Below are 63,680 nucleotides of genomic sequence, written 5' to 3' on the forward strand. Positions count from 1 at the left end.
GCTTAACTAGCATCAAGCTTAACTAGCATCAAGCTTAACTAGCATCAAGCTTAACTAGCATCAAGCTTAACTAGCATCAAGCTTAACTAGCATCAAGCTTAACTAGCATCAAGCTTAACTAGCATCAAGCTTAACTAGCATCAAGCTTAACTAGCATCAAGCTTAACTAGCATCAAGCTTAACTAAACTAATGTTTAATAATGTAATAACTTATAGCTGCATGTCTCTTACCTGCAGAACTGAATCCTGCTGCTGTAAATGTTGTGCATACAAGCAGCAGTCCTCCTGACTCCACACTAAGATATTGTCGTCCACTACAGCTGCCAAACAGCACTGGTTGGGGCCAACACACAAACTTTCTTTCACATTTTCAGAAAGTTTTTTACAAATAGACAAGTTCCTCAAATCACTTGAAACTGACATGATAACAATTCTGGAGAAATGACATGTTACAAGATAATTTATATTAGCACTAATAAAATTTTTACATGCCTTGAAACATGGTATTTTTAAAGCAATCAACAGTGTAACAAAATTGTCAAAAAATTATTTCACATGCATTTTGAATAAATTGTACAAAATATTTACTCTAGAACATTGCACTTTCTATACATTATATGATACTTTTTTGATTAAAAAGAACATGATAATTTGAAAAATTCAAACTTAAAATCTTTCTGAACCATAAGGCGCACAAGGCTTGGACGTCACTCCTCCACTGGGTCCGGTTTGCAGTTGCCGGCTGTGCTATGTTCCATGAGATCCAGCCTGCTCTGTTTCTCTCCCCTTCCACCATTTGACTCCAAGTTGTTTTTTGGGCAGCCTCTCCTCCTTCTTCCTTCAGGTGCCCACCTGAGGGCCACAGCACTGTTGCTTGCTCTGTCCTTCCACAACACATGTTCCACCCAGTTCCACCTCCGTCCGTACAACAACAACAACCTCCATCTCCTCACCAGTCACCACCTCCTTACTGATTTTCTCTACCTCTGTTCTGTTGTATCCTACTATGTGCAACAATCCAATTAAATTAAATTAAAATGAAACATATTTACAATTATCTTCTAACCCAAGTGATTTTATTCTAATAATAATTTCAACAATTTGTTCATCATACTATATATTAAGCTTCACAGCTTTGAACATGCGTATAATCTAATCTTTTCTCTCTTTGTAAAATGCAGTGATAGTGACTAGTGAGTTACAGGAAATCAGGAATACCACATCATTGAACCACTTTCTAGTCCAGGACTGGTCTAGCACTCTAGCTTCAGCAGAGTCAACTAAAATTGAAGCCATTTTGCTAACTGATTGGCCAGTTTTAATGTGTGATTATATGTTTACTCGCCTTTTATATTGTTGATATTAGGTCTTATTTATTAATGTCTGACTCAGAATTTTAGAATAATGAGTGATTGTAGGCCTTATTCACTTTCCATGGTCTTGAAACTGATAATGGAGGTGGACTCCCAAAAGTTTTCTTTTATAAAGATATCATGAATTTATGTGTCATGATGTCATCTTCACTGTATGCCCAGAGCCCAGTTCCTGGGGGAGGGCAGTAAGTTAGTAAGGCCTTTCTGCAAATTCTGCCCCCTGATAGGCTGGTCACTGGTGACAGGTCCACACTTCACAGACTGACAGACACAGGGACAGGGCTCAGCCCTCAGGGCTGTCACCTGTCAGGGCATACTGGTAGTTGGCTAGTTGCCACTTGACCAGTTGAGTGTTGACCTGACAATTCATTCTCTAAAATTCTACCTGATCCACATCCACAATCCACCATGCTTGCCAAATGCCAATTGCCATCTCACCTTCCAATGTAATGTCCAACATTTCTGTCGTCTGATAACTCTGAAGTTCTGAAGTCAAATAAACTATTTTATTTAAAGGTATTGAGTTCAATGAGTTAAATCAATTGACCATAGGGCATACCCATTAGCCATTGACATGCAAAACCTTCAAAATTACTTTTCCTGGAGCTACAAGATTTTTTGCTGGAGCCTGGATGTTGACTGTTCTAGTTCTACCAAGTTAGTAGTACTTACTAGGTACTTAGTAATAGTACCTGCCCAGTGCCCACTCACCCCACTGCCCACCTCACTGACCTCAGCCACCTGAGACCTCCACCTGGTGGCTGGTGCTACTGGACAGCTCAATAATGATGGGGAATGGGGATTAAGGAGTTTCATGAAGGAATGCAGCTGTTGCCACGCAGCCACTCAGTCTGGCTGTCACAGAGTGTCACTCGACTTTGCGGCGTTGACTGTTGACTGTTGAGTGACAGCCGATGATGGTCTCAAGGCACAAAAGCAGGCAAAAGAGAAGGGGCCAAGGGCCGGCGTCCCCGAGACGGCGTGACCCGTCTGAATTAAACATTCACATTGTCATTGACGCACCCTCAGCCTCTCCCTCCGGCAGCCGTTGGCGGCTGAGCCGCATTGCTAGGAGGTTGAGATTAAATGCTTCATCAGTTAATATTCAACTTCTGCTCCTCAGTCACACACGAACAGGTGACTTGCCTATTTATCTTACAGATAAATAAGTATTGTATGAGATTATTCAGCCTAATTGGGATATGTATTTAGCTGCTATCATGGCGGGCACAATTAAGCAAGGATAGCAAGGTAGGTATAACTCAAAGACTTATTCACGTCCGTCTTCAACACTGGCTGTTAACCGATGCACCCTACGATTCTGCGAACTCTCGATATAAACTCGCATTTTTTTAAACTTCGTGGGAACTACTTAAACATTGGATTTCATAAATAACAGGAATCCGGTCGATTCACAATCACATCTTGTAATTATAACGTTAACCATCATGGTTGAACTAGTAGACGGATATACGTAGAAATTACCGGCATTTATGAGGCTGATTTTTAAATTTGCATTGACCAAGAGCTGTTCGTATACTATAGCCGTATAACTCGCAAACGAAAGTAAAATCGAAAAAGTTTTCACGAGTTAAGCATCACCGTTGGTGAGGTTAGGATTGTATATTCGAAGTTTCGAACAGATTTGAACAGTATTTTGAAAGAAATTTTATGCTCACTGTGAATTTCAGCACGTATCGCCATATAACTCACGAATGAAGGCGAAATTCCAAAAATTTTCACGAACTAAACATCTCCGTTAGGTCCTAATGAATACGTGTACCGATTTTCGTCGAGTTACGTTCATTAATTCGGGAGATTTTCCATGCGCACTGAATTTGGAGATTTGCAGCGAGACCGGCCGTAAATTTGTCCGAGACTGATTGAGATATGTATGTTGAGATTGACTGATTGAGATATGTCTTGAGACGTGCTAGGTAGATTCTCGCTGACAGTATTATGAAAGAGACGAACCATCGAACAGTGATGGTTCGAAAATTTCGCAAAAAATGTCTTGAGAACACGCTACAGCAGAGTTCATCTGACACTCAGTCGAAACAAAGTTTTACAAAAGATACCGGGTGCTGAAGTGCACCTAGTACTACCGGTAGGCCTTTTCAGTGATCAAGAAAACAAATGTAGTTGGCATCCCAATTCTGCTACGGTGTTTTGACAATCTTGTATTTAATTAAGTATGGCATTTGCCAGTCTGCCTCAGGACATGAAATTATTTCAATTCTATTCGATGAATTTCATGTCAAAGAACTACGCACGGATCAAGATAGGTCAGACTTGAAAACTTGGATTCTTAATAAAAGAAAGTATGTTGCATGAGAGTTTTACTTCAAATGCCTCTCAGCGACAATTCCACAGGACATTTCTTAACCGCCCATACACAAAACCATTACCTAGGGCCCAATAAGTATGGTTTTACTGCCAATTGACGGTTCCAATGACTTTTAGCGCCAAATTGATTGAAAATATGAATAGCCTGCTTTGTTCTCAGGCATGTTGACCCACGGAAGTAATTATGAAGTAATTATGAAGTTGGACGGCACTGGCCTTAATTAAACACGCACCCCAACCTAGAACAATAGGTGGACCAGGTTCACTTATATCTTGTTAATGCGAATAAAAATTCCAAGGACGAGTTCGGAAGTATGCAGATTCGTTAGAGTAATATTGATAGCCCGTCGCCTAGTTAAGACGTAGCACAATATTCTACCAACTTGCTGAGGTTCTGAACCCGCAACTCAAGGCTCCGGTCTTGCTGTTTGAAGAACCTAGTCATCTCGCAGATCTAAAAAAGTCTTTAGCTAAGATCCCAAACCCAAAGGATTCACAAACTGTCTTAATTTTGCTTGTATTAACTAAAATCACAAATCCACCTTTCTTATGTCTGGCCCACTCAAACAGCGCAATATATAAAAATTAAATTATGCTTTTCAAAAATACATTAGTTTTCTTTCTTTTACATTCTATTTCACTAATGTTTTCCTCGTCCAATCCATCTGTGCAGTATGTGCTGGACCAAGGTAGCTGATATGAAACCATAAGTCCTGAAAATTTATAAGCGTATTTAAAGCAAATTAAAACAGATTTGTTTAATTAATTTTTAAACGATGATATACTTTTAAAGTAGTTTTTTCAGATTGTATTGACAAATACGACATGCAACATGCTGCTACTTCGTTTCTTCAGTGAAATTGTGATTAAATAATTGGTATTTACTTTATGCCATTAATTAGCACTTACAGTGAAGAATTATTGATATTCATGTGGTTTTCATCAAAGCTTCTCCGAAATAAGCCACAATCTCATTTTTGTTGAACACCTCCTACATTTAATGAACGAACTGGTTGTAATAAAATGTGACTGCGTAAAACTACCCCCTAAAAATTATATGAGTAAGGCATATGCAATCGAATTATAATCGAAACTGTTTCCAAAATTTTGAGGAAAAACTTGTATAAACAATGTTTGGAAATTGAGGCAGTGAATTCTTTTACGAGTCAACTCCTCTATAGCGTTTCACTCTGCACTTTCGCTTCATGACGTTTATTTTCGCAGTCATTGCCATTTGCCCAAGTTTCTTTTAGTATTTAGCGTGCCGGGTTGGGGTGTGGATATGTGATTTGACGCGTGTAGTTTCTTGCCAATTTGACGTCGTCGTATGTGAAATTTCTGTTTAAGTAAGTGCAATTGTGTTCCTTTCGGTGCGTACATTTATTCATCAATTACTTGAAGCTAGTTTGTATGTTGACAAAATTGATTTTCAATCGCTTGTGCTTGTAGCAATCGTTACTTGGCGATCGCAAAACTTGATGAAATCAATTAGCCTAACTACGGCAATTCAACTCGGCTCCGAATATTGAACGGTTACATATAAACTAGACAAAAGCTTGTGAGAAATTTGTTTGCCTTTTATCTATGTACTTTATTTTAAAGTTTATCTCATTGTGACTTATTGATGAATGACGATGTATCGAATTCGATTTTCCGATATAACTCTAGTCTAACTAAACTAAGTAGGCTAGCTAGTTAAGTTAACTTCAGTTGTCTCCGGCCAAGCCGGCCTGAGAGGTGAGGCCGTTGAGCACAGCCTGCACACTGAACGGGAAAGTCGGGAATGAACCTTACTTTGGTTGTTCTTGGCATTATTAACCTTTTATTGTTATGATTACTGTTTATTTTGATGTTAATTAGCAATTTAATTTTATTTTATTTATCCAGGAAGGCAGGAACGGGGAACCTGATCTTGTATCAATCATTGATATTTGATGCAATTATTAATACTTATGGTAGATAATACTAGATAGCTATTTAGAATTTTTAATGCATAAATATACTGTAGATGTAGAAGATTGGAAATTTTCTAGTCCTACTTCAGTTCATACCCATTCTTGAATATCAGGGCCATTGGCTAAATTTCCCAAAAAATTTGGATTAAAACTCATTTCACAGGCAAATATGGAAAATTGGAAGTGAAAGTAGATATACAGTTTTTCTTTATTTTCATGAAATAAATTGGCAAGAGGCTAGAAGTTGTGAAAATATGCAAAATTTACCACAAGCATGATTTCTCTCTAATTTGCAAGAATTTACTTGGTACTGGAATGCAAAATTTACCACAAGCATGATTTCTCTCTAATTTGCAAGAATTTACTTGGTACTGGAATCATTTAGCTCCAAAGTAGCCAATTATGAATTTAAGGCAGAATTTTCCTTAAATTGACAGTAGGAACCCCATAATTTTGGAGGTGATTTTATAAAATTACTTTTGAAAAGGGCACTTTTCCTTTTTTTATACAAGAAATAAATAAAAGGCAATAGGAGTAGGTGGAATTGGTCAGATTCACTAGAGTTTTTGTACCAGGCCTATTTACTGTATTTTCTGCCCAATGTTTCTGTTAGGTGAATTAGCATTTTTGTATACCTTTCATCTAGCAGGAGCCAGGAAGCTCAAGGGCTCCAATAATTACAGGAAAGCTAAACATTTCTGCAGTTTCGCAGACATAAAAGAAAATACATTTGGCTGCCTGTCTCTTGACATGAAAGATCTTCATAAACTAGCTTTTTAAGGATCTGTGGTTACATCAAAATAGCTTAGCTATTTTTCTAGAAATAAAAAATAATTGAAAATAATAATAGTCCCTTTTTAGCGCATTTTCTCATATATGGAAAAAATGCTCTTTTGCTTGCCATGTCCGTCTGTCTGTCTGTCCATGATCTCAAGTTTTCGTTGATGAGAAAATGCGCTCTCTGTCACTCACTGCAGTGAGTACTGAGTTATATTTTTTTCTGGATTTGTTTTCTATCAGGTGTCATAAATATTCTGACACTAAGTCTGGAAAAAAATTGGACTTGAATATCAATTAAAAATAAAAAAAATTGGACATAACCCAAGATGGAGAAATCAGTTAAATTTCTAACTTGCTGATCTATTTCAAGATTTTGTTCTATATTTTATTGTTGTTAAAGCTTGATGCTGGTATCTTAGAATTCTTGCTTGTCTTCTTGTGGACCTTAACTGGGATTCCTTAAAATGCAGACCTCAATCACGCAATACCTATGTGTTCACTTCTTAACCATTATGTTTCAAACATAGACATATCTATGTCATGAGCCCAACATTTATCCCAGTCCCAATTTGTATCTCAGAACTTATCATTTTTCTCTCTTCAAAAGTACCTACTCTGTCTATTATGAGTGTCTAAGTCCCCTCTCAGGGCTTTCCCCACACTTCACCTGGGGGCTTCTACTGTCAATCTTGAAGCTCTATTCTGGATCACTTTTAGTCTCAATCACCAATCACCATCACTATAGGTACTCTAATACACCCAGTCTATACATAATAATTGGAGCTGCAACACTCTTCCACACTTCTCGTCATACTTTGTACTTACTTGCACACGCTTTTGCTGCACTTTGAAGTATACCCAACCACTGATCAACCCTACTTAAATTTGCTGCCTTGAATATAAACAAAAATTTTATTCCTGCTTAAACATCACAGAGTTCATCAAGTACCTGTTTTCTCTTTGGTTAGATTAATTTTTCTTTTAATGAATGTCTTAACGAGTGTTAGCATTGTTTAAGTTGGATGCTTGCTTCATAGACCATTGTGTTGATCCTTGTCTTTCAGTGTTCATATCTTATCTACTGAAACTGATGAATGCTGCTTGAAGTGCTCTGGTATTATTGCAGATTAACTACATCCAAAAAAAAGGGTGTTTTTTTTTTTTAATTATATGTTTTTTGGGGTGTAGATTACGAATCTGAAATCCATTTTTGGCGGTCGGCATCGGAAAACCGATTTTTTTCGCGACTTACTAACATGGGGGTTACATTTTGGGTCGGAAAAAAATCGGTTTTCCGATGCCGACCGCCAAAAATGGATTTCAGATTCGTAATCTACACCCCAAAAAACATATAATTAAAAAAAAACACCCTTTTTTTTGGATGTAGTTAATCTGCAATAATACCAGTGCTCTTTGAGACTTCTGGAAAGCTCATCACTATTTAATAAACATGCATCATTCACCAGAACTAAAGTATTAAGTTACTTTAGATATGGTTAGTAATCTATTCATTATTTTTTTTCATCAAAACACATTCATGTCATCCTCCTCTAGGCATCTCTTAAAATTCACATGCTATAGTTATACAAATAACTTCTTACACTTTGTCAGTGACACAGTTACTACAGCTGCTCTCTTTAAAGAAAACACAATCAGTGCGTTCCACTCCTCACCTGTTCTCTTGTAGATGTCCTGTGCTCACCTTCTGTGCTCACCTGTTCTCTCAGGCATCCTGTGCTCATCATCACACCATCACCTTCACCTTTTCGTTCATAATCCCCATCATAATGACCCATTTTTCTCTTTTAAATACCTTTTGTTTTCCACCATCATGCACACCACAGTTTCTTTCACACCCACATCTTGTTAACAGCACTCATCTTCCCTCCCCTCATTCCCCCCTGTATCCATGTCCATCCTCACCCACCTGTCTCCACCTCTGCTTCCATCACACACACATCCACACCCAGCACTCCACCCTCAAACACATCCCCCCCTCACACCCAACACCCCCACCTCTGCCAGCATCCTTCATATCAATACTCTGGCATTGCTGTCACTACCAGGAGAAAAGCTCTGGCAGTGATACTGATTCATTGGGTAGACATTGGAGCTAGTTTAATATGATATAATACTGCAGTAATTCTGCATCAATATGAAATATGGATATATCCTGAGAATTTTTTCATACTGTTGCCAACTGTGAAGTAATCGCAGATGAAATGCATGTGACTAGAATGCAGTACAGTCTCCTTCAAATTTAAAATGCTTAATAATTCTGATTATTCCTTAATTTCCACTAATAAAAACTTCACTAGAACCTTGGTTAGCAGAGTCCTTGGTCAAAAAAAAAAACCTGTTGGACAAAGTATTTGATGCAAATTTATCTCTGTTAACGAACAATTTTAGTTAGCAATGAACAAATTCTTCATGATCGAGCACATGAAGCCAGGTTAACACCATACTGATGGGCATGTGCCAGGCATTTGCCAGTCCCTCCTTAGTCCAATATTCTTTAATGCATTAAAATAGAAGCATTCACACCACGGGCATGGCAGGTGCCTTGCAAGGCTGGTTTGAATGCTTTTATGGAATGTATTAAATAATATTGAACTGTACTGTGACTGGCATATTCCAGGCACATACCTGGCAGTGTGGTGTGAACCCGGTTTAATCCAGTATGGCAGTATCCAAAACAAAATGACGTTCAATCCTGCAAAAGACTCAGCTTTAATCAGATGTTGTAATCTTTATCTATTCACATCCATCTTATATACATGTAGTGATTTTGTGCTTTATTTGATTAACTAGGTATATACCGTAACTCTGTCATGCCTCCGAAGAAGATTAAGAGTGACACATAGTAGTGTGATAGGCCTTTGGAGCGTAATTTTTTATGTCATATTATCAAAAAGTTTGACCAATAGGCAGATACAACAGACACTGGATAAGTTTTTTGTTTAACCACAAAGCGACAGAGAAGATGAATCCCCAAGGTTACAGTTCCTGGTGTTTTCTTGGAGGGTGATTCTTCCTCCAAGGATCAATAATTCCTCCTTTACCTCCCAACCACTCCATCCAGTTATGCTATCACATCATGGTCAAAATGGTGTTTTCTTTAAAATCATGGTTAAAATAAAAAATCATCATGGTTAAAATGGTGTCTATTTATGTTTACTTGATGTTTTCTCATGTTTACATACTTTCTTTGTTGTTTTATGTTCATTTAGCCCCATTCATAACTGTTCTCATTTAAAATTATACCTACCTACGTAGTCAGTATCTTCCAGATATACCTATGCAAGTCAGGAAGGGCTGGGAACCAATTATTTCTATTTCCAGTTTCTTATTGGGGAAATTATTTTGGTTAGCAAACATTTCAGTCAGCCTTTCTGGAATGGATAATTGTTGTTAAGCAAAGTTCTACTGTATATTTTTTTTTTCATGCATAACATACCATACCAATAATAGGTATCTTCTAAAAGTTTGCCCCCAATAAGAATGTGCACCTAAACTGGTATAATCCAACAAATAACACAATATTATGAATGGTGATTTAGGAAATTGTAATGTTCAAGCAGTTCTAATGTTACTAGAAAGCCTTACTAAATTACTTTGATAAGGTGTCATGTTTCTATTGGAGGCATTGACTTTAATTAAGGCGTCAACTTGTGTGTTAACGACAGTGTTTAATTTGGGAGGGGGTATGTAAATGATGTATGGGTAGGTAGGTAGACAATTACTGCAAAAAAACTGGAAATGGGATGATGTCTCTTGAACTCAGCTGAAATATTGTGAATTAACCTAGTGACTAAGCTTTATTGGTATTGAACATTTAACAATATACTTGAGAATTCCATACTGCAGTGATAAAATGAATTGGATCAACTGCCTCATATTATATATAAAGGTGGTGCTTTAAAAATGCACTGAAATGATAAAATTGTTTTGGAACATTTCATTGCTTTCTGACATTATTGACTAAGGAGAATTGAATGTAAAATATTGAAATAGTACTAATTAAGCAGCCATAGCTGAAAATATCTTCTTTTAAAGCTATGAATTGAGCTGCCAACAAATATCCAGTGCTGCAAAATTTCCATTAGTCAAGTTATATTATTGTCAATGAATGTAGGTGAACAAAAATATGTGATTGTGTAGCTAAAATATTTCAGTGATAAGCAAAATTTTTTCCACATCTGCTTACCTGTTGATTGGATTTCATTATTCATGTTGGTCCCATTCAGTCCCCTTTATGCTTCATTAAGCATAAGAGCATTTAAAGCTGCATGCTTTAAATGCTGCAGAAAAATTAATTAATGTCGCTGAAATTTTTGTTAAAGTTCATCATAATAGGTACGAAGTTGTCATAAATTAAACTTGTCACTAAATTTGTGACGTTTATACATTTAAATAACAATTTTAATATTGCATGGGTATTTTTAACAGGTACCTTATTTGCTACTGTAATCAATATTGCTCCAAGGAGTAAATTACATCAACTTTGATTGCCTTTACTAAATAATATTTTAAAGCGTCAATAATATATTTCCAACCTAAATTTCTTGAAGCTGGTAAGTTTATATTGTATTTATATTAGTTGGAAATCATAGATTGATTTGCTGACGAAATGTTTTCTCTGTTGCAGGATGAAGCCCCACATTTGAGTGAGGGCCTCGCCAATCCCGTAGGCCGAGAGTGTTCAGAAGTGATGGCCGTGTACAGATATACTTATAGCTCACAGTTTCAAAACTTGAAGTTCAATATTTTATCTCTCAAGGCTGAGGTATTAGTGTACTTAATCTCTTTTTAATTCAATCTCGAGGTGTCTAATTTCTAGTTTTGTACATCCCCGTGCCTAAGATTTTTATACGAGTTCTATTCTAGTTTGTTAGTTATTGCAACTTGGTGCAAAGTGCCTGTGTAGGCTAGCTTATTTCCACTGCAGTGATACAAGTGTTAAGTGAATATCAGTGTGTTAATTTAATACTTACGACCACAACATCATCGTTACGACCACAACATCATTTAATCACCACAACAACACACACGATATCATCGTCCAATATCAACGTGTGTGTTGCGGGGCGGGAGGTTGCACGCAACAGCGGCGCCATGGCAGGCATGTGCTCTCTGGTATGCGAGGGACCGATATAGCATTGGTGCCGTTGCTTGCTAACTCCACTACCCTCCTCTCCCTTCATTCCTCTTCCCCTCTGGCACTTCAAGCCTGTCACCGCAGCCATTCTTGTTATTTTCTACCACCGTACCCACTCACGGCAGCAGCGCCGGGTTGAACGTCACCCCAGTCCTATTTGAAGTGCCCTTGTTAGCGAGATTGTCATGGACGAGCCTGGTACCAACGCGACGCATCAGGCGCAAGTCGATGTGGCCGATGACAACAAGACTGGCCAGCGCGAGCTGAGCGTAAAGATGAACGGCACATCGTGTGGTGAAGTGGCTATGCTGGACGATGCCGGCGACGCCCTTTCAGCAGAGATGAGGCTCAAGCGCCTTGAAGAGCTTTTTCTCGGTGGCCCGCTGCTGAACCCTGGTCAGTGCTATAGCTTGGAGACGCTGCTTGATGTCCTTATTGTGCTACACGACGAGTGCCTCAACTCGTCCATGAGGAGGGAGAAGACTGTGTCTGACTTCATCGAGTATGGTGAGTAGCAAACTATTCTGTTCGTCCATTGAAAACGACATGAATTTTGCAACTATTACTAAATTTATACTGCAACTATTATTTATTATTACCGGCCTGGAACAAGTCGTTCCGTTATTTCAGTTCAATTGATATTTTTGTTGTTAATATTTCGTGCCAAGTGATCAGCACTCTCGCAGTTACTAAAGTAAGATGAAATCTCAATTTTATTTGATCGATGCTGTGTAGATAACTCGTCTCGTGATTGCCTCCATTTGGCAGTAACCATGCCATCTTCGTGACGCTACGTGCGTATTTGGGTCACTGAACTCTGAGTAATGTGGTCCGTTCGAATCCAAAGTCATTTATTGTTTTGCGAGTCATCTCATCCTATGTGAAGGACTTTTGAGTGTTTTTTGTAGTTCTATTTGCCAGTTTAGCCGATTGCGTTACAGGTGTACTGATAATAATCATGAACGTTTACGTCTTGGCTGCTCACGCCGGCTCCACGGAGTGAAGCTCAGGCGTCCTGTGCTCAGGCGTCCTGTGCTCAGTCGTCCTGTGTTCAGGCGTCCTGTGTTCAGGCGTCCTGTGTTCAGGCGTCCTGTGTTCAGGCGTCCTGTGTTCAGGCGTCCTGTGTTCAGGCGTCCTGTGTTCAGGCGTCCTGTGCTCAGGCTTCCTGTGCTCAGGCGCCCTGTGTGTTCAGGCGTCCTGTGTTCAGGCGCCCTGTGTGTTCAGGCGTCCTGTGCTCAGACGCCCTGTGCTCAGTGACTGCGGTGCCAGTGTATTTTTATCGCAACATTCGAGTGCCATTCTGCCTATTGAGCTGCATTGCACTCGATCATCATTCTGTGAAGGATGGGTATTTGTTAAATAAAAATTTGATTCACATTTTCTATTCGAACTTCTGGTATGTAAAGTTGTATGTGATATATGCAGCTTGTGACACCAACATTTTCATTTGTGAAATTTTTTATTTTCTTTCTCATTACTCTGACTTCTTTTGTTTTTAGGACTAAACTATGGAATTCGGTTCAGATAGTTTTGAGGGCTACAGCCTCGCTTAGTTGTTGGCATTTTTGCTGGCTATCAAGCGCGCCATTTGTTTATTAGATGTTCAATCTATTTTGGCAATTGAATGAGATTTCGATTTTAGTTGACACAAAACTGATACAGGATCAAAAGAACGGAGGTGATGCCAATTGACTCATTGTTGGTGATACAAATTGATTCATTGTTGGTTATGCCAATTGATTCATTGTTGGTGATGCCAATTGATTCATTGTTGGTGATACCAATTGATTCATTGTTGGTGATACCAATTGATTCATTGATGGTGATACCAATTGATTCATTGTTGTGATGGCCGCGCTTCCGTGGCCTGATGTTCGAGTCAGAACAAAGCTAGTCCAGACTGACTGGCTGCTTGCGATCTGTCGCTGAGAACAAGATGCGTAGTGTGTGCGTGGACACGCAAGGGCTCGAGCGATACCCTTTGTTGGGAAGAAAGTGAAACCAAGACGAGGGGTTCGTGCGATGGGGGCTAGAAAGTTCCTCAAATAAGGGAGGGGAGGCGGATGTGAAGCTCTGGGTGCAGCAGCGCCGCATGCTTGCTGGGACTTCTCGTTCTTGCTGAGTCATCGTGGGTAGTTCTCTATGGTAGTCCCTTGTGGTGTGTAGAGAACTAATTTTCACACATAAAATGAGCACAATGGAATATTATTCCCAAAGGTTGATTTGCCCTCTAGCTTATGCCACCTTTTTAAACATTAATGTATTTTAGGCCGTTTGTGAGGATGTGTGAATATATGTGATTGGTTAAATACGAGTGTCGAGGTTCATTCTCCACCAAACCCAAATTCTAAATGTTGCAGTGTACTTCACTGCTGCTAGGAAAATACTCACATGCTGAATTAATCTGCACGGATTACAGTTCAAGTTTTGATAAAAGAAAGTCAGTATTTAGAAAGCAGAACTAACTGAACTAATTCACGTATTCTTCTTTATACCGCGGATGCTTGTGAGACCAGATCGTTCTCTGATCAAAGGGTTGGCTTGCATTGCCGACATTACGTCTTAGGCGAAGGCAAGACTTCCTACGGCCCGAGCGTTGGCCTCTTACGTTTCACACAGCCTCTTAGGTACCGTGTCACACAGCCTCTTAGGTATCACACAGCCTCGTAGGTATCACACAGCCTCTTGGGTGTCACACAGCCTCGTAGGTATCACACAGCCTCTTAGGTATCACACAGCCTCTTAGGTATCACACAGCCTCTTGGGTGTCACACAGCCTCTTGGGTATCACACAGCCTCTTAGGTATCACACAGCCTCTTAGGTATCACACAGCCTCTTAGGTATCACACAGCCTCTTAGGTATTACACACCCTCTTAGGTATCACACAGCCTCTTAGGTATCACACAGCCTCTTGGGTATTACACAGCCTCGTAGGTATCACACCGCCTCTTAGGTATCACACAGCCTCGTAGGTATCACACAGCCTCGTAGGTATCACACAGCCTCTTGGGTATCACACAGCCTCGTAGGTATCACACAGCCTCTTAGGTATCACACAGCCTCTTAGGTTTCACACAGCCTCTTAGGTATCACACAGCCTCTTAGGTATCACACAGCCTCTTAGGTATCACACAGCCTCTTAGGTATCACACAGCCTCGTAGGTATCACACAGCCTCTTAGGTATCACACAGCCTCGTAGGTATCACACAGCCTCGTAGGTATCACACAGCCTCTTGGGTATCACACCGAGTTGGCGCTGTATCGACCTTCACTCTGTGACCTGTTCATGTCGCCGTCTGGGTTCTTGTAGCGACAACCCCCCGTTTCTCTTTTTTACGGCCAGAAAATCTTATAATCATTAATTTTTCATTAACTTTGCAAGCAACTTGTGTGCGGATTTTCGGATGATTGAGCTCGTTAACCTGTCCATGTTACATTGTATGTTTTTCGCCTTAGTGCAATATTTGCGTCTAATAGAGTCTTGACTCGTATATCATGTTAGTCAGAATACTAGAGCCCTCGTCTGTCATTTCCCTTTGCATCTAAAGAACTTTAGGTGGGCCCAATGTCAGGGTATCGGCCACATCATCGCAGCCGTAAGATTACCTGCTTAATTAAGGCTTCAATATATTTATACGCATTGCGGTTCCATGCGCTCGAGTTTCACGAGAAATGGGATTAGAACGAGCGTCCTATGAATTTGCTATGGGGTGTCTCTATCACTCTATGAAACGATGGGATATTGTCGAACTGAAATACTGCCCTGTCGAAAAAAATAATGTTCTTGCCTTATCAATCTGCTAGTGAACTGCCAGTGGCTTATTAGTGACTGCTGGTGTCAGTGGACTGCTGGTGTCAGTGGAATGCTGCTGGCTTGCACTTTTTTCCGGAGCGATGGCAGTGAACGGCTCCAGCTGCGCTTTACCGCTCTGCTCTGTGCAGTGGTGCTTTGCATAAAACTCTGCCATTTGCTGTAGAGCACCGCTGCTCTGCTCTGTGCTGCAGAGCACCACTGCTCTGCTCTGTGCTGCAGAGCACTACTGCTCTGCTCTGTGCTGCAGAGCACCACTGCTCTGCTCTGTGCTGCAGAGCACCACTGCTCTGCAGAGCACCCACCCGCATCATGCAGAGCACATCATGAAGACAAACATGGCCTCAGCAAAATCTGATGTAGATGTCAAGATTGAACTTGCGACTTGCCCTGGGCTGAGTGCCGTCAACTGGCGCTTCAAGCTTTATAAGAATGCGCGGTCATGATGAACGTTCTCGGTCTGGTTATAATGGCGCTCGGTGGCAAACATCAACTTGCTCTGGTGTTTGTGGTGAGAACTTGAACGGGTTTATGAGGTGAGAAGTTGAGCGGGGTGTGGAGTTAACACGTAAGGTGCTTCTCAGTTGTTATGGTGCGTCGTTAGCGGGGAATTCTCCGCTACATTATCGTGTTCAGCCGTGCCGAACATACCTTGCAACAACCATGTATGCATCATCTATTGAGTTACAAGAAATTGTTGTGTATGTCGCGTTAGTAGTGTGTTTCCTTATTAATTTTAATCTGAGCATTGGCCATCTATAATATTTTTATAAGAATGCACACAAGTTCCTTGAGTTCCTACAGTTTTCCATCAACTTATAACTATTATTTTGTACTTTTTTGCTGTTCATTTACGTTGCTGCATGAGGCATTTCCATTGAGTTTCCCTGTATAGAGCATAAGGAGCTTATTGAGAACTGTTTGTTGTATTACCTCCAAGAAAATGCATGCGTGCGCAATAAAATAGGTGTTATTGCGCATGATATTTCTAATCCTTATTGATAGATAATATTGTCTAGTTATTAATTAATTTAATTGTACGTAATGAGATACAATTAATTCCTTTCGACGATCATATTGTCTAGTTATTAATAATTGCCATCATGTACTTACGAGTGTCTCGGTGCTTGAGTTCAAACACAGAGTTGAGATACAGACTTGATATTTAGCCAACCATGAGGTCGATGAAGAGACACCTTCATAGCCTTAGTAACTCACGAAAAAGAAGCACATTTCGTTGCTTTACTTCGTTCGATCGGCTGAAAAATTTGGTTAAGTTACAATAAGGTGATTTCCTCTTTTTTTCCTTCTGGAAAAAACAATACATATCTCACTGAAAAAGGCTACCAAAAACATATATTCTGCTTGTAATTATTTTATTGTGAAAAGCGATTGGATCCATTCACTAATGCGTTATCTGTAATTGATATTACCATTAAATGTGACGCTTTTTGATTGAAGTTTGATTTGCAGAATTTATGGTTATATTTGTTATTATGGCGGTGCTTCCAAGTTCTTAACATATTTTACACAATATTTAGCTTCTTGTCATGTTTCGAGAGTTTGACCTTGCGGGTGGTCACCGTGAGTCGGGGGGCAAATGTACCTCTGTGCCGAGATTCCTGGAATTAAATGTTGATAGGAAGGCGCGCGCTGCATAATAGGAACAAGTTGCCCTATAGTTGATGCTACATTATTTTCTTTGAAATCGTACGCAATTGTTGTCAAATAAGAGTTGCCCAAAGACCTGGGGCCATACTTTCAAAACTCGCTAAGTGAACGTAGTTACTTACGCTCTATTTTCTTGTCTATGATTGGTGGATTTTGCTTCAAAGGCCGTCAATGATTGGCTGATGAACTTACGATCTCTTAAACTTAAACTTACTGATGAACTTAATCTCTTAAACTTAAACTTGATGAACTTACGATCTTTTTTATGAAAGTATGGCCCCACTGGTCGGCTGCAAACAACGCGGAAAGGAGAACACGATCATGTGAACCGAACGATGTGTACTCATGTACACATTGTTATGTACGCTCCTTATTGAGTTGTGGATGTGACGATCCGATATGACTGATATTTCTCACATAATCTAACGTTAGTTTGAAGTTACTGAAACACGCTTCATAATGTAAAACATTAGTCACAGTTTCAGCTTTTACAATTTTCGTGTTTAACTCCGGCCATCAGAAGAATTAAATTTATCTTCTCGCAAAATGCTTACTCACTTTCATATAGACTTCTGTACTAAGAGTTAGCTAAGCAACTAATTTTAAAGACGTTCATATCATTCATGTTGATGAGTTTCATCAGAATAACACATTAGTTCTGGAAACAATTTATCTCCCCTTATTACTCGCTGTTATCATTTATGTTGATGAGTTTCATCAGATTAACACATTAGTTATGGAAACAATTAATCTCCCCTTAATTATTACTCGCTGTTATCATTCATGTTGATGAGTTTCATCACATTAACACATTAGTTCTGGAAACAATTTATCTCCCCTTATTACTCGCTGTTATCATTTATGTTGATGAGTTTCATCACATTAACACATTAGTTCTGGAAACAATTTATCTCCCCTTATTACTCGCTGTTATCCGATGTATGTGGATGAGGATGGGATGTTGATGAGGATGTTGACGAGTTTCATCAGATTAACACATTAGTTCTGGAAACAATTCATCTCCCCTAAGTCCCCTTATTACTCGCTGTCAACAATAGGTCTTCCAGTAGTTCGTCTACGGCCGCTGAGTGCGCGCGTCAAGGGCGTGGCCGCGACCGTCTGTCTTCACCCCTCGCTCACTGGCATCAATAAAACAATGAATATAACAGCGCCTGCTTTTTAGCGCATTTTCTCATTTATGAAAAAAATGCACTATTGTGCTCGCCATGTCCATCTGTCCGTCCGTCTGTCTGTCCGTCCGGGACTTCATGTTTTCGTCGACGAGAAAATGCGCTCTCAGTCACTCACTGCAGTGAGTAGGTACTGAGTTATATTTTTAGCGCATTTTCTAATTTATGAAAAAAATGCACTATTGTGCTCGCCATGTCCATCTGTCCGTCCGTCTGTCTGTCCGTCTGTCTGTGCGTCCGTGACTTCAAGTTTTCGTCGACGAGAAAATGCGCTCTCTGTCACTCACTGCAGTGAGTAGATACCGGTACTGAGTTATATTTTTTAGTTAGTTTAATGTCTGGGCGTCTTAGCTGACATGACAAGACAGAACAAATATTGCATGCAGTTCTTACTTAGCCTTGAACGGGATCCGTGACATGGGTCCAAGATTACAAATACTTTTTATTGCTTATCGAGGCAAGAGAGGTAAAGTCTAAAGTTAGTCAGCGTTCTTAAGTATATTCATGTCGTAACCTTAGTCGTAAATCAGCGCTGAATTATGTTTAGTGAATTGCTGAACGAAACTTGAATTTCGTTTTTTGCCTGCCAATCATCTGCTGCATGGAGAAAGTCCTCTCCTCCTCCTTAGTATCCTTAGGAATGATGTCCTCTCCTCCTCCTCCTTAGTATATTATGCTCCTACGACATGTCAATTCGAGGAAAACTATTCGTTATTTGAAACTGCATGCTATACATACGTATACATAGCATGCATTCTATGCATACGTATACATACTATACATACGTATACATGCTATGCATACGTATACATGCTATGCATACGTATCATAACACCGCTACATATTACGACTTGCATTACATAATACTACGGCGTGGTCTAAAAAATTTCGTGCGATTTGACACGTCCGACAAGCGAGCCAACACGAGCCTATCGTCTCAACACTCGCCCACCAGCCGTCATGGCCTGCGTGACGCCAAACCCCGCGTGATAAGGGGACGAAGGCAGGGGACGTCTTGCTGGGACATGCAGGGGACGAAGGCCCCGGGGACGTCTTGCTGGGACAGGCAGGAGACGAGGGCCCCGGGGACCTCTTGCTGGGACAGGCAGGGGACGAACGTCTTGCTGGGACAGGCAGGGGACGAGGGCCCCGGGGACCTCTTGCTGGGACAGGCAGGGGACAAAGGCCCCGGGGACGTCTTGATGGGACAGGCAGGGGACGAGGGCCCCGGGGACGTCTTGCTGGGACGGGCAGGGGACGATGGTCCCGGGGACCTCTTGCTGGGACAGGCAGGGGACGAAGGCCCCGGGGACGTCTTGCTGGGACAGGCAGGGGACGAAGGTAGGGGACGTCTTGCTGGGACATGCAGGGGACGAAGGCCCCGGGGACGTCTTGCTGGGACATGCAGGGGACGAAGGCCCCGGGGACGTCTTGCTGGGACATGCAGGGGACGAGGGCCCCGGGGACGTCTTGCTGGGACAGGCAGGGGACGAAGGCCCACCCGGGGACGTCTTGCTGGGACAGGCAGGGGACGAGGGCCCCGGGGACGTCGTGCTGGGACAGACAGGGGACGAAGGACCCGGGGACGTCTTGCTGGGACAGGCAGGGGACGAGGGCCCCGGCGACGTCTTGCTGGGACAGGCAGGGGACGAGGGCCCAGGGGACGTCTTGCTGGGACGGGCAGGGGACGAGGGCCCCGGGGACGTCCTGCTGGGACGGGCCATTAACCGCCGCTGTTATTGCCTTATGCCGCACTGCTCCCCTTCTAAAGGTGACATGATTGTGCTGCATTTCCAGGCGAACTATTGCCTTTATGAAGCTTGTTGGCGCTTGTGGTGTTGGCTATTGCGGAGCAACCCCGAATAATTGGTCACCTTTGAGCTTTTGGTGATTGACATTTTCGTATCTGTGGCTCATCATTCTTTATTGGAAGCGAGACGAACCTGAATGTTAAGTCTTTATTAGCGATAAAAATTAAAACAATTTTATTATCTCTTTAGAAATCCGCAACTGACTCTAGACCGCAATGTAACGCGTCAAATCAATTTAAAAGCAAAGAAAATACCCTGAAAATTCACAATTCCTTAAAAAGGAAAACGTTTCGGATACCAGCTCCATTCTCCGAAACGTTTTCATTTTTAAGAAATGGTGAATTTTCTGGCTATTTTCCTTGCTTTTAAATTTTTGATAAACTTGCGATTTGAGCAGTCGAGTGATTTTAATACTTATAACCCGTCAAATGTGATACGTTATGCGAAAAAGGCCTAACAGCATAATTATTCTGTCTGCCATACCCAGCCAAGTCTGCCCAGTGACGTACATGGTTTAACTATATAAGGTTGACCCACGAGAAGTTCCGTCTTTCAGTTCAGGCTTTCTTCTTACGTCACGTAAATCGAGAAACGTAAACAAACCCGTCATTCCCATGACGGATTGGTCGACTGGTTTGATCGTATTTCCGTGATTGGTTAATGCCCGTGACGTCACTGAGATCAGTGACGTCACGGGCGAAAAACGAGCTACATCCGCAAAAATGGGCTTCTGATGGGTCAACCTTATACTAGTTCAACCATGGTAACGTAACCGCCGCCTAGTGTTAGCAGCCAAATGTCGCCTAATCCGCTCCACTGCCCTTTGATAATCAATCAAGGGACCAACTTTTTAATCCCTAATGTGCGCGTTTAGAATGGCCGTCTATGTATTATGCTTTTAAATGCATAGCATAGGTCGTATGTCACGCCGTCTCGCTTAGTCTTGTATCGTAATGGAGTATCTCGGATCTTTATTTTATACCTCATTTTATATCCATCTGTCTTAAGGCCTTTTATACCAACCGGGAACCGGGATACAATTTTTAAATTTCAGGATATAATATTTGCCCCCATTTATAACTATAATACGAAACATTTTTCTCTTCTTCGTCTCGGTATTTTTTCTGGTACATGTCTTGTCTTGTCCAATATTGTTGTCATTCATTTTGGAAAAACTATTTTGAGACGAAAAAAACAACAAATATATGCAAATATAGGCACATTTTAGCGAAGTAATACGATTTTCTTTACGCCTGCATTTGGCTATGTAAATTGAAAAAAAAACGCGCACTTCTTTCAGGCTATTTTATGCAACAATTTTCGTGTTCGCCGTTTAATTTCGAAATCACTCCAGCCAGCCAGGCTACCGTCCTAGCCATTCACTGAAGTATTGGACGAGCCCACGTGTCCTGCTGTCTTACAGTCCTAAATTGATTTAGGTTCATTGATTGGCTGCAGTGATCGAACGACAGACATGCGAACAATCATTGCGAGGTGTGGGCGTGCGACCGATGGCGGCAGCTCCCGATAGAAATTCGCAATTTGTTGAAATTTTTGGCTCAATTTGTCTATTGTCGTTAAATCGCTCCAAATATTGATTGAGCGATTTATGATTTATGATGTCATGTGTGTCCTCATGATATTCTATTTGTTCTCAGAGACAACAGCAACACTCTCATCTCGTGTGATTTTCTTCTGGCCTTTTTCCGTATAGAGGCACTGTCTAGATACGCAACATTTTCATTGGAACATATGGGCTGTTGGAACCATGCACTCCTAACGCGACGAACAAAATTTAAAATTACTTTGCTTATATCCTACTTTTTTCTAATTTTTTAATTTTATCGTTCAAACAATTTGTTGTATAATTGTCCTATGTGAGGTCCACGCGGCAATGTAGGCGGCGTACCTCAACATAATTACTAATTATTTCTACGCTTGGGGCAAGCTGCGCGGTTGTCGACATTTTTGGCTTCATTTGTACATTGTCGTTAAATCGCTCTAAAGATTGATTGAGCGATTTACGATGTCATTTATAGTACGGTACTTTGTAAATGAATTCCAGCCCCTTCTGACACATTCCAATTTTTGTTCCATTATACGAAGTGTAATTTTGCTGGGAAAGAAAGAAGGTATTGATAGTTGACCTCTCAGGCCTCAGGTATAGGCAATTTCTTGAACTGTCTATCATCACTTGGATCTATTATTCATGATGGAAATTAATTCTGCGCTTGCCCAGTAATTTTGGCGATGAGAAGACTTGACGCACTCGATGAGCTGTGCCTACATGATGCAATCATTCAATGACCAGCGTCTAAGCTCATTAATCTTTTACTTACTAGTATAAGAAAATACATTTTTATGTAAAGCACAACTGTCTTCACCCTAAGTTTCTTAGAATTATAACACAAGCACGTTACATCATGACGAGATATGTGTGAATGGTACGTAGGCTGAAACGCCCTTGGAATGTTATGTCGAATTATTGTCGTATGAATAATTATCCCATGTATGAATGAATAATTATCCTCATGTATGAATGAATAATTATCCCATGTATGAATGAATAATTATCCTCATGTATGAATGAATAATTATCCTCATGTATGAATGAATAATTATCCTATGTATGAATGAATAATTATCCTCATGTATGAATGAATAATTATCCTCATGTATGAATGAATAATTNATAAGCTGCTGCTTCATAAGCTGCTGCTTCACTAACTGCTGCTTCATAAGCTGCTGCTTCACTAGCTGCTGCTTCATTGTAAGTGTTTCATAAGCTGCTGCTTCATTGTAAGTGTTTCACTGGCTGCTGCTTCATAAGCTGCTGCTTCATTGTAAGTGTTTCACTGGCTGCTGCTTCATAAGCTGCTGCTTCATTGTGAGTGTTTCATCTTCATAACGTATAATTACGGCTTTTTCTACGTCCCAACTCTTCATTTATTATCACTCACCCTGTGAATACATTCAATGATGTGGACTGCGCTTCTTTGTAGCAGCGTCTTGCGTAGCACCGTTCACTAGCTGCTGTTTAAACGTCCAACTTGAACACTTTTAGTGTAATGTTGAATTTAATGACGCTGCAGAAGACATCGCTCATTGCCTCGTACGTGGCATGCTACCAGTTATTTTATCAAAAGGCTTCTCGGTAGAATTCCCATACCGTATTTGTACTGTAATTTTTAAATGCCATCTACATTACCGTATTTATACTGCAACTTTTAAAATACCATCCACATAATCGTCAAAATCCTTCTGGCATCTCTATGACGACGTGGCTCAAACAATTAATAGCCGCCGGTTTTGGTGACATCATTGTGGTTTATGCCAGTTTCTGGTCAGAATCGGCGAGGAGGCCGGGCGGTTAAGCACAGCAGAATTGTAGTTGTGAGTTGCGAGTTCGAGATCCGCAAAATGCTGTGAATGTTCTGCGATGTTAAAAATCGGCGACAGGCCTACGGCTGTCTCTTATACACATCTAGATGTGTATAAGAGACAGCNTATTCCTGCCTGCTGCTCCCCTTATTCCTGCCTGCTGCTCCCCTTATTCCTGCCTGCTGATCTTATTCCTGCCTGCTGCTCCCCTTATTCCTGCCTGCTGCTCCCCTTATTCCTGCCTGCTGCTCCCCTTATTCCTGCCTGCTGATCTTATTCCTGCCTGCTGCTCCCCTTATTCCTGCCTGCTGCTCCCCTTATTCCTGCCTGCTGCTCCCCTTATTCCTGCCTGCTGATCTTATTCCTGCCTGCTGCTCCCCTTATTCCTGCCTGCTGCTCCCCTTATTCCTGCCTGCTGCTCCCCTTATTCCTGCCTGCTGATCTTATTCCTGCATTCCTCTGCCTGCTCGTTTTATTTCTGCCTTGCTATGCCTGCTCGTTTTATTTCTGTCATGCTATGCCTGCTCGTTTTATTTCTGTCATGCTATGCCTGCTCGTTTTATTTCTGTCATGCTATGCCTGCTCGTTTTATTTCTGTCATGCTACGCCTGCTCGTTTTATTTCTGTCTTGCTATGCCTGCTGTCTTCGTAATGTCTCCTTTTCACGGCCTTCTGCTCTTCCTGTTTCTGCCTTCTCCTGCTCGTTGTTCTTATTCATGTATTTCTCACCAGCTGCTTCCTTATTCTACTTTCACTTGCCTGCTGACCTCTTCATTTCTGTTTTTCTCTTGCCACTCCCAGTATTCCATAATTTGCTTACCTGCTGCTCCCCTCTACATTGCTGTGTCTACATTCCCCTTGTCTGCTGTTCCCCTCATTCCTGTTTCCCCTCATTCCTGTTTCCCCTTGTCTGCTGTTCCCCTCATTCCTGTTTCCCCTTGTCTGCTGTCCTCCTTATTCCTGTTTCCCCTCATTTCTGCTGTTTCCCCTCATTCCTGTTTCCCCTCGCTTCCGTCACCTGCTGTTCTGCCGGTAATGAAGTCCCTCACGCGACGAATCTTTCACTTATCGCCCTCCTGCACCTCCTGTTCTTGGAGCTCATTTCTTGTACAAACCATTCTTACATCACTACAATTTGTTTTTAAATTCGCACGTCGCGCTTCGATGTACTTGTATTAGTTTTTGTTACTTGTATTAGTTTAGTTTCTACAACAATTAAGCATTCATAGCTCTCTGCTTGTCATATGTTGTGTGATGTTGAATTATTTTCTTCATCATTTATATGACTTGAACTGTATACACTGTGGTAGGGAATGTGCTTCTAAAATTATTTATTTCATGAAGAAACTCCATTCAAATGAATTGTGCGTTTAGTGCCCGGCAATTTTTTCCCGAAAAGACATACCGAGATCAGCATGAGCACCACGAGAAGCGGTGAGAGGTCAGAGGGTGCGTGGTGTCGACGGGTTTGATCACGCACTGACTTGTAGCGTCGTGTGCCTTTGTTACGCCAGCCACTTCAATGACATTAGTTGCGCAGTACAAAAATGCAATTGTTGGATCGTCAAGCTGAGCAGCAGCAGTAGGCGATGCTGCTGATGAATTTCATGAGACACTTCAAAGCCAACAACAGCAGCAGCAGCAGCAGCAGTAGCAGCAGCAGACCACCTCGCTGACCCGCCCTTTAACAGGTCTGGCATTCAGGACGGAACAACGAATGCGAGTTCGCTACTTTGTTCATACCTTGATGTTGCCAGTCGTAATGTTAACGGAGTATAATTTTTCTGTGTTGCTTATAAGCTGAAGATGCGTTGGAATATCAGCACGTGGCTCGCAAGAGCGAATATTGTGAGGTGTTGCCAATGACCGTGACATATGCACTGCAAATATGAGTTTGTGCCATGTTTGACGTGTGCTGATCATGCCATGTTTACATACACCGAACGCATGCTATAATTGAATGCATAAGACTGAACGTTATCAAATGAAAACATTTTATATCCCGGTTCAGCTATACGTATATGGTATCGAAGGAGACATTATTCTGAATGTCTGGTCGGGAAAACTTATGTTGGGCGCAGGTACCTAAATGAGTCTGTTATTAATTCATTATTTCCATCTAGATTGGATCCAGGTTTGTGCAATCACCATCTGCTGGAATGGTCGTGCGATAACTCGTTCCTTGTGTAACTCCATTCTGCTTGTGTCACGACTGCCGCCCGCCTTGCCGGGTCTCAGCTACCGCATCGAGCATGGCTCGGCAGGGCGATTAGTATGAGCTGGTCCAAGCAAAGCAAGAGCCACCCCNGCGGCGCTCCCTCACGCAGGCAACACGCGGCGCTCCCTCACGCTGGCAACACGCGGCGCTCCCTCACGCCGGCAACACGCGGCGCTCCCTCACGCTGGCAACACGCTACCGGCTGACTCATGCTGCTCTCAGCTGGCCACGAAATACCACCTGCCACACTTTCTCCTTGTCTACCTTTAACTGCGGATGATAAAGGCTAGAGTGATGAAAAACGGTTGCAACGTGGTGATCACACGCTACTATTAGCTCTGGTGATCAGACCTGTATTTGCTGCTGGTGCTGGCTTCCAGGCCGTCATTTGCTGTTGTTGGTTGTCACACACGCCAATACTTCAGATCTGTTGATGCTGGTGATCAGATCTGTGGTTGCTGGTGATGGTGTTAACATCAATTCCTTGAGTACAGGGTGCGGCGCGGGAACTTACTTATTTGAATTGCGCGCCACGTGGCGGCCATTAGTCCTAGGAAGGTGGCGCCATGCGCAATATGGTGCGCGGGCTATGAAGTTTTTCGTCCACTCAGTTCAGTTGCGACCATGCAGTGGTCAGCATGGAGGTCACCTACAAGATGTAATATTCAAGAATTAAACTTGTAAGTAAACCCAACGAAACTTTAAATGTAGCTCTTTGTAAAAAAGAAAGAATTAAAACGCTATCTTTAATACTTTTTACTTTGTGATTTTTTTAAAAGAGTAAGTTCCCACGCCGCACCCTGTATTAAGAGCGAAACACCAACGTAATTCAATGATTTTGTTCATGTGCCGCGTCGCTTTCAAGCCTCCCAACAATGGATTAAAGTACCTATATTGAAGGAATTTCGAATATTTATAACCATAATTTTACCATTTGAAGTACAAAAAATAAGAACAAGATTAGTGCCGAGTTTAAAAGTGGCCTCGCTCTTACGCTCAGGCAACCTTTAAAAAAATGTAAATTCATTCCCCATAGCTATGAATGATAATAAATGGACGTAGAGTATTACAGAAGGATCATGCAATTTTGTTATTTTGTCGTGGTTCAAAGCATGCCGGTTCACTAGATGGCTGGAGACGCGAGCTGTGAGAGTAGACACCCTCATGGAGGCGGCCGGATGCTGCCTCATTGCTGACCCCACTGCCCGCACCCTGCATTGTTGCTGTCCAAAGAAACTTTCCCAAGGCTCTTACCATACACACTGCTTCTCCGACGAACTTTTCAAGAATACTCAAATCGCCTCCACTGCCCGCACCCTGCATTGTTGCTAACCAAAGAAACTTTCCTAAGGCCAACTCTTGCCATACACACTGCTTCGCCGACGAACTTTTCAAGAATACTAACTCATAATACTAACTCTCTAAATAAATAGTAGAGAATAGTAGAGAATACTAACTAAATAGTAGAGAAGAATAGTAAATAGTAGAGAAGAATAGTAGTGAAGAATACTAACTAAATAGTAGAGAATACTAACTCTCTACTATTTCCTTTACTCATATTCGTAAAGGAAATATCCGTTGGCTTTTACGGGCAGACGACAACATGAATAAAATAGTAGAAGTAGTGAGAAAGCAGGATGAGTTCTGTGAACGACTTACAAAAGTTGAGAATATTGGAACAAGCGTTTAATCTGATAGGTTTTACCACCGTTCAGAGTTTTCAAAAAAGTTGTGTCTATTTAAATGTCTCATAAAGGTATTGTTTTAGATGAAGATTAAGCATTAACTGCATAGCATGTTTGCCTAAAACGTAAACGTTTCATATGTTTAAAAACTGCTCCAAACACAGCAGGGATCGTATTGATTTTATTATTGTTAGATGTCTAAACCATTCAAATTAATGATACTTGAAGGTCAACTCGGAACTTTTCTAAATTAGGGTCGAGAAATTGTTATAATAAATTGACATGTAAATCATGCCAGCCATGCATTTCACTGTGAATTGTAATTTAGCTAACATTCCTTTACAATTAAACGAATTTGTTTTCGTGATCACTGTGAATTGTAATTTTGCTAAAATTCCTTTACAATTAAACGAATTTGTTTTCGTGATCACTGTGAATTGTAATTTGGCTAACAATCCTTTACAATTAAACAAATTTGTTTTCGTGATCACTATGAATTGTAATTTAGCTGAAATTCCTCTACGGTTAAACAAATTTGTTTTCGTGATCACTGTGAATTGTAATTTAGCTAAAATTCCTCTACAATTGCATGAACTTCTTTTCGTGATAACTATGAATTTTAATTTAGCTGATATTCCTCCACGTTTAAACGAATTTCTTTTCGTGATAACTTAATAATTAATTATTAATTTAATTTTAGCTAATAATAAATTGTAATTTAGCTAAAATTCCTCTACGTTGAACTAAATTATTTTCGTGGGCGACAAAGTGGCGAGCTTTAGAACATCCTAAAAACTCTCAGCCTCAACGACGGCCGCTCTTCTCCAAGACACATCTTCTCTTGTTGACCTGGGCCTATACTTTCAAAAAAAGTTAAAAGATCGTAAGTTCATCAGCCAATCATTGACGGCCTTTCAAGCCAATTCCACCAATCATAGACAAGAAAATAGAGCATAAGTACTTATGTTAACTTAGCGAGTTTTGAAAGTATGGCCCCTGGAGTTTGTCTCGCGGCCTGGTGAAGCATTTATTTCAAGCGTATTGTGACTCACTGCTCCTCTGTTATTGATATACTTCCTCTGCTCGCGGCTTCCTCTCCTGCCTCGAATGCAACAATGCGGGTCGTGTACGTGTGTGCGGGTGATGGTAATTAACTTTATTCTTGTGTGTGTGAGACGGCGTATACATGCAACTCTAGCACCCGCACCAGATGCCGACTATTGCATCACTATTGGAAGTAGCACCTGCGGATCTGAGCGTTGTAATGATGAAAAATATACTCTTAATTATATCAATAATCTAATCAAGAAACAAAATGTGGTAGCATGTAGATTTAGCCTTCAAAATCTTAATGAATATAGTATCGCGCACAGCATATCATGGCATGGTCGAATATCTCGACTAAAACTTATATACCATTGCTTTTCCCTATATAATTCAACACTGATAGCGGCAGGAGAGATTTGCACAATATCAGCTCCGAATAATTCTGAAAATTATTCATGAATGCATCCCATCCATGCAGTTGTAGTAGTAGAAATCGGTTCGTCGACTCTGTTAAAAATGTAAGTTCTAAAAGTTTTGTTTATAACCTCCTTGTGAATCCCTTTTTAAATTTAAATAGTAACCGGCCAGTTGTGTGTAAAACAGCGCTCCGCCATGGCTAAAATAGAGAAAAACTCCAATCGATGTTATGAGCTTGGTGTGGCTGAAACTACTTTATAATGTCGATCTTGTTGTCCTTGTACGTCAGAAAATTCTTTTATGCCAATCAAATATTTGTGGAATAAATCGGGCAAATTAATTTTAAGAATTTGAACATAGACGGCTATCTGAACACACACAGGGGATGATCTTCTTTTAATTCTTGTAGTATCACGAAATATTATTTCCTACATTCAATTCATCGCACCCTGAAGATAAGTCAACACGGCTGTACCAATATAGAATGTTGCGGCCATCCTTCAGTTGCAGGACGTTTATCCTGATTCCTGACGCCCGTTGTGAAAGTGAAATTGAGTTCTATTCGAACGCGATATTACTCTAGTTTTATCCAGTAACATGGCTGATTGTTGTTACTCTACGAAGATGATTTGTGCTGAGTTCTATTAGTACTACGCGATATTACTCTTGATATTTTATCCAGTAACATGACTGATTGTTGTTACTCTACGAAGATGACTTGTGCAGAACTTGGTTGTTTTTATTGGAGTGAAATTGAGTTCTATTAGTACGCGATATTACTCTAGAGATATTACTCTAGTTTTATCCAGTAACATGGCTGATTGTTGTTACTCTACGAAGATGACTTGTGCAGAACTTAGTTGTTTTTATTGGAGTGAAATGGAGTTCTATTAGAACGCGATATTACCCTTGATATTTTATCCAGTAACATGGCTGATTGTTGTTACTCTACGAAGATGACTTGTGCAGAACTTAGGTGTTTTTATTGGAGTGAAATTGAGTTCTATTAGAACGCGATATTACTCTAGTTTTGTCCAGTAACATGGCTGATTGTTGTTACTCTACGAAGATGACTTGTGCAGAACTTAGTTGTTTTTATTGGAGTGAAATTGAGTTCTATTAGTACGCGATATTACTCTAGTTTTGTCCAGTAACATGGCTGATTGTTGTTACTCTACGAAGATGACTTGTGCAGAACTTAGTTGTTTTTATTGGAGTGAAATTGAGTTCTATTAGTACGCGATATTACTCTAGTTTTATCCAGTAACTTGGCTGATTGTTGTTACTCTACGAAGATGACTTATGCAGAACTTAGTTGTTTTTATTGGCCAGTATGGAGGCCAGCTTGCTGAGAGCGCCTGTCACAGCCGATAGTGCCGTGAGTGGCACTCGCCATGTATGGTTGTTGCTATCGTGGCTACACCCTCATGCCATTCATCTCTACGCAGCCTATAAAATAGTGAGCGCGCCACAATGTCTTGTGAACGATGTGCATCATCGACCCCCATGCTTATACGGGCACTGGTAATGGGCAGCCGGACCTGTGGGCAGCTCTACCGCAACCAGATGGGCGCTACTACTGCCTCTGTGGCACTTTATACATTCTCTTTAATTATCAATTAACTTTTTGTCAATATATAATCAATAACTTTTCTTTTGTAACTTAATCTAGTAACTTTTTTATCAATTAACTTTTTGTTTGCCCGTCGTTGGTGTAAAACTGAACGCTGTGCAGATGATGACGTCATGAAGGAAATCACTTTAATTTTATTGCGCCTGTAAATCGACTTCATTTTTATTCCTTGTGCATTGACTCTAGGAGGAAGCTCTGATTTGTTATGTTTATAATGGAGTGTGAAGATTTATGATTAAAATTAAAGAACGATTTCTAATAAATTTTCTTGAACTTTAAATTTTTTCTTGAACTTTGTCGTTCAAGAAAATCTTTTCAATCTTGGTCGAACTATATCAGTACAGGCTTTCTTGTGAATCTTGTAAGATTCTGAATGACTTTGATTTATCTGGATTGTGCAGACATCAGCTGAACTCCCACTGCCTGTCACAACACTTATTCTTTGTGCATTTCATCCTTCCTTTAACAAGTTAGCTATGATTTACTTGGCTAGGAAAGTGTATGTAGAAAATACATCGTGAACTCCAAAATAAAACACAGATTATGGTTCCGTAACATGAGGTTAATATGCAGAACATAGCTTTGTGCGAGGATGCTGTGGGAACGATCTTTGCTGACAGCGCTCGAGGCACGAAAAAGCCCATCTTAATTTAGCACACATTGAACTTTTTTGTTCAATTTAATGTTTGAAAGTTGAATCTCTAATAAAGTTCAAACGTTGAATACTGGATTTAAATGTTCAACGTTGAACGTGGGGTTTAACCGGCATTATATACCGTTTAAAATTAATTTGGTTTCAAATTCTGAAACGGATTCTGTCGGATGATCGAATTCGAAATAACAGTATTTTTCATTCACAGTTGTTATCTATTCCAGGCAACGTCAGGTTGATTTGCTAGTCTATTATAAAAACTATAATTCTAATAAAATAGGTACATGGCTAGGTTGAGTATTATTAGTTAATACAGCTAAAATCTGAGCAATTGAAGAAAAATTTACTGAAGAAATTGAAGAATAACTGAATTTGCTGAAGTAAATATTGAAGAAAAATTTACTGAGATGCATCATCACGCTCAGAGGTTACGAATAAGTAATAATATACCTAGGTATGTAATATGCTACGAAGCATAACTTTTTATATTCATATCAGTTTCAAATGTATAATGAAAATATGTACAAAACTCGTACGAGATTGCGGCGAACTTCCAACATGTGTCATCACTAAATAAAAGACCAGTGATAGCTGAGAAGTGGATTTAAACCTACAGCTGCACGGGTATAAAGTATAGTGACTGGCATTCTAGTGGCCGGTCGCCCCGTGAAAATAAACAGTTTCGACGCTTTTATCAGATGTTTTACGGATTTCTAGTGTAAAATTAGAATAAAAACGGCGACACGGTGTTTCTTTTCACGTGCCGACCGGCCACTGAAACGCCGGTAATACCGTTAACGGTAATTTTTCTAACAGTGTACAGATAAATATGAATGGTGGAATTTCAGGAACGATAAATTTCAGGAGGCACAAAAAAAAAACCTGAAAATAAATATGAAAATAAAAAAATATGAAAATAAATAAATAAAAAAAAAAAAATAAAAAAAATAAATAAAAAAAAATATGAAAATAAATAATTACTGCTCACATAATGGAAATTCAACAGATACGTAATAAATACAGGGAAGATACGAATAAATTGTCGCCTGGATTATAAATGAGGCTAAATAATCATATGGGAACTACAATCTTTGTAAATCAAGCTGTGTATTTTCTAAATAATAATATGGGAATAATCATATAGAAAATGCAAATCTTATACGCCCAAGATATGCATACATAATGTACGGATTTGTGAAGTCGACAATAAATTTTAATGTTTATTTTTACTTCAGCTATTCAACAGAATTACCTTATTACCTTATATTATATATACCTTATATTATATATTATATATTATATATTATATATATACCTTATATATATTATATATACCTTATATTATATACATTATATTATATTACCTTCCTTATTATTCAACAGAATTACAACGAGGTATTAGAATTTGGCATAAATTCTTGATTAAAGAGAACTAAATGTTGCAATGGATCTTACCGCGGACTATCGTTAAAAGGTAAAAATGGCAACTGAAAAGATTTCTGAAGGTCAACAGCGGTCAGCGGATCCGTTGTAAAAAATCTGGCGAGCTGCGCCATTACAAAAAAAAATTCATGCAATATATCAAATATAAGTAAAACCAGCGATTTGACTTTAAAATTTTACTTCTATGCAATATTTCAAATATTAAATCAGCGATTTTACTTAGATCTTCCTGTTAGCCCATCGCGTGTGTTCGATGCTCGTTCAATTAAGCGCGTATTATTGAGTAGGTACAGATTAACTAAGATCAGAAGCGCATCTAAACTTTTCTTGCTAAATGCTGTTAATAACACATATTTATTCTTTAATTAAATCATAATCTAGTTAAAATCTGACATTTTTCTTGATGAAATTGTTGAGCGCAGACTGTACTTCAGTTCGAAGGTTCGATACATCATCAAGTCCAACAAACAGTTATTTAGGCTTATTTTTTACAAACTTTCTTTGCGCATAAATTATGTAGCCTATGCAAAAATAAGAGAATTTAGTTGATTCAATTGCTGCGCTATCCATGAAGTGCAGCATGCAGCTCTGGGCGTGTGAGGTGCAGGCTAATTGCAGTAAGGCTGTAGCTCCTCCATTGCTCCCTTATCTTGCCCAGCACAAGACCTGACTTGTACTCTCTTCACTAGAGCCTTCTCCTCTGTGTAACCTCGTGCAGTGTAGCGCTACTCGTATATGCTTCAACGTAAGCGATTTAAGAGTCTGTTATTCAGGAAGCTGTGATTAGCACGCTTGCTTTACGTGATCGTGGCCGCACTTCTTCAAATATTCAACATCCATTTCCCAACACTTGATTTAATTCCATGTTTTATGCAAGTACTGCTCGTTCCTTGAATTCATTATTTTATCCACTGACATCGTCTTGACTATTCCGTTATAAACTTTTAATTACTTCCAAAATACGTGTCTGTGCCGGGGTGAAGTGTCCATTTAATTCACTTGCCATGGATATGTTCTTAGTCGTATAAGCCATCGCCATGTCCGAGCTATGTACTCAACTGAAGACTTGGACGTCACCACGGTAGTTGGGAACACTCTGGCCTAGTTTGTTACTCTTCCTGCTGCGATTAGATCTATGATGATTTAGTCGCCAAGTTCGTTGATATAGTATTGCGTAGTTTTCACTGTTGAACAGATTCAATCAAGTAACCTTACGATGCTATATAGAGACATAAATCGTCACTGAATTCTGAAGAAAATTGGCGAGAAATCGAGTCGTGTTGTGGATGAGATTAACAATCAATTGACTTTTGCTTTCTTGGGATAATCATGCCGAACGAAGTATTTTTAGCGCATTTTCTCATTTATGAAAAAATGTACTATTGTGCTCGCCATGTCCGTCCGTCTGTCTGTCCGTCTATCCGTCCGTCTGTCTGTCCGTCCGTGACTTCATGTTTTCGTCTACGAGAAAATGCGCTCTCTGTCACTCACTGCAGTGAGTACTGAGTTATATTTTTTTAACATTCCCGCGAAACAGACACGATGTCATGTACTATCTAAATTTTGAGCTTATCAGTGATATTTATGGCCAAATTTTCAACATAATTTTCAGTCACGTCCACCATGAACAAGTTGCGCAATCTGCTGCGCAGTATCGTCACTTCTTGACCTGTCATCAGATTGAATCTTTTTATTTCTAAGTTGCAGTCTTATATTACTGATACGATTAAATTCGAGGAAGAAACAATCCAAAGATCAAATAGAGCTTTCAACATGTTAAAAGCAAACAGCCTAAAACTCCGAGCTCTAATTAGATTGTTTTCGTTCCTCAAACGAAAATTATTATACTAGCTACCTACTTCATGCGATTTGCTGTGTGGAGGTTCGCGTAGAATTTTTTCAATGCAGCAGCTGTAATCACAATTGAAGATTGCATTAAAGGCAAAACTTTCATTAATTTATGCACATCTGCGGAGAGATTAATTTGAAGCGAAATTATCAATATGTTTATTTATATTGAAACGTATTTATCGAACATACCGATAAGTCATACAAGCCTTTCGGGATTATTTTCATCCGTGCGAGTATATTGTGTTAATGAACATGATTGTGTACATATAGGAATGTCGGAACGTGTACGTTTTGTCTTCAGCAAACGGTATTTTTTGTAATTGGCATTTTTGTGTTGATTTAGCTCTGTGGAAATAAATTTCTTATCAGCAATATTTGTGGCCCGTTTAAGATTGGATTCTTATTCTTAATTGATTTGATTTTGTGATGTCAATCGTTTAAAAAAGATATGTCAACAACTTGCAACTTGATTTTCAATTATATATCTTAGAGATTATCTTTGAAGTAGATGACGTTGTTGATAATAATTGAGTTGCACCAGAAGATAGGAAGGAACTGTGAAGTATTATTCGATCAAGTCGTATGCATCCGGATTATGTTCAAAATATAGCGCGGGCCGAGAGCACGATTCGTTTAAGATCGGTGGTTTGGCCGTATGAACAGCATGAGTATTCCGTCACAATTGTTTATAAATTTCACCTGAAATAAGTAGTTCTGCTCACCTATTTAGTTCTCGAGGCTTGAGTACACTGCAATGCCCACACGCATTGTTTGCCTAGGCCGCTGGCAACCAAAGTCTGAATCAACTTCCTAAAGTTTGACCTTTAATTTCAACCCACGCAATTGAAACGGCTGCTTGTATGAGGTGCTACACACATGACTGAGCATTGCGAACTTAGCCGTTATTTTTATTAATTAATAAAAATTAATATTATTAATTAGTCGAGTTCAAAAATGCCATTTCTTGAAGCTATGGGCCTCGTATTTTCTCTCATAAATCCGTGTGATATCCCAAACTTAATTTCATTGAGTTATTTTTTATCTCCTAAAAATAAGTTTATTATGGTTAAAATAACCCACTAAGCATCTAGCGTTGAAACAACACTGACGTTTTTTTAACTAAAGCAACTCTTAAGATACGTTGTTTCAAATTCATTTGCATGGATTCAAATATATTTCAAATAATCGTGCTCATGAAAATTTTTTTAAAGCAACAACAAATAATTGTGCGGCTGATTTATTTCTTGCTAGCTGTTACTTAGAGAGCATTTAGAGAGTTAGTTAGAGAGCAGTTAGTTAGAGAGCCCGTTGCGTAGCTGGGATCGCATTATAAAGAGCTAAGCGTTGTTGGCTGCGAAACATGATAGCTGTCCTTGAGTAGCGTAAGGTGCGCTACCTGACGCTGTCTTCGCCCACACCGCGTATGCTGCTGTGTCACGGTAATAGCCTTACTAGCGTCCTACACTCCTATACCATACCAACTAATGGATTTGTCCTTCAACTCTGGCTACGTATGATCCTTCTTATTAATTTAACCTGCAATTGTACCAGGGGCAGTTGAAAAATTCTATTGATTTAGACTATTTAGAGTTTACTCTGGCTACGTATGGTCCTTCTTATTAATTTAACCTGCAATTGTACCAGGGGCAGTTGGAAAGAAAATTCAATTGATTTAGCGTTTACTCTGGCTACTTATGATCGTTCTTGTTAATTGCATGTCTTTATGAGGTGAACCTACGATTGTACCAAGAGCAGTTGAAAAAAAATTCAATTGATTTAGCATTTACTCTGGCTACTTATGATCGTTCTTATTGATTGCATGTCTGTATGAGGTAAACCATACAATGGTACCAAGAGCAGTCGACGAAATTTAAAATTTATTTGGGGTTTACTTTCAAAACGCTGTAAGAATGATTGCCTATACCACCTTCGAGCAGAATTTTGAAAATATATAATTTTTCCTATCCTGCTTTTACCTGTACTGTCAATGTCAATTGTCTCGACAGTACAATATACTTATGGTTCAACTTAAGATTGAACTTGACCTGCGTTGATATCACCTATACGCGGGAACGTGTGACGATATCTTGAAATACGTCCTTCAAACCCTAGTTACTTATTCTGAAATGCGGTAGAGGAGTTTGTTATATGCTGCCCACGCGAGAAAATATTCATTTTCACAAATGTTAAAGAGACTTTACAGTTATTTTTGGAAACTTGAGGGATTATTGTTTATAATTTAGAATATGCGCGCTAATTAGTTTTTTTCTAATATAATTCATCCTAATAATTCTAATTAGGGATGTTTTGACGTCGTCAGAAATTAAGGCACTCCATTCTAAACGAATGCTTGTCGTTGGCAGTAAGATGAAAAGCTGTGGGCAGTTGAAGTGTTATAGTCCAGTTGCAACTAACCGTGCAACGCAGCTTGGCGACATCTTGCGTCCGCGTTATAGAACGGTTGAGTACAGCACTCACGTGGCAAGTGGTTACAGTGTACTACAGCGTACGCTGTGACCTTGTAACACAACATTAGCACAGAGGCTGTACTGTTACAGTTCAACACACGCGTCACAGTCACTGTGTGTCACGACATTAGACACAGCGGCTGCACTGTTACAGTGTAGCACAGCACACGCGTCACTGTCACCGTGTGTCACGACATTAGCACACAGCGGCTGCACTGTTACAGTGTAGCACAACACACGCGTCACTGTCACCGTGTGTCACGACATTAGACACAGCGGCTGCACTGTTACAGTGTAGCACAACACACGCTGTGATTCTGTAACACGACATTCGCACACAGCGGCTACACTGTTACAGTGTAGCCGCTTGATGTTGTGATCAAGTTACTGTTACAGTGTGGCCGCTGGATGATGTGTTGTGCTGCACTGTTACAGTGTAGCACAACACGCGCGTCACTGTCACCGTATGTACAACTCGCAACATTACCTCAGCACGGCAGAGACGCGCGTGTTCCCGCAAGCTCTCACCACATTATGCTCAGCTGCCTGGGAGCACACTTGGTGGCGTGTATCCTGGATACAGCATAGTTGAGTTTTGAATCACTGGTATGTGGCCAGCGATAACTGTATTATATTTGTCCAAGTTTGTGTTTTGAAGCATTATAGACGGTAAAAAATATAACTCGGTACTCACTGCAGTGAGTGACAGAGAGCGCATTTTCTCGTCGACGAAAACGTGGTCACGGACGGACAGACAGACTGACGGACAGACGGACATGACGAGCACAATAGCGCCTTTTTCCATAAATGAGAAAATGCGCTAAAAGGGGCTCTTTGGACGCGTATTTACGATGTATGCTCGTCTTAATTATCATGATGTCACCTGGGTCTGAAATTTCATTGTTTACGGTGGAATCGTGAGATTTTGAAAAAGTGGAGGATGATTGTAATTCAAAAATCGAAATGCTATTCGGGCCCCGGAAATGTAAATTTTATTCGGAAACAAACACTAAAGTGCCTTTTCGATTTAAGATATGACACATGACACATTCAGCATGTGTCATGCTAAATGTGGCTTGAAACAAGACTTCACTTAATTAGGATACATTGATTTTAAAATTATCACGTTTTGGGAAGACACGATTCGGATGACGAGATGCAGAATAATATGATTTTCAAGTATGATAACTGTCCCAGGCATCGCAGAGATAACCTGATGGCAATGCAATAATTCGTGTACCTGCTTTCGCTTTTTGGACCGCTTCTTGCCTGTACAACTTACTTTATCTCGTTTTTTTTTCTCTCGTTTATTCTTTTATGTCTCCTCATTTAGCTTTCGTTCTGCTGCTTCGTACTCACTTCCTAAAAAATTCTTGCCATTATTTGACTTTTTAGGATGAAATTCTCTACTCGCATATATATTTCTCACGATCATGACACTATTATAGAGAATCACAATTTTCTATGCATACGTATGTTTTTAAAATTGTGTTTATATTAAGTCTTTTTTGAACTTGTCTCTATGTTGAAATTTCGAAAAATACCGGGAAAATTTGGTCTTAATCTACAATTTGTTGATGGCATTCCCGTAATTTTGATTTCATACACAATCAGTTATATAATAATAATATTTCTGTAACGTCAACGCCTATTGTATGCATTGTTTTTGCTCTAAGCTGCGAGGGCCTCCGATACCCTGGAGAAGTCGCAGGTACAACACCGTCTCCACTATCTCGGCCACATCCTAGCCTGAGCTCCCTGCTCGGCATCAGCGATTATCTTCAAGCCGGATGCTGCTGCTGCTCTGCACACATCCGAGCACTTCAAGCGCTTCATAAAATATACTTAGACGGATTGTCTTCTGCTCTCATGGACGTATGGGCTAAAAACTCGTTAAAACCTCTAGGGTTTAATATGCTTAGACGGATTGTCTTCTGCTCTCATGGGCGTATGGGCTAAAAATTCATCTAAACCTCTAGGTTTTAGTACACCTACTTAGACGGATTGTCTTCTGCCCTTATGGGCGTGGGGGCTAAAAATTCATTAAAACCTCTAGGGTTTAATATACTTGGACGGAGTGTCTTCTGCTCTCATGGGCGTATGAGCTCAAAACTCCTCTAAACCTCTAGGGTTCAAGCGACACGACCATGAACGCTAGATTTCTTGTGTACGGCGTTTAGTGTTACGCTGCTAGTGCGGCATCACTCTTAACTTAAGCATGGATGTTTCCACATACATATATACGTATATTCGACGTCGCATGCGGGGCTCGTTGACTATATATACAATAAGTCTCATGATTTTTGTCTGCAGATACATGACAATCGTCATTTCTTAAGATACTCAATGGTCTCGTGAGAAAAGTTACCATCGGTAGGCGATTCGTTAACTTGATTGTGTTAGCTTCTTACTCGTCGCTTTAGACAATTAGAGAGGTGAAGGTAAGACCAAGCGTTTTGGGCTTCCTATTCCAATTTAGGGATAACAATTCAGCTGCAATTAAGAGCTGGATTGTGCCGCATAATTATACAACTGATGCTGCTTGAGCTCAAATATGGACAGTCCTTGCTTCTTTGCTGAACTTTCTTCGAAGTCCTGTAATAAGTTTGTTTTGATACATATACTCGGTTATTATTAATAAATTTTTTGAACCTTTTCATTAATTTTAAATATTTTATTTTGTTACTATAGGGAGATAATTTTGCGCGTTTCATATGTGGGTTTTCATGTAGGTTCCTTTTGAGCTTTTGACTTCAATTTATTCTGTACTCTATTTCTGCAGTATTCTTACTTTAGGGTACCCACACAACATTGAAAGCAGGTTTGCCCGTGCGGGCAACCTGCCACAAGAATGAACATAGGAACAGTGTGAAAACCTGTTCACAGTGAAAACCTGTACGAATAGGCCAGCGCCAGGCCTATTTATTTCAATTTCAGGCGCCAGCCTCAGCAGGTAACCAGCACGCTAGCAACCTGCTTTCACTGTGTGGGTACCCTTAGACATGAAGACGAGAAGCCAATTGCATGGAGAATGAGGCGCCACAAAGGTCGCAGTTTACCCCATAGAACATAGGCAGGCCGTCAATATTTTTCTCTTGACCTCACGTTTCGGAATCTTTATGTTTAAAAATTGAATTCAAATATAAATAAAGTATCCAAAATGCAAGTTATTTTTGGACATCTTTTGTAAATTGAATTTAATAAATTATCCATTGTTGTCTGTGCGCTGAGCTAACCCAGCAATCGTGTGACGCTTGAACCTATATAGTGAAGAGCTTTACTATTATTTCTGTCTGCAATGGCTGTTATTTTCCTATTTACTCGTCTTCAACGGCACGAATGTAGAAATTCATCGTCGTCAATCATAACATTCTAATAAAAGTTCCATTTAATAATACGCTTTAGTTTAACCTTCCTCGTGGCTGATGTCTTCTTTTCATCCCGCATGTTACTCAATGAAATTAGTTTCTCGATTTGATCTAGTTTTATCTAAATTGGATTAGATGAACTGGAAGATATTCATTTCTATGTTTTTATGCATTCATGTCTCAAGTTATTGTGGTTGTTATTTTTCCTTTGTCAAATCCATTCTTCACCTTAAACGCAATCAGGATGACAAAATGTACTTATTCTACCTTCTCATAAATTTGAGTTTTGCCTTATCCGCGGTCATTCAAAGGTCCAGAAGTTGATCTCCATTGGAGTCCAGGAGTTGATCTACAGTAATGAATGATGTTTACATTAAATGTAATAAAAAATATATTGCTGCCAGAATAGAATTGCTGCTTGAAGTTGAAGGATAAGTGATGCGAAGTGTGATGACAGAGACAGGCTCGTTTCCAGGCTCAGAATAGGCAGCTTAGCGCTGCCGTGGGGGGCGCAATCTAGCGCTGCTCACGCCATGCCGCCCCTCTAGTGCTACGCGCTGCTGATGTCGTCAGTCCATTCACGAGTGTACGGTCAAACTGGTCAGCAATTAACCACTGGCACACCAAATTATTCATCAATTGACCACTGGCACACCAAATTAAGTTTGCCTATACGTAGCAAGTCTTGCAGGAGACAAACTCCGCGTTTCAGCATTTACTATCTAATTAAAAATCATATTTTTTATTTTTTTTTTATCGTGCGGTAACAGACCCCATTAACAATCTTCAAAATTGTGAATCCAATCAAAATCTCGCTGGTATAAGATGAAAAAATTATTTCCGTACTGTATATCTTACTTGCACATACTTTGTAGGGAAACAAAAATAATTTCGGCGTTCACAAATTTATTCATATTGTTGTCGTTACGAAGAAGTAACGCAGCAGCTTGTCTAGCCTCACACGTTGAGGTCTTGTTGGTCTCGACGTTTGGTCTTGCTGTTGGCTTCATTTTTACCACGTTTTTCTTAGCTCGCTTTCGTGTCCGTCTGTCTGTCTGTTTGTGATGATCAAATCTTGCAATCGATATTTCACCAACTTTCCCGCTAGCTAGCGCTCTGAAACTTTTAGGGAAGCTCAGCTCCCGATGACAATACAATAATCAATAATTTGTTGCACGTTTCCAGGCGTATTTATCACTATTATAAACAAATTAATCGATACGTACGTCCATGCGTATCCGTTTTAATAAATCTGCCCGACACACGTTTTTTGGGGCGAGCCATAATATATTTTCTACTTTTTAGTCCACAAGAATAACGTGGTTTTTTTAAATTTTTTTAAAGTATTTTTTTATTACATCTTCTAATAATTTGTGTCAATGGGCGTTCGTTTACTATTTTCAAATATGGGATCTGTTATTTTTTATTTTTAAAGATGGGATCTGTTTAGCTCTGCTCCAATCTACTCGTAAATTTCTGAAGCGTTGTGATAGGTGCCTGGTATGAAGATGATGGTTCAAGAATAAGTTTCAACGCGATACTGTAAAACCTGAACTCCTCTGTTTGATTTATCGTTATATTTTGTACTTTATAAGAACGGAACGACATCTATTTGTACATTGTATCAAAGAAAAAACAGTTATTTCTAGAATGGTTTTGTTATGTCGATAAGTTATTTAGTAAACATGATTGCATGAAAGTGTATGATTGCTATTATTGACTTTCCTCAGTGCTGGAATTATTCTTGCATGTTAAGCATCGTGAGGTTAGCCTTGGCGGTAAGAGTTTTGTTATCCACCAGCGCTCATGACGAGTGCCTCTCTCGCAGGGACGTTGCTCGCCCTCGTTTCCTGTTACGTTGACTCCGTTCATTTATACATTATCACCCCAGTCCCTGATATTTGCTATACGCATTAGCATTTCTGTTATATTGACGCACTGTGTCATGAAGGATTGCCGATAAAAGCACTTACACACTGTATCGCTTGACGCTTTCCTTGACCCATATGCAATGCTTCTGTGCCGCAGCGCACGACAATATTGTTGGCTTTACTGCCAATGAAACAGCGAGGTGATATTTGAAAGCGATTCAACGCTATGAGGTAAATAAGTAAAACTTATTTAGTGGTGTCTTTCTTATTACCTTATAATTTGCTACTGCATTCCTCAAGTCGGAATGGTTTAACTTTTTTGAACTCTACTGCAAATAATTTTTAGGTCTCGATTATGCATCAAGTGTATAATTTTCAGACTAGAGCGAGTGATGAGTCTAGCCTACAAGTGAATCCACGAACTAGCCACTCATTCGCTTAATTCTTCTGTCTGCCCTGCAATACCAATGGACGATGAACCGCGACTGGGTTCGTTTTGGGGACCGGCTACCCTCCGGAAAAACTCCTACAGTTATCATCCGATCATCATGAAACTTCACATACATACGTGAAATGTAAAAAAAATAACATTTTGTTCGTATGAATTTTTCGAAAAATTTATAGAAAACGTGAAATTCATAGAAAACGGCTAAACAGGGGTACTACAGAAAATCTATCTCCTCCTACAAATATCATCCTACAACATCCAGACACATATCATTCGATTCGTAAAGACCATATCTATCGAATTGGCCATCGATTTTTTTTTATTTTCCCCATATTTTTTTATGTACGTTTTTCCCATTTTTTCACTTTTTTCACCCCCTCCCCCCCTTCTCCCCCATATAAAAAATGAACCAGACTGAAATTCAAAAAAGTAATCGTCAGTTCGATAGATAAAGTCTTTACAAATCGAATGATATAACTCTCATTGCTGTAGCTTGAAAACTGTAGGAGGAGATAGGTTTTCCGTGACAATAAGTTGAACTTTCCACGACGGCTCGACAAAGTCCCGCGCGCCTCGAAATAAGCACTTAATGTAACATGGATACCAAACTGCAGGCTTCTCTAGCTTAGTCCACTCAAGGATGCCAGCAGCAACTTGTTGCGCAGCTCTCCGTACGAAGTTAGGAGGGTGACTGAAGCCAGTTGCCAGATACAGCAACATATGTAGTCTTCACGCTTGAATTACCTAGGTTCTATTTGTTAAGGAATTCCCCCCCCCCCACAGCTTCTGATTTGGATTACCAGAAGCTGGGGCGACTCTAAATTTTGTTAGGGTAGGTGCAGCTCTGTGATGGACTGTTGCGGTTCTCGCCATGTGCTGGCCTCCCCATTACGATCACGTAACACTAGCTGTGAGATAACCACCTCGCACATTGTCGTGTGCAAAATGTCAACTCATTTGTTATATGTTACGGGCTTGGAGCTACATCAGAGGCTGGATTTTCCAAGCCTTGACTATTTTGTAGGCTGTAATTTATTTGGATTTCTTGAGAGAGGCTATCTCCTCCGTTGTAAGTCTATACACCTATACGTAAATATACGTTTATTAGCTATTTTATGTATCATTCAGCTCTAAACAAACTCGATCCTTGCTCCAAAAGTTCAAATTGCTTCCAGCACGTTAAGATAATGCTGCTCCCATGTGAGTAAAATTTCGACTACCGTTGATCAAGATTTGTACTATTCGTAATGCATTTGAATAGAACTTACATCGCAACAAAAACTTTTCATTTGTGATCAAAATTATTGTCGATTTTTTACCTTATTTAGAATTTTCCTCGCCCAAAGCTCCACATTCCAAACGCAAAAGTGCATGCAAGCAGCGCGTCCAATATGATAAGTTAGGCTGACAAAGCCGGGCCCCAGAAGGTTTCTTTGCAGTTCAGCTTTCGCTCTGTTTACGTTCAAGAACTGAGGAGCGATTTGGCACTCAGCGTAGCTTGTCTACTCTAAGGTCGGAGAATTTTATCCACAACTTTTATCGCCCTTCTTTGGCAAGCTCATATGTCGATGCGGTATAGGTTTGGGTAATGAAGCAATTCAACTTATGTGGCATATATAACGTTCCGTGTAACATTCTCGAAATAGTCTTACCGAGTGAAATGTGCCTACTGTAAACTTACTGTATATAATAAAGTTTTAATTACTTTCTCCGCCATGCGATGCTTTTTTATTATTTCTATATTTTATCATATCCAAACTTCTGAACGTAGTGTTTTTTGAACGTGTGTAAGCGGTGGCTGGAGACGCGTCCCGACTCGGGCTGTAGAACAAACTATTTGGTCGCCATATTTACTTGGCAAGTTGATATATATACTAGTATTGCATTATTCACGTAGACCAGTGGTTCCCAAACTTTTTCGGGCTAGCGCCCCCTTTGGCTCCCTATTGAATTGTTAGCGCCCCCCACAGAAACATATACATATAAAATCATGCGCCTCTTACTATAAAATTTAGTTCGCTGCAATTTTAAAAGATAAAGGTTACACACAAATGTCTTTTCCATAAATAGGACCCCTTCTAGTGAACCAATGGGTTTTTCAGCTGTTTTAACTGTTTCAGCACTAGAAACCTAGGACGTCTCGGGCAAATTTACGGCCGGACTCGTGGCCGGTCTCACGACCAATCTCCAAATTCAGTTATCAAGGAATATCTCCCAAACTAATGAACGCAGCTCTATAAAACTCGGAACATGTATTCATCAGAACTTAACGGTGACGTTTAGTTGGCGAAAATTTTTTAAATATCACCTTCATTTGTGAGTTATATTGCGATACAGGCCGAAATTCGCAGTGATCAAAGAATTTCTTCCAAACTACCGAACAGATTTGAACGAAATTTTGAATATATACCTATTCCTAACTACCAAATGGTGTTTTTTAGATAAAAAAAAATTATTTTACCGTCGTTTGCGACACGGCAAAACCAATGAAGCAATTTAGATTTCTGGAGAAATGAGTACTCCTTAGAGCTCAACTTTGAACAGCTGATACAAATGAGATCTTCACATCGTTCACAGGTCACTGTCTGGACCTCGCTCAGAGAGATCTCTTTGCAGTACTTGCAAACTTCCATCTCTAGCTGGGCTGATTTTATTTTATTTGTTATTCTAGAGGCCGTAGATGGCTTTTCTCTAGAGGCCGTTGAGGGCTTTTCAACTATCTTTTTTATTTTCTGTCCAGCCATTATTAAATGCACGAACTAGATCTCTTGAACGGAGAAAAATACAGAAAAGGACGGAGAAACATACGACTGAATGAGTTGAGTATAGTAAAGTTCCCTCGAAAATTAAGGCTGGAAAAACAGCTGAGCTGCAGCTGGCGAGGAAAGACAGAGGTATGGTGGGGGAATCAAGGTATCAACGCGTAAGGCGGGTGGAGAGGGGGAGGTGTAGGGGCCAAGAGGGTGGGGAGGGTATAGGAAGGCGAGGCCTGAGCGTCGTCAAGGCACCAATTGTTCTCCTGTTACAGGCAGTCGCCGAGGGTTTCAAAAACTTGCCCTCGTTTCATGCACTAGAATTTGTCGGGAATAAAACACTTGTACTAGCCGTTTTTCTCACTATTCGCACAATTTTGATTGAACTGCACTAAAATTGAACCTTTCACTGAAATCGTTTCGGTACAAAATTCGCGAGATAAGTCAAACCGGCATAGTAAAAAGTGAGAAAGTTGGGACCCGCAAACACTACGTGCGTCCTTGATCACCGCCAGAACTCAACTACCTGAAAGGCAAAACTGGCATTAATTTATGCACATCTGCGGAGAGATTAATTTGAAGCGAAATTACCAACATATTTACTCATATTGAAACGTATTTATTTAACATACGGATAAGTCGTACAAGCATTTCGAGAATATTTTCAACCGTTCGAGTAAATTGTGTTAATGAACAAGATTGCGTACATATACAAATGTCAGAACGTTTACGTTTTGTCTTCAGCAAACGGTATTTTTTTTTAATCGGTATTTTTGTGTTGATTTAGCTCTGTGGAAATAAATTTCTTATCAGCAATATTTGTGGCCCGTTTAAGATTGGATTCTTATTCCTAATTGATTTAATTTTGTGATGTCAGTCCTTTAAAAAAACATGTCAGCAAAGAGCAACTTGATTTTCAATTATATACCTTAAAGATTATCTGTGAAGTAGATGACGGTGTTGATAGTAATTGAGTTGCACCAGAAGATAGGAGGGAACTGTGAAGTATTATCCGTATCAGTCGTATGCATCAGGATTCTGGTCAAAATATAGCGCGGGCCGAGAGCACGACCTGTTTAAGATCGGCGGTTTGGCTGGATTACAAGCATATATGAGTATTCCGTCACAATTGTGTATAAATTTCACCTGAAATCAGTAGTTCTGCTCACCTATTTAGTTCTCGAGGCTTGAGTACACTGCTATGCCCACGCATTGTTTGCCTAGGCCGCTGTCAACCAAAGAGTCTAAATCAACTTCCTAAAGTTTGACCTTTAATTTCAACCCACGCAATTGAAACGGCTGCTTGTATGAGGTGCTACACACATGACTGAGCATTGCAAACTAAGCCGTTCTTTTTAATCGCAAGCTTTAGTTAGTGAAGTTCAAAAATGCCATTTCTGGGAGCTATGGGCCTCATATTTTCTCTCATAAATCCGTGTGATATCCAGAACTTAATTTCATTGAGTTATTTGTTATCTCATAAAAATAAGTTTATTATGGTTAAAATAACCCACCAAGCATCTAACGTTCAAACAACGCTGACGTTTTTTAACTAAACCAACTCTTAATATACGTTGTTTCACATTCATTTGCCTGGAGGGAATAATCGTGCTTATGAAAAAAATTTTAGAGCAACAATGAGCGATTGTGCGGCTGACTTAGTTCTTGCTAGCTGTTATTAATTAGAGAACGTAATTGAAGCGGTGCGTAGCTGGGATCACAGGAACTAAACGTTGTTGCATGGCTGCGAAACATGATAGCTGTCCTTGAGTGGCGTAAGGTGCGCTACCTGACGCTGTCTTCGCCCACACCGCGTAAGCTGCTGTGTCACGGTAATAGCCTTACTAGCGTCCTACACCTCCTATACCATACCAACTAATGGATTTAACCTTCACTCTGGCTACGTATGATCCTACTTCTTAATTGCATGCCTTTATGAGGTTAGCCTACGATTGTACCAAGAGCAGTTGAAAAAATTTTCAATTGATTTAGCTTTTACTCTGGCTACGTATGATCGTTCTTATTAATTGCATGTCTTTATGAGGTAAACCTACAATGGTACCAAGAGCAGTCGACAAAATTTCCAATTGATTTAAGGTTTACTTTTAAAACACTGCAAGAATGATTGCCTATACCAACTTCAAGAAAATTTTTGAAAATATATAATTTTTTAATATCCTGATTTTATCTGTACTGTCAATGTCAATTGTCTCGACAGAATATGATATTTCAACTTAAGAATGAAGTTGACTGTGATATCGATTGCTAATCGGAGGTTATATGTGCACAAGGACTTATATATTCTCAAATAATTACGAGTTTATGTCAGAAGATTCGGAATAATTCCAATTTCATTCGTAACGATTCCATTTGTCGATTTAGCAACCGTTGTAAAATTATGCGCAGTTGCGGTGCTTTTGACGCTCATGTGATGAAAAGAGACGAGTTGCACAGGAAGTCCTTTTGATAAGAAGATATTAATCTTGAATCCAGGTTAAATATTTAGAATATGCGTGCTAATTAGATTTTTTCGTATAACTGTTGAAAAAAATAATCATAACCAGGGATGTTTTGACGTTAGATTTTAAGGCGCTCCATTCTAAACGAATGCGTGTGGTTGGCAGTAAGATGAAAAACTGTGGGCAGTTGAGGTGTAGTTCAGTTGCAACGAACCGTGCAACGCAGCTTGGCGACATCTTGCGTCCGCGCTAGAACGGTTTAGTGTAGCACTCACGTGGCGAGCGGTTACGGTGTACTACAACATACGCTGTGACCTTGTGATAAATTAGTACACAGCTGCTGCACTGTTACGTAGTACTATAACATACACGCGTCACTGTCACCGTGTGTCGCGACATTAGCACAAAGCGATGCACTGTTACAGTGTAGCACAACGCGCGCGTCACTGTCACCGTGTGTCACGCCATTAACACACAGCAGCTGCACTGTTACAGCGCAGCACAACACACGCGTCACTGTCACCGTTTGTCACGACATTAGCACACAGCTAGCGCCTGCACTGTTACAGTGTTCTACAGCATAAGCTGTGACCTTGTATCACGCATTTAGACGAAATCGCTCATGTTTGTCTCAGTTACTGGAGCATCACCACCAAATCCTGGCCATGCTGGAGGAGGGGGCCGGGGTGGACGTGGTGTATTTGAACTTCGCGAAAGCGTTTGACAAAGTTGACCATGGAGTGCTCTTCAGAAAATTAAGTCTACTGGGGCTCGGTGGCGTCATTCGCTGACGACACAAGGATATTAATGACCATCACGGACAGGACGGACTGCGAGAGGTTGCAAGAAGACCTCTCTGCAATATATGACTGGGCCCTAGTGAACAACATGCAGTTCAACGGGACCAAGTTTGAGGTCCTGAGGTACAGAGGAACCAGAAGAGCTGGAATGGAGCACCGCTACCTGGCACTTGACAACTCGGAAATCGAAGAGAAGCGACTCGTTCGCGATCTAGGAGTGTTGATGAACAATTAAGTCAATTTTGGTGATCTGCAGTTGGATTATGAAAATTGTATTTTCGAAATGTCGCAATTCATTAAAATGTCATTTGGAAGGCTAATCTGTTTTTTGATCTCCCGGCGCCAGCAAGAAATTTTGTTCGACTCATTGAAAGAACGAATGAGAAGATTATCAATAAAAAGCATGCTCTGGTCATCAATGAAACTTGCATAAAAGAAAAGCTTTTGCAAGGGTATAGTGGATATATACCCCAACAAGAGGTATAGTGGATACAGACGAAAATTAAAAGTTAAAATCACCCAGAGAACAATTTCAAAGTCCTGAAAAATCAGGCGGTTTGCACATTTTTTATTATTATTAGTATTTGCTCTATGAAACACTTTAATTACGGCCGTTTGGTATTTCAGTTCTCATTAGATGTACATTATGAAAATGAAGTGTCAAATTTTGAAAAGCTGCTATAGTAGGTTTCGATAAGCCTTTTATCAGGTTGGAAATATTCGACAGTCGTTTTATTTCATTCGAAATCTCAGAATTATTTGATCTGTAGCTATGATACTCATGAAATGGCCATAAACCGCGACTCCACTGACGAATTCAAAACGCATCGCAAATTGAAAGGAATCAAGATGGCACAAACTCTCCGATAAGCGAGAATAACCCGGAAGGCTCTGCGTATAAGGAGGAGTCGCGTTAAACGAGAGCTCTAAGTATGTCGGGACAAATATGATAAAAGGAACGAAGAGTTAGAACGAATATAAGCTATCACCAGGGCTGAGCTAGCAGAGATATCACAAAAAGAAGAAGCTCTCTTAGTCATTGAAGAAGAGCTTCGTCGTGTAAGAGCGAATGACGCTATTGCTGCTCGCAACCAGTAAAGGCAACGTCGGCGATACATAAGATTGAAACGCTAGTTTGAGGATGTAGCGCCGCGTGATCTCTTGGATGAGTCGTCCGAGTCTGACGATACGAAGAGTTCGGTGAAGCGTAGCTCATGCTCGTCTGAGACCAGTGACTCGTCAGATGAACTCAGTGACTCGTCAAATGAAACTACTCGACCGAAGACGGAAAATGGTTCGTCTCAAAGAACTGCTTCAAAATCGAGATCAGTTACAGGAACAGCTTCAACATCAAGTAGTTCATCAAGCAAGAGCAAGGCTGGTGACACAGACTCCACCTTTTCTCCCAGCAGTCAGACTTCTACAGATCCGAATTCAACGACATGCCAGAGCTCCGTCACAGCCATTTCGACTGCAGAAACAACAACTGCAAGCACTTGTACCACGAGTGACTCGGAGGAATCCTCCTGCGAAGCAAGCTCTTCCAGCACAGCAACTTCGAGCACAGCAAAGTACTGATGAGCCGAGGAGCGTCCATAACCTTTGAGAGTAAATTTTTGATTTCAAGAAATGTAATTTGTGAGCGGATGTAGATCAAACTTCTTTTTGTTTGATCTGTAATAAAATTGTGTAAATTGACTAATACATTCTTTTCCTTTTAAGGAAAATCCAAGCAACAAGAGAAGTTACGTTTCTACAAATGCGTATGTAGTCTTTTTCTATCAAATTATTAATGTTAACTCCCGGAACTCGTCTAGGCTCGATGGTATTTGAATAGTGTCTCGAAATGAACGGTGACGAGACGAAAAATATCCCGTAAGGAAACGAGACAAAGGTTAAAAATTCTCATGAATAAAGTAATATAACGTGATGATAATTGAGTCCCTGAATTTCAAACTTCAGTCCCGGATGTTATAACGCGTTAAGAGACCGATAGATAAATAAAGGGACGTGTCGAACTCGCATATCAATAATTATTAAATAGTTGAACGCATGATTTTAAATGGGCATTTGACAGATTTGGTGACTTTAGGTTGCCAACATAACGGCAGTGAAATAAATGGGAAGACTTAGCGATGTATGACTGACGGAGCTATTTTGCTGTTAATTATTTCTCAAATAGCTTACCATATTTAAAACACTTCAAATAATCGAGTATCGTAAGAGTGGTAAATTTAATAGCATCAGCTATATACCTAAAGTTGCTCGATCATGGGTCCAATTGTGGCAGCCAGTATTGAATGATCGAGTTCTACCACAGGCCACCATTAGTTTCATGGGCCAGTAAGCCTATAAACGAGGCCATTAATGGCTTCAAGTATTTCCCGTGACGCTACATGCAAACATGGAGTGATAATGAAACTAGTTAGGTTGGTTTATTTAAAATAGCTACTGATGCTAATGATAATAACTGATAACGGCGCTAGTCAACGTGGTTAAATTTAAGTAGTGCCTGCTACTGATTATAATTATAGGAAGCGATAACGGTACCAGTTTGTCTGGGTTACTTAAAACAGCTGAAACAGGAACAGCACGGCAGCACCACAGCACGGCAGCACCACAACACGGCAGCACCACAACACGGCAGCACCACAGCACCGCAGCACGGCAGCACCACAACACGACAGCACCACAGCACGGCAGCACCACAACACGGCAGCACCACACCACATCAGTACCACGCCACATCAGTACCACAGCACGGCAGCACCACAGCAGCGCAGCACCGCAGCACGGCAGCACCACAGCACGGCAGCACCACAGCACGGCAGCACCACAGCACGGCAGCACCACAGCACGGCAGCACCACAACACGGCAGCACCACAACATCGTAGCACCACAACACGGCAGCACCACAACACGGCAGAACCACAACACGGCAGCACTACAACACGGCAGCACCACAACACGGCAGCACCTCAATACGGCAGCACAACACGGCAGCACCATAATACGACAGCACCACAGCACGGCAGCACCACAGCACGGCAGCACCACAGCACGGCAGAGCCACAACAAGGCAGCACCACAGCACGACAGCACCACAACACGGCAGCACCACAGCACCACAACACGGCAGCACCACAGCACGACAGCACCACAGCACCACAGCACGGCAGCACCACAGCACGGCAGCACCACAGCACCTGTCTCTTATACACATCTAGATGTGTATAAGAGACAGCCACAACACGGCAGCACCACAGCACGGCAGCACCACAACACGGCAGCACCACAGCACGGCAGCACCACAGCTGTCTCTTATACACATCTAGATGTGTATAAGAGACAGCAACACCACAGCACCACAACACCACAGCACCACAACACGGCAGCACCACAACACGGCAGCACCACAGAACGACAACACCACAGCACCACAGCACGGCAGCACCACAACACGGCAGCTCCACAACACGGCAGCACCACGGAACGACAACACCACAGCAGGGCAGCATCACAACACGGCAGCACCACAGCACGGCAGCACCACAGCACGGCAGCACGACAGCACCACAGCATCACAGCTGCAGCACGACAGCACCACAGCACAACACCACCACAGCACCCCAGCACCACAGCACGGCAGCACCACAGCACGACAACACCACAGCACGACAGCACCACAGCACCATAGCACGACAGCACCACAGCACCACAGCATCACAGCACGACAGCACCACAGCATCACAGCACGGCAGCACCACAGCACGACAACACCACAGCACGGCAGCACCACAGCACGGCAGCAACACAGCACGGCAGCGCCACAGCACGGCAGCACCGCAGCACGGCAGCACCACAACACGGCAGCACCACACCACGGCAGTACCACACCACGGCAGTACCACAGCACGACAGCACCGCAGCACCACAGCACGGCAGCACCACAGCACGGCAATAGAATTGAGTGGATTGGCAACGCCAACGGAGGCAATAGGCAAGCCGCAAGCGTGCCTTTCGATAGCAATGCAGTAAGTTAGGCTTGGGATGAGTCCTTAGAAAAACAGTGTTTCGTGACTTGCAGTAACCAAAATTTCCCTTTGACAGTTGCGCATGAGACCTTAAACCATAAGAAAATGTACATACAATAAATTCTGACGTTTTTTTCTGTTCCTTACCTTCAATATTTATCCAAAACTAACCGAATTCTTTCGTATTCACTGCCCCACACACCTCCGGTACTTCCTGCACCATTGCAGCTAGACGCTATAGCGTCGACTGCTCCGCGCATGCGCCAGGCAGTTACTTGCATTTGAGAATGAGAAGAGATCATTCACTGAATGAATGAGATCATTCACTGATTTCGCGTTTTTCATCGAATTTATGTCAATTAACTGAAAACACAAGATACTGGATGGAACTAGTTCCACAAATACTGGCGACGTGGATTCGCTGTAGTATAGAATAGAATAGACTGTCGAAAATAAAAAAAAATGTAGAAACAAAGAATCATGTAAACCTCATAATTTTAGAGAAATTGAATAAGTGAATAATTCAATCAGTTTCTTCCGGTTTAAGCTCCGTATTGAGATTCATGCCTAGAAGGTTCTTTCGATATTCCTCCGCCTTCCTCACCCTTCACCCCCTTCCTCTCCCTGCCTCCTCAACTCTTGAACCATTACCGCCGGCATATTCGACGTAGGCCGCGGCTGAGGTGCGGCCAGTTGCCTGCCGCAGCTTTTGCCGACCGAGGCCTCGCGCTGTTCGTGGCAGACGAGGCCATATCGTCGCTATAGACTGCTTGAACGCGAGGTGAAGTCGGCAACAACGGCCTAGATTTGCGCGTTTGCGAACGTCACTGCGGCGAACGGCCGCAAGACCTGCGAGAATTTCGAACTGGGTAATTAATACAGGGAAGATACGAATGATTTGTAGCCTGTATTATAAATGAGGCCGAATTATCATATGGGAGCTGAGAAAATACAAATCTTATACGCACAAGATATGCATACATAATGCCTGGATTTGTAAAGTCGACAATAAATTTTAATGTTTATTATTCCTTCAGCTAACCCCACCGCGACGACAGAATTACAACGAGGTATTAGAATTAGGCATAAATTCTTGATTTAACAGAACTAAATGTTGTGGCAAGCAATGGATCTTACCGCGGACTATCGTTAATAGGTAAAAATGGCAACCGAAAAGATTTCTGAAGGACAACAGGGGTCAGCGGGTCCTTTGTAAAAAATCTGGCGAGCTGCGCCATTACAACAAATTCATGCAATATTTCAAATATTAATAAAATCAGCGATTTGACTTAGATCTTCCTGTTAGCCCATCGCGTGTGTTCGATGCTCGTTCAATTAGCGCATATTATGGTACAGATTAACTATGATCGTAAGCGTATCTAAACTTTTCTTGGTAAATGTTGTTATTAGAATATTTTTCGTTTGTATTGATCATAATTTAGTTAAAATCCGACATTTTCTTGATGAAATTCTTGAAGGTAGTCTACACTTCATTTCGAAAATTCGATGCATCATCAAATTCAACAAATAGTTATTTAGGTTTATTTTCTTTGCCCATAAATTGTATAAACTATGTAAAAAATACGAGAATTTAATTGATTCAATTGCTGCGTCATCTATGAAGTGAAGCATGCAGCTCTGGGCGTGTGAGGTGCAGGCTAATTGCAGTAAGGCTGAAGCTCCTCCATTGCACCCTTATCTCGCCCAGCACAAGACCTGACTTGTACTCTCTTCACTAGAGCCTCCTCCTCTGTGTAACCTCGTGCAGTGTAGCGCTCCTCGGATATGCTTCTTGCATTCGCTAAATTCTCTCCGTTATTCAGGAAGCTGTGATTACCACGCTTGCTATACGTGATTGTAGACGCACTTCTTCAAATATTCAACATCCATTTCCCAACACTTGATTTAATTCCATGTTTTATGCAAGTACTGCTCGTTCCTTGAATTCATTATTTAGTCTACTGACATCGTCTTGACTATTCCGTTATAAACTTTTAATTATTTCCACAATACGTGTCTGTGCCGGTGTGAAGTGTCCATTTAATTCACTTGCCATTGATATGTTCTTAGTCGTATAAGCCATCGCCATATCCGAGCTATATACTCAACTGAAGACTTGGACGCCACCACGGTAGTTGGGAACACTCTGGCCTAGTTTGTTACTCTTCCTGCTGCGATTAGATCTATGGTGATTTAGTCGCCAAGTTCGTTGATATAGTATTGCATAGTTTTCACTGTTGAACAGCTTCAATCAAGTAGCTTTAGGATGCTAGAGACATGAATCGTCGCTGAATTCCGAAGAAAATTGGCGAGGAGTCGTGTCGTGTTGTGGATGAGATAAACATATGACTTTTGCTTTCCTGGGATAATCATGCCGAACGAAATATTTTTAGCGCATTCTCTCATTTATGAAAAAATGCACTATTGTGCTCGCCATGTCCGTCCGTTCGTCTGTCCGTCCGTCTGTCTGTCCGTCGGTCTGTCTCTCCGTCTGTCTGTCCGTCTTTCTGTCCGTCTGTCTGTCCGTCTGTTTGTCCGTCTGTCTGTCCGTATGTCTGTCCGTATGTGACTTCATGTTTTCGTCGACGAGGAAATGCGCTCTCTGTCACTCACTGCAGTGAGTACTGAGGGTATATTTATTAACATTCCCGCGAAACAGACACGATGTCATGCACTATCTAAATTTTGAGCTTACCAGTGATATTTGTGGCCAAATTTTCAACATAATTTTTCTTATTCACGTCCACCATAAACAAGTTGCGCAATCTGCTGCAGTATCGTCACTTCTTGACCTGTCATCAGATTGAATCTTTTTATTTCTAAGTTGCAGTCTTATATACTACTTCATGCGATTTGCTGTGTGGAGGTTCGCGTAGAATTTTTTTCAATGCAGCAGCTGTAATCACATTTGAAGATTCCATTAACATAACATAACATAGTGATGTCGGCGCTGAAGTGTAGGCCTGATGTGGCCTGTCGCCGATTCTTTTCCTTTTCGTGCCTTGTTCACAGAAGATCTAATATCGTGTTATTTGCCCGGATCTTTTCATGACTGGCGATAGTTTGAAGTAGATACTAGACTTATAGTATTTGCACAGTATAAACTTGTATAAAACTGTGCTCGGTGACAAATTAAAATTGGTGAGCATAATTGTTCTGAAATTATAATTAGTCAACTATAAAGATAGAGAAAAGCGAATTAGAACTTACGCATAAGGACACTGAGAGCGTAAGCTGGTGTCGAGAAGTTTTTTCAGTTCCATTTTGACTCCCTTGCCGCCCTGCAGCGTCCTGCTCATACGAACGCGGTACTGGAACAGCATCTTGCAGAGCGCTTCCCAGTCCACGCACGCCTTACCGCATGGATACTGAAAATGAGCAGCTTGATAAAGAGCAGCTTATTTACAGCCGCCGTACACAGAAAACGAAGAATGTTAACGTTAACGCCATTTTTTGTTAACGCCATTTTTACAGAAATTATTTACACAATAGATATGCTTCAGAGAATTCTCTAAAAATTTCAAAATAACATAAAGAACTTAAATCCTGATTGCTGTTGAAAGTCTATATTGCCATGGTTAAACGATTAGTCTCTACTTGTTGAATTACCGCTTCAGGTCGAATGAGTTTAGCCAAATATATTTCTATATTAGTGGAGCGCAGACATTTTTTAGCATTATTGAATTTTTCATCTACTATTATAAACAATAACAAAGGATTAGGAGCATAAAATACGTCAAAAATTTTACACACGAGAGATCATCGGTGAATAGTTCAACATTATGAACGATAGGTAAAACAAACAATCGATCGAAATTTTTTGAACGATTTTCAGAAACTTTAGTCTAAACACTGAGTAGCTAAGTTTGAAGAATTATAACACATTGATATCAGTGGTCGTCTCCTCTACTTTTCCTCGGAAGGAACTGGTTTGTGAAGCAGAGAGTAGAATGCCATGATAATCCACCAACAACGAAGGTGAATATTGTTGGCCATAAGTCAGTGCATGCCAGGTTAATCCACCAACAATGAAGAAGATGTGAATTGTTGGCCAAAGGTTAGTGAAGAATGAACGTGACTCACCCGTAGTATGATCTTTAGGACGAAATTAATTATGGCAACGTCCTTCAGTTTAGGCGAGGTGCACGTCTCGGTGAACTGCGGGATGACAGAAAATCAAACACGTTATTTAAAGGCCAAATAAATTATTTAGCAGACCATCTTCATTTTTACCTCGCTAACTCAACTGAAATCGCTCTTTTAATGGAACAAACGGCATACAAAAGTTGGTTCTCCTGACTTGTAGCGTCGTGTGCCTTTGTTACGCCAGCCACTTTAATGACATTAGTTGCACAGTACAAAAATGCAATTGTTGGATCGTCAAGCTGAGCAGCAGCAGCAGTGAGCGATGCCACTGATGAATTTCATGAGACACTTCAAAACCAACAACAACAGCAGCAGCAACAGCAGCAGCAGTAGCAGCAGTAGACCACCTCGCTGACCCGCCCTTTAACTGGTCTGGCATTCAGGATGGAACAACGAATACGAGTTCGCTACTTTGTTCATACCTTGATGTTGCCAGTCGTAATGTTAACGGAGTATAATTTTTCTGTGTTGCTTATAAGCTAAAGATGCGTTGGAATATCAGCACGTGGCTCGCAAGAGCGAATATTGTGAGGTGTTGTCAATGACCGTGTGACAAATACAATGCAAATATGATTTCATGCTACGTGTGCTGATCATGCCATGTTTGACGTGTGCTGACCATGCCATGTTTACATACACAGAATGCATGCCATAATTGAATGCATAAGACTGCACGTTACCAAATGGAAACATTTGATGTCCCAGTTGAGGTACATACTATGGTATATAAGGAGACATTAATCTGAATGTCTGGTCCGGAAAACTTATGTTGCGCGTAGGTACCTAAATGAGTCTGTTATTAATTCATTATTTCCATCTAGATTGGATCCAGGTTTGTGCAATCACCATCTGCTGGAATGGTCGTGCGATAACTCGTTCCTTGTGTAACTCCTTTCTGCTTGTGTCACGACTGCCGCCCGCCTTGCCGGGTCTCAGCTACCGCATCGAGCATGGCTCGGCAGGGCGATTAGTATGAGCTGGTCCAAGCAAAGCAAGAGCCACCCCCTTGGGTTCGGACTATATTCTAAGCCCCGCTCGCTTAAATAAGTATAGAAATTGAGCAATTGATTAGGCAACACGCGGCGCTCCCTCACGCCGGCAACACGCGGCGCTCCCTCATGCCGGCAACACGCGGCGCTCCCTCACGCCGGCAACACGCGGCGCTCTCACGTGGGAGGCTCTACTGGCTGACTCATGCTGCTCTCAGCTGGCCACGAAATACCACCTGCCACACTTCTCCTGTTCTGCCTTTAACTGCGGATGATAAAGGCTAGAGTGATGAAAAAGGGTTGCGATGTGGTGATTACACGCTACTATTAGCTCTGGTGATCAGACCTGTATTTCCTCTGGTGATCAGACAGGTCTGTATTTGCTGCTGGTGCTGGCTTTCAGACCATTCATTTACTGGTGCTGGTTATGACACCCGCCAATACTTCAGATCTGTTGATGCTGGTGATTGTGTTAACATCAATTTCTCGAGTATTAAGGGCGAGACACCAACATAATTCAATGATTTTGTTCTTTTGCCGCGTTGCAAACCTCATGATTCCCAAAAATGGGGAAAAATACCTATATTTTAGGACTTTTTTACCGCTTGAGGCACTGAAAATAAGAACAACATTAGTGCGAGTTTTGAAAGTGGTCCCGATCCTTGGTTCAGGCAACCTTCGAAAAACGTCGCTGTAAGACTGATAAAATGGAACGATCTAACGACAATCTTATAGTAAAATGTGAATTCATTCACCATAGCTATGAATGATAATGAATGGACGTAGAGTATTGCAGAAGAATCATAAAATTTTGTTATTTTGTCGTGCTTCAAAGCATGCCGGTTCACTAGATGGCTGGAGACGCGAGCTGTGCGAGTGGACACCCTCATGGAGGCGGCCGGATGCTGCCTCATTGCTGACCCCACTGCCCGCACCCTGCATTGTTGCTATCCAAAGAAACTTTCCCAAGGCCGACTCTTACCATACACACTGCTTTGCCGATAAACGTTAGAAGAATACTCAAATCGACGATTAATGTACTTAAGCGTCCTTCTCTCATATTAGTAAAGGAAATATCCGTTGGCTTTTACGGGTAGACGACAACAGGAATAAAATAGTAGATGAAGTGAGAAAGCAGGATGAGTTCTGTGAACGGCTTGCAAAAGTTGAGAATATTGGAACAAGCGTTTAATCTGATGGGTTTTACCACCGTTCAGAGGTTTCAAAAAATTTGTGTCTATTTAAATGACTCGTAAAGGTATTGTTTTAGATGAAGATTAAGCATTAACTGCATAGCATGTTTGCCTAGACGTTTCATATGTTTACAGCTCTTGAACTACTCTAAACACAGCAGGGACCGTATTGATTTTATTATTGTTAGATGTCTAAACCATTCATATTGATGATACTTGAAGGTCAACTAGGAACTTTTCTAAATTAGGGTCGAGAAATTGTTATAATAAATTGATATGTAAATCATGTTAGCCATGCATTTCACTGTGAATTGTAATTTAGCTAAAATTCCTTTACAATTAAATAAATTTGTTTTCGTGATCACTGTGAATTGTGATTTAGCTGAAATTCCTCTACGGTTAAACGAATTTGACGGTTTACGTGGCCGACAAAGTGGCGAGATGCAGAACATCACGGATTCTCAGCCTCAATGACTGCCGCTCTACTCCAAGACATGTCTTCTCTTGTTGACCTGGAGTTTGTCTCGCGGTCTGGTGAAGCATTTATTTCAAGCGTATTGTGACTCACTGCTCCTCTGTTATTGATATATACTTCCTCTGCTCGCGGCTTCCTCCCGTGCCTTGAATGCAACAATGCGGGTCGTGTTATACGTGTGCGCGGGTGACGGTAATTATCTTTATTCTTTTGTGTGTGAGACGGCGTATACATGCAACCCTAGCACCCGCAGCAGATGATGACTATTGCATCACTATTGGAAGCAGCACCTACAGATCTGAGCGTTCTAATGATGAAAGATATACTCTTAATTATATCGATAATCTAATAAAGAAACAAAATGTGGTATAGCATGTAGATTTAGCCTTCAAAATCTTAATGCATAGTATCGCACACAGCATATCATGGCATGGTCGAATCTCTTGACTAAACCTTGCAATTGTATACCATTCATTTTCCCCAATTCTGCGCCAATAGCGGCAGCAGAGACCTGGGCAATAAACGCTCCCAATAATTCTAAAAAGTATTCATGAGTGTATCCCATCCATGGAGTTCTAGTAGAAATCTTTTCGTCGACTCGGTTAGAAATGTAGGTGATAAAGTTTTTTGTAAAACTTTTTAATAAATCCCTTTTTAAATGACGAACATGGCCAATCGAAGTCCTTACTCCGTTCTAATTTGATGAGAAAGTTCAGGTTTAAGTTTTAGTCTTTTTTTTCCGACTCTTTGCACTCGTTGTTTAACAGTACGATATGAGACTTCTAAAATCTATCATAGGTTAACGACAGTGGCGTGCATAAAGGCTTACAGGAGTAAGCTGCGTGCCTGACAGAAAGTTGAGCAACTGATATATTAGGTGCAAATCTTTTAATTATTGTTATTATCAGGCCGACTTCGGGGTTTGGTTTGAAGTGAACGCAGATCTAGATTGTTGTAGCATGGTCGCTCTGAACTCGTATAACTAAGCTGTATCCACAGACTATTTATTGTGTTGATCGCAATAGGAAAAATTAATAGGACGTAGAACAAAATATGCTAATTTTAGTATGAATTAATATTTTTACTTATAGAGTAAAAATCAACTTAGAGACGTGTGTTACTTCACACGAAAAAGTGTGTTATATTAGTGACAATCGATGCCTCGTTCCAGTGGCCGGTCGTACACAGGTAAAAAAAATTGAAAACTGTTCATTTATTTTGGTTCGATCTAGCTGGGTTACTGGCTCGGTGCAAAAATTATATCACCTACCTGTTCATAAATATATACAGTATTGTCCCCCCTGAACTCCACACCGTGAACGTGCTGAGACAAACATCGCCTCGCGGTTGCTTACAAACCTTTAATTTAATTTAAATTTTTATTTAAATCAAATTTTAATTTAATTTAAATAAAAATTTAATTTAAGTCCAATTTAATTTTTAACTTGATTTAACAAAAAATAATTTAAATTTTATAAAATTTTAATTTTAATTTTTAACTTTTCAACTCCAACTCCCCATCACCTGCAAAGGACTAGGATATGTGTATTGCAGAGTCTATTTATAATTCATGGGATAAAGTGTGTGTTTCATTGTTTGTATGATTATTAAGTCTTGGAAACAATCATTCGCATTACCGTAATTCGGTAATATCGACCAGAATCCTAATATAAATGGTAAAATTAACATGCAGGAATAAAAAAACGATCAAATTAAGCCTTGCAATTTCATTTTTATAATGCAAGTGTTGTGCAGACGGGTATTCCACGCTTTTATATTCTTTGTCGTAATTAATTTTCCGTTCGTAGTTCATTTTATCCTCAGAACGTTTAAGCGTACCAGCATGGAGGCAATTTTTTCTCGCTCAGTGTGACAGAAACAGAATGAAATGTTTAAACAAAAGCCAAGTCTCCGTCCAGAAGACGTCGAACACATTTATTCGAGTTTATGTGTAACAGTTAGTCATGAAATTTGTTATATTTAGATTATTAAACCCTGGCTTAACGAAATATTTCAACTGAAAGATGCGCGAAGATGAAGACACAATAATGAATGCATTCAGGTTAAAAAATATAACTCAGTACTCATTGCAGTGAGTGACAGACCGCGCATTTTCTCGTCGACGAAAACGTGAAGTCACGGACGGACAGACGGACATGCATGACGAGCACAATTGGGCATTTTTTCCATGAATGAGAAAATGCGCTGAAAAGCGAACTTGGCAAAAACATTATTGTCATGATAATTTGTAATATCCATATTGATAATGTGCCTCAAGAACAGTGGACTGACTTTGTACTATTATCACTTTATTTATCGTGCTTGCAACATTGCTTGAGGACCGTTTAGTGATGCCAAATCGGGTGCATTTATGTCTGGTGTGGCTGTGGTCAGGTTATGGGCGTAACTTCATCATGATTTTGATGGTACATTTACAATACAAAAGACTATCGAGATTTTGCATGCGTTAGCACGACGAAGGGTTTGCCGCTGGTATGATAAGCAATAATGTACTTCCAATGTAACCCAGTTAAAATTATTGTGAGACGATACCGGCGCAGAGCTTATAGCCGAGCCTGTCGCGCTTTAGCCAGACGTAGCCGTGAAATAGTAACCGGCCAGTTGTGTGTAAAACAGCGCTGCGCCATGGCTAAAATAGAGAAAAACTCTAATCGATGTGTTGCGCTTGTTGTGGCCGAAACTAACGTAAAAAATGTCGATCTTGTTGTCCTTGTACGCCAGAAAATCCTTTGATGCCAATCAAACTTTTCTGGAATCAATCAGGCTTGCGGAGAGTGATTTTATGAATTTGAACATAGACGGCCATCTGAACACGCACAGGGGATGATCTTCTCTGAATTCTTGTAGTATCAGGAAATATTATTTCCTACATTTAATCCAGTTAACACGTCTGTACCCATATTGTGGCCTTCCTTCACCTGCAAAACTTTTATCCTGATTCCTGACACCCGTTGTGAAAGTGAAATTGAGTTCTATTCGAACACGATATTACTCTTGCTTTATCCAGTAACTTGGCTGATTGTTGTTACTCTACGAAGATGACTTATGCAGAGCTTGGTTGTTTTTATTGGCCAGTATGGAGGCCAGCTTGCTGAGAGCGCCTGTCACAGCCGATAGTGCCGTTGAGTGGCACTCGCCATGTATGGCTGTTGCTATCGTGGCTGCCATTCACCCTCATACCATCCATCTCTACGCTGCCAATAAAATAGTGAGCGCGCCACAATGTCTTGTGAACGATGTGCATCAGCGACCCCCTGCTTATACGGGCACTGGTATATGGGCAGCCGGACCTAGGCAGCTCTACCGCAGCCAGATGGGCGCTACTACAGCCACTGCGGCACTTTATACATTCTCTTTAATTATCAATTAACTTTTTGTTTGACCGTCGCTGGTGTAAAACTGAACGCTGTGCATTGATGATGACGTCATGAAGAAAATCACTTTAATTTTATTGCGCCTGTAAAGCGACTTCATTTTTATTCCTTGTTCCTTGACTCTAGGAGGACGCTCTGATTTGTTATGCATATAATGGAGTGTGACGATTTATGATTAAAATTAAAGCACGACTTCTAATAAATTTTTTACTTTGTCGTTCAAGAAAATCTTTTCAATCTTGGTCGAACTATTTCAGTGCATGCTTTCTTGTGAGTCTTAAAAGATCCTGAATGACTTTGATTTATCTGGATTGCGCAGACATCAGCTGAACTGCCACTGCCTGTCACAAGACTTTTTCTTTGTGCATTTCATCCTTCCTTTAACAAGTTAGCTATGATTTACTTGGCTAGGAAAGTGTATGTAGAAAATACATCCTGAACTCCAAAATAAACCGTAGGTTATGGTTACGTTACACGAGGTTAATATGCTGAACATAGCTTTGTGCGAGGGTACTGTGGGAACGATCATAGGTGAACATGCTGAGGTATGAAAAGGCCCATCTTAATTTAGCATAAATATAACTCTTATGTTCAATTTGGTTTGTTATTTATCTTTGAAAGTAAAACCTCTAATAAACATAAAACTTTGAAGACGGGTTTTAAATGTGTATTAAACTTTGAATGCACATTTGAATCTTTTCACTGGTCATTATTTTAGTTTTAAAATTCTGAATCCGACATAACGGATTCTGTTGGATATGATCAAATTCGAATTAACAGTATTTTCCATTCACAGTTGTTATCTATTCCAGGCAACGTCATGTTGATTTTTTAGTCTTTTATAAAAACTATAAT

The 63,680-nt window shown here is 40.5% G+C and overlaps 4 protein-coding genes across 4 annotated transcripts in view; 2 read left to right on the forward strand and 2 right to left on the reverse strand.

Moving 5' to 3' along the window:
• The window catches only part of LOC108679298 (nucleoporin 88), a 13,101-nt gene extending 12,661 nt beyond the window's left edge, over positions 1 to 440 (reverse strand). The window contains exon 1 of the mRNA XM_018167897.2: positions 232 to 440. Coding sequence (XP_018023386.2) covers positions 232 to 423 — 192 coding nt within the window. The 5' untranslated portion in view covers positions 424 to 440. The remainder of the gene's footprint in view (positions 1 to 231) is intronic.
• Positions 441 to 4,989: 4,549 nt separating this feature from the next.
• LOC108679294 (serine/threonine-protein kinase MRCK alpha-like) lies at positions 4,990 to 12,127 on the forward strand. The gene is made up of 2 exons (XM_018167892.2): positions 4,990 to 5,065; positions 11,103 to 12,127. The coding sequence occupies exon 2, from the start codon at positions 11,798 to 11,800 to the stop codon at positions 12,125 to 12,127; it is 330 nt and encodes a 109-aa protein (XP_018023381.1). The 5' UTR covers positions 4,990 to 5,065; positions 11,103 to 11,797.
• Positions 12,128 to 19,216: 7,089 nt separating this feature from the next.
• LOC108679296 (vegetative cell wall protein gp1-like) lies at positions 19,217 to 20,011 on the reverse strand. Its single transcript, XM_018167893.1, has one exon. The coding sequence runs from the start codon at positions 20,009 to 20,011 to the stop codon at positions 19,217 to 19,219; it is 795 nt and encodes a 264-aa protein (XP_018023382.1).
• Positions 20,012 to 51,245: 31,234 nt separating this feature from the next.
• On the forward strand, positions 51,246 to 52,557 carry LOC125177711 (the record flags this gene model as incomplete). Its single annotated transcript, XM_047879974.1, has 2 exons — positions 51,246 to 51,342; positions 52,379 to 52,557. Coding segments are annotated over 2 exons (276 nt in total), but the record flags the coding sequence as incomplete, so codon positions are not given.
• Positions 52,558 to 63,680: the final 11,123 nt, after the last annotated feature.

The sequence above is a fragment of the Hyalella azteca genome, unplaced genomic scaffold, assembly GCF_000764305.2.
Source record: "Hyalella azteca isolate HAZT.00-mixed unplaced genomic scaffold, Hazt_2.0.2 contig442, whole genome shotgun sequence".
Taxonomy (NCBI): Eukaryota; Metazoa; Arthropoda; class Malacostraca; order Amphipoda; family Hyalellidae; genus Hyalella; species Hyalella azteca.

What these genes read in the sequence shown, in the direction of transcription:
- LOC108679294 (XM_018167892.2), top strand. Translation starts at nt 11,798, where the DNA reads ATGGACGAGCCTGGTACCAACGCGACGCATCAGGCGCAAGTCGATGTG.
- LOC108679296 (XM_018167893.1), bottom strand. Translation starts at nt 20,011, where the DNA reads ATGGCCCGTCCCAGCAGGACGTCCCCGGGGCCCTCGTCCCCTGCCCGT.